Genomic DNA, 61075 nt, shown 5'->3' with positions numbered 1-61075 from the left:
TTAAATTGTACTCTTTTATTATGAGAAAAAATAATTTATTTTACCTAGTTGCCTAACTCATACCAATCATGCTTTTTTTTTCAAAAGAAAACTCTTTCCATTACATATAAAATTTTATAGATGAGAGTGTTATATACAAATCCATGTAGGGACTAGGGATCGGCAACGGCTCGGCTCAAGCCTAAACCGTTTGGCTTAGCCGGCTTGAAAACGGCTTAGCGGCTCGGCTCGGCTCGGTTTAGGCTTGAGCCTGCCTTAACGGTTTGATCTCGGCTCGGCTTGGCTTGAGCCTCGCCAAACCGGCTTGAGCCGGCTAAGCCGTTTAAGTGATTTAATTAGTAATTACTAGTAACTACAATTTATTACTAAAGTCTATGTTCTAACTTCTAATTAGTCAAGAGTCTAAGTTCTAACTAGTAGTCAGTGGTCACGAGTCATGAGTCTATTGTCTACAATGTTGGGTGTATTGTGTACACACAGACTCCAAAGTGATGACTTAGGTATTACTAATTAGGTAATAAGACTTTAGCCTCTCGAGTCTCATTGCTCAACACAGACAAACGACTCAAACTTAGGTAATAGGACTCTCGACACAGACAGTGACCAATCCATCAACACAGACGCGCGCGCGCGCGCGAGAGAGAGAGAGAGAGAGAGAGAGAGAGAGGTCTGCTGCATAGTAGATACTAGAAAGTGGAAGACGACGACCTGTTGTTGCCGCTTGCGTGCATCGTGCAGCCCCGACTCCCAACTTCCAAGCCTACAAAGTGCTTTATTCCATCTATTTTACAAAGCCTACAAGTAAGATTCACATAATTTCACAATATAATTATGCACATATATGAATAATGATATTACAGACTATAGTCAATTTAAAATTACTTTACCTCAAGGCTCATATGAAGTAATACCCACAATCATTGTAATTTGTCACTACAGTCTACAATGTAGACATATATGAAGTAAGATTCACAATATAATTATGCACATATATGAATAATGATATAGTCAAATTGAGCCACAATGTGGCACAATGTAATAACTCATGATTAGAGTAGGACATTTCAAAAGAATTCATTATCTTTTATAACCAAAATTTTATAGGTACAATAACATACATTGATATGGAAGAGGTAACATCAATATCAGCCCCTAGAGGCAAAACAAAGGCAAGAAAAAGAACTTCATGGACCGAGCAACACATGATCTCCATTAAGGACGGAGATGCATATAAGCGTCGATGTGCCTATTGTCACTTGATGTGGGCAAGCTCTACATCTACAGGTTCTATCGCCAAGCATTTATTAGATAAGCATAATATTAATAGCACATCACAACCACAAACTTCTAGCAATGTTCTTGTCCAAAGTAACATAGATGTTACTTCATCTACATTAACTATATCTCGTACTCTAGAGAAGAAGTTTGATAGTACTGTTGTTAGATACATAGTCACATCAATGCTACCTCATGCACATATTGAGTCTTCTAGTTTTAAGAGATTAATGCATGAAGTCTTGCCCACTTATCAACTTAAATCATCTCGTACACTTAAGAGATTAGTGTTACGAATGTATGTTGTTCTTCGCCATTTAGTTATTACTTATTTGTCCTCACAAAATTTTAGATATGCTATAACATTTGATGGGTGGACAAACAACAGTTTGAAAGGATTTTATCCCGTGACTTTACATTTTGTTTGTTTCGAGTCTACTAAGCCGGCTAGTGTGCTTTTAGACTTCCTAGATGTCTTTCCGGGAGATGGGGTAGGAAAACGTGTCGGAAAAGCTTTATTCTCCCGTCTAAAATCATTTAATATCTCTTCACGTCTTCTATCTACAACTTCTGACGGTGCTAGTGAATCTCTAGTTGCATCAAAAGAATTAGCTAGGTTATTACTTTGTCATCATGGACAATACATTTTACAATCATCACATATGTTAAGATACATGGTGCATACATATCAACTAGGTGTAAAGTCTGCATTAGAAGTTATTACTCCTTCTACTATGAAGTTAAGGAAGACATTACATTCTATACGCACAAGTAAAGTGAGTAGAGCTATATTTAAAAATATTCAAAAACCATGCATGAGAATGGAGAACATGAACCACCATGTGTAGATTGCATTACTAGATGCAATTCAACCCTAATAATGTATCAACAAAATTAAGAGATGTCTTGATTTGTACCACAAGTGACAATGTCATTGCTAATGAGTTTGTGGACCATACATTCTCCATAGAAGATTGGAGTCATATACAAAGTATGGAACAATGGTTGCTTGTGCCTACTAAAATTTGTAATTACTTGAGTGGGTCAAAGTATCCGACCCTCTCAATAGCCGCGCTTGCATTCAACAACTTATTAGCACATTGTAATAAATATATTTCTATGGATATGAACTCGGTTGATTCATCCTCCGAGAAGATTACTCTTCAAGTGCAACAAGAGGCTAGTAACAAATGCTTACAATATCTAATCAAGTACCAAGAATCCCTGAAATCTATTCCATCTCGAATCGCAATGTTTGTTGACCCGAGGTACTAATGTTTTTTAACTGAAAATTCCCCCTTTTTAATCTTTCTTTCTTACTAATAGTGTCTTTTGTTTGAGTGTAGAATTCCAAAACCACCTAATCCAATTGAGAGAGACCTCGATATAGAATTGGTGCAAAGTTTCTTGACAACCCAATATCATGATCCTAATGTCGAAGATTCTCTATCTGAAGATGCATGTGAAGGATCTCCGTTTGATTTTTTGGATATTTGGGATATGAACAATGACAAATCTCATGAATCATCAGCTCGGACAGAAATCGAAGGTTTCTTGAAGGTTCCACGAGTGAAGAGTTCCGTAGACCCTCTACATTGGTGGTCTACCAACAAGTTTCAAGCTATATTGCATCATGTTGTATTAAACAAATTTGTTATTGTTGGTAATTAATGAACACATTTTGATAGTATCTTTTTTTATGATTTGAAACGGATCCATTTTTCCAAGGATGTATAAAATGGCATGCGATTATTTGGCTATTCCAGCTTCATCAGCGTCTTCAGAGGAAGCTAACTCCAAAGCTCATGATAACTTCGACGATAGACAACGGTTGCATTCATGCACTTTCAAGGCCGAGATGTGCATACGATCTTGGATAGATCTACTTGATAGTGTTAATATTCCAATTCCTGAAGATATTAATGATGCATATGATACTTTAGATATCAATTTAGAAGAGATTATTGCCGAGGATGATGTTATTGAATACTTATACTTGGACAAGTGATTATTTTTGGAATATTATGACTTGGGACAATTATGACGATCAATTATTGGAATAGTTAACATTTTTGGAATAGTCAATTTTTTCTCGTTGTTTTTCTTTAATTATCTATTAGTTAAATTTGCCTTGCATTTCACATTTTATGTTTTCTTGTTGTTTTCCTCTGAGCCTTGTAACCATTCTGCATTTGGAACATATTGGAGGGGAATTGTTCAATTATAAATTGTGTTATGAAGTTCAATGATAAATTGTAATAGAATTGTGTAATGAAGTTCACAAACCGGTTTACAAGCCGTTTACCAAGCCGGTTCATAAACCGGTTTATCCCAAACCGGTTTAGGGATCGGTTCGGTTCAGGTTTGAAAACCCCTAAACAGTTTAGGCTTAGCCGGTTTGGCTTGGATAAGGCCAAACCGGCTAAGCCTAAACCGAACCATTGCCGATCCCTAGTAGGGACGTGATAGTTCCATCTTATTTGGATGCTCACTGACTCAAGAAAGGGAGAGGACAACCATGATTGTTGGATGAAGGCTAATCGTTGTCTTTCTACTCCATCGGATTTGCCTATGAGGCCATCATATTGGTTCTTTAGAGTGGCTACAACTTCACTCCATATCTCCTTCATTAACATTACTTGATGCACGGTTTGGTTGGAGAAGACCCGTCTACACCGTCGTTTCCATAGAATCCAAAGAGTTATTGGGCTCACCAATTCCAACACAACTTGAGCTTTGACATTAATAGGAGTTGAGTGGATATTGTTGATGGTGGGAAAACAAATCTCTTGTGTTTTTATCAGCAAATTCATCCCCCTCCTGATGTTCATACCTGTCAACTAGGGCATGCCATGATAACCAACATACATTTCCCCATTTGATTGTGCATTGCACCTAGCATAATTGCAATAGGCAGCCAACCCCTATCATGACGACATACATTTTGGCTTACATGGATTCAAATCCACATCTTCTTGCCAGTTTATGTGTTACAAACCTTTAACCATTATAGTAACATATACGATGTATAGTTATAATAATGATATTATTAGTTAATATAAGACATTTAGAGTATTAGTAGAACATTCTAGAATATACCATGAAATCATCTTAAATATCTAATTTAATATTCTAGAACATTCTAGAATACTCCATAAAGACCTATAAATAGGTGTCTATTCATCAAAACTCGGCATGGAAGAAAATGTGCCATCTTCATAAAACAATCTATTGTCGTGAGAATAACATCAAAACCCTTGGAAGGTGGTAGATCTGTAATGAAGTCCAATGAAATAGATTTCCATGAGCTCTCAAGAATAGGCATTGGTTGTAATAATCCACATGGATGATGCTTGAACATCCTGAACTCTTGACAAACTCGTCTACTATAGATCGGCTCACCCAAATCCAAGAAATTGTTTCGCACCATTTATGTGATGCTAAAAAACACTCAAAAGAAGGTTGTCGACCATCATCGACATGACCCATCGACTAAATTTCAAGTGGGAGACCGAGTATGACTCTTACAAGGTAATGTTAAAACCACGAAACATTGTTGTAAATTGGATTATCAACGTTTTGGCCCATACATATGTGATCTCTGGTAAAATCAATTATGTGACATTTGCCTTACTCTTCCTCCTCGTATGCATCTTCACCCGGTCTTCCATATTTCAGTTTTGGAGCCCTACACAACAAGCGCTATTCCAGGCCGCCTTACATCTCCCCCACCTCCAATCAAAGTTTCTGATGGCTCTGAATATGAAGTTGTTACCATTCTCAACTCCAAGATCGTCCACAACAAACTATATTATTTAGTTGACTGGTTAGGTTATACACCTAATGATGGACATGGGAGCCTTTCGAGAATCTTGCTAATGCCTCTGACATGGTTGTTGCATTTCACAACAAATATCCCATCAGCCAAGTCCGAAATCTTGTCTTACGACTCATGGAACTCGTCGTTGGAAAGGGGAAATAATGGACCATGAAGACATACATTTTGGCTTACATGAATTTTAACTCACATCTTCTTGGTCTGTGTTAAACCTTTAATCAGTATAGTAACATATATGATGAATAATTATAATAATTATATTATTAGTTAATATAAGATATTTAGAGTATTCTAAAACATTCCAGAATATTCCATGATTATCTTAAATATCTAAAATATTATACAACATTCCAAAATACTCCATAAAGACCTATAAATAAGTGTCTATTCATTCATTAGAACTCATTCAGCTCAACACCAGTCTTCACCCCTTAGCCTACTCTTTATCACTCTTGTTCTCTTATAATCTCAATCTCTCTCTCTCTCGTAAGTACCTTACCCTAGTGGTAAGTTGTTAACACTACAAGTACTGCATCGTGGGTTTGAAACCCAATCTCCTCAACCTCTCTATTTTATACTTCATATACTCTTAATTCACTAGATGCCACTATGGGATGTTGGAGTTGATCCCATGACCACCTGGTCTCCATTGGGCAACCTTACCAACTGAGCTACATCCATCTGGGCTCTCTCTCTCTCTTTCTTTCTCTCACTGAATCTTCCTTCTCTTCTACAATTGGAGTAGCAGTGGCACCACCACCCCCACCCAATGTTACTGCTCCACTAGATACAAAGCCACCACCACCAATGATTACTTGGAAGACAGTTGATGTGGGAGTAACATATGAGAAGGAAGAGGAGACAACCCCCCTCCATATTCAATGGGTCTCTGGGCAGTCCCACAGAGTATGTTGGATTGATTCTATTGCATTAGGGCACGCTACACAATTAGGAGAGCTAAGGTTCCCACACTTTTTAATTCTCTTGTTTGTTGTCTCAACAACTGCCCTTCGTTAATAACTAAATGAGTATTTGTATGTGATGTTTGAGTAATCATATTCTCTCTCTTTTCTGTGTTGACTAGGAGCATGTGACAATGTTTTAGATTTTTTACCAAATATCATTGTTATGTAAGGAGAAATGTAAGTAATAATGTGATCAGTGTTGTAGTTTGCAACGTTTAGTTTCATAATTCCAACAATTAACAATGTCTTTACATTAATTAAAGTTGCAATTGATGCTAATGTGTTATTGTAATTTGGATGAGTTTTACTAATATGAAAGAGTGATTTGGAAGCTTCGATATGCCATCAAAATTGCATTTCAAATGTCAACATTTTAATTATCTGGAGTTCTAATTATTGAAAATTGGTTGATTTTCTTTATATAAATATTGTGTGACAAACTTAGGTAAGTTTGCAAGAAACCGTGATAAGAAAATTGAATGATCTTGTGTTATTTCTTGATTTTGAAAAAGCTTATGATAGAGTAGATTGGGATTTTATGGAGGGAACACTACTTAGGATGGGTTTTCCCACCACATGGATATGAGGAGTGTCAGCATTATATCGTCATGCACATAGTTCTCTTTTATTTGCGGGGGATATTGGTAGGCGGTTTTCTATTTCAAGATCCATGCGACAGGGATGTCCACTTGCTCCTTTTCTGTTTCTATTAGTATCTGAAGTGTTTTCCATACATCTAAATTCTCAAGATGTAAATATTAAAGGTTTAGCACTATCTATGGAAAACGCTGGCGTGGATAGTGAGTTTGCTGATGATACAGCTCTATACGTTGCTGCCTCACAAGTTAATTTGTTACAGGTACAAAAAGTTGTGGATGATTTCTCACATGCATCCGGAGCATTGATAAATTGGGATAAATCATCAGGTTTTTGGATTGCTTTGGGAGATCCACCAGTTAATATACCTACCTTAGGTTTTACATGGATACCACATGGTCAATCCATTAGATATTTAGGTTGTAGAGTAGGTTTGGGTTTAAATGCAGACGATATGATTGCACCATTATTGTTAAGATTAAGGAATAAGTTAATATATTGGAACAAGGAGAAGCTATCCTTAGCAGGGCTGTCGTTGTAGCTAACTCAGTGCTCTTGTCTTCGATTTGGTATATAGCATCTACCTGGCTGTTTTCTAGGTCAATAATGCTTAAAGTTCAACGCCTTATACGTAATTTCATTTGGGGGAACACTATTGCAGACAATTCTGTAGCAAAGGTAGCTTGGTCGGTTCTTATACAATCTAAACAGAAAGGAGGTCTAGGTTTGATTGACCCTTTTATGCAAAGTAAAGCCTTAATTGCTAAACATGTCGTTAGGAGTTTATTGCCAGGTGATGAGTTATGGAAAAAGCTATGGATTAAGCACTTACATAAGGTCAAGCCCTCAGTAGGAGGGCAATGGCATGATAGTCTTAGGTGGTTTTTTAATTCAAATTTTCCATTACCTAATTCCAATGTTGGATCATTACGTTTCTTTAGTGGAATTTTTCAAGCATGGGAAACTTTGTGGCAAGCACTTGTTTTCTTGCCACCGAAAAATTATCATCAATTCATGCGTCAACCTTTGATATGGAATCCTTTATTTACGAATGAAGCTGCATGTGTTTTGGGTCTACGACCGAGGTTATCTTGGGCGGCAATGGACAGTGGGCCAACCCGTACAGTTGCGGATTGGATAAAGTTTCTACAAACTTCAGCACACGACCAAAAGAGTATGTTGTCTAATTTAAGAGGGGCAAGGATAATGTTCTCTCAATTGTCCATGGTGTAACAGGTCACACTACCAACTTTGTAGTTTGATTATGTTCAAAGTTGGTATGGTATGTTTTCAACATTTAATATACTAATAGGAGCTCGTTTATATCATCATAATGACAATTTTTATTGTTACGAAGTTTTGGACAATGGTAGATTGATATTAGTGGCGGAGGAGTCTTCAATTATGTCCAATGCAAAGCAGTTGCTAGTGAGAGTAATTGCTAGATTAGATAAAAAAATATTTTCCAATCCTAGTCCGTTAATTGCTAACTATGCATCTCATATTTGGGTTTTACACTCTAGGCCACTTGTCGATATGCAGTGGGACCCATCAAATTATGGTTGGAAAGTGTCCATGTCTGACGCAACGAATAAGATCCTTCCATTCTTCTCATATTTGGTGGCATTGGGTAGAAACTTTATGTTGAATCAGACCAAGTCTGTCCCAACGGGAAAAAAGTATTGGGAGGAAGGTAATGTCTCCTCGTCTCATATGAGGATGTTTTGGAAAAGGTTTTGGGTAACTAAATGTATGAATAAGATATTGCATTTTCGCTGGTTGATGATTCACTATGCATTGCCAGTAGGTGAACTATTGAGGGGTCCTGTGAGTGATCGGTCATGTGTTATGTGTGGGTTTGCATCTGAGTCACTGCATCATGTATTTTGGGAATGTGTGTTCGCTAAAAGGTTTTTGTTTCGAATTCTTAGACTTTTAGGTCGTAAGTATACCTCGACTATCTTCACGTTGTCGCGTTGTTACGCGCGTGCGTGGAGAAAGGCGGGACCACGGGGGTCTTGGACTAGGGAGTGATGGAGCGTAGGAAGTTGTGCCTCACCGTTTCCGGGGCATCCCAGAAGCACACCGGAAGCAACCGAAGGGAGAGAGAGAGAGAGAGAGCGCTTAACACCGACTCACGCACACTCGCTCACACACACACACACACAGCCTTAAGTACAGGAAGTGCAGGAAAGGGGAAGCACCCGACACCAACGAAGACGCGAATATACACAGACAGACGCAAACGTATATATGTATATAAAAGAAGAATACATTCCCGGCTTTGAGCCGTTCCAAGGCAAGTTACAGTAGTCGTCAGCTGCCAAGCCGCCGTCGGGGAGCTCACGGGCTCGTCGCGCCGAGCGGGGTCTTGCGCAGGAGATGAGCTGAAGCAAACCCTAAGCGAACACGAAGGAGAAGAAGAGGAAGAAGAAGCTAACTCTAAACCTAACGGTATACCCTCTAATGCAAAATGGGCAACCCTTTCCCAAAGGGCGTTCCCTTCCTTTTATAGAACAAGGAAAGGGATACAATGTGGGACAAATCCCGACTTACATGGGATCGTCTGCCCCGACTTGACTACTCTTCGGCGCCATAAAGGCGCCCTCGATATTCACACTAAATGTACATGGGTGCGTACACACGCTGCACCCCGCCGATATAGCCAATGTTTCCCGGTTTCCGCCTCTGGCCGAAATTCTTCACGACATCCGCCCCCACCTAATTGCACGTCCACCGATACATGCCAAATCTGGTTGAAGGGTGAGAGATTTCGGCCGATGAGAAACCGGTCTCCCGTGATCCGCATCTTGGCTTGTTGCCGGTTTGATCCGTCGGCTTCGAGTCTTCCTTCGCACTTGCCTCCTCGTAGGCCCGTTCGACCCATCGATGGGTCCTCTGCCGCGATCTCCGTAGTACGCGTACTTCCGCTGGCCCTTGTTCGGCCGTATGAATGCCCCGCTTCCCACCATATGCCCGACGTCCTCCCGCCGCCACCTTCCTTCTCCATGGTCTTACGTCGCCGCGTCGGCTCGAACCGCCATGGTCTCCGGAATAGTGTGGAGGATCCCTTTTCGGTCTTCTCCGCGCTCGCCTTCCCGCTCCGGCACCTCCGTGTGCCACATACCCTCGTCCGTTGTTTGGCACCGCCTGTGCCGTACTCCGGTTCATTGCACGCCTCGTCGGCCCCTTTCCCGGTTTCGTGCTACTGCAATAGGTCCTGAGTCTTTCGTTTGCCGTCGTCCCCTCGCCCCCACCAGCTTGTCATCCCGGCTTGCCGTGTCAGTCTTCGCTACTTCGATGGAGCTACCGAGACCTACGAAGCGAGTGTGGAGGATCCTCCTCCGGCCTTTCTTGCCATCCCCTGACTCCGACCCTATGTAGTCCACTAGGCACTTGTCACCTCGTTCTCGGCACCTCCCTTGTGTCGTCTTCCGCTTCCTTCGTTCGGCCCCGCTTCCGCGCCGAACACCGTCCCGTAGTCACGCTTCGATCCGGCCCACGATGGCCACTTGCGAGACTCTTGTTCTGTCCCAGGTGTGCCTTTCCGGCCTGACACACCTCCCCGTGTTTGCCCCTACCGGCTCCTTCTGAAACCTCGTGTCGTCGGGTCATGTTCCCTACCGCCACCGTCCTTCTCCCTCGGTCTTACGTTGCCACGTTGGCCGAACAGCCGGAGTCTCCGGATCGGTGTGAGGGTCCCATAGGACTGGACTCCGTTTCTATGCTTGTCGAAACTCGGGTGTCTTTTGTTTGAGTCCCTCCCGGGCTCTCCTCGTGTCTTCCGCGTAGTCAGGTCTCGTTTCCCGCCGCCACCAACCTTCTCTCTCTGTCTCATGTTGCCACGTTGGCCGAATTGCTGGAGTCTCTGGTTAGTGTGGGGATCTCATAGGACTAGACTTCCTTATGCCCATAGCCTTCGTCACCTCGCCGCCACCGTCAGTATCTTGGTCTTACGTCGACCACGTTGCCGACTGCCGAAGTCTCTAGAACCGGTGTGAAGGATCCTCCGTAGACCGCCGATTTGTCTTCCCGACCCTGTCCCGGGTCGTCCTTTTCCGCATGCCAAGAGGGCGTTTTGTTCCGCACCCTCTCCCGTGGTACCGACATACCGTGTCCTCGGCCTCTCCGTAGGCCTGCTCTCTTCCTCCCTCCCGGAATGGTCATCCGGGAGTCCGCTCCGCCCGGTTCTCGCTCGGGTTCGTTCGTCTTTCTCCGGATTGCCGAGTCCCGTTCTCCTGTCGCCACCGATCTCTCTTGTCGGACTCACGCCGGCACTCAGGCCTGCAACCGGATCGATGTAAGGAATCCCATAGGACCGGCTTTCATTCTCTTTCCAAATCTCGACCTTCGCCTGGTCGGTCTTTCTCCCCATGTAAAAGAGGGCGGCTCGTCCCGCACCCCCTTCCGTATCGGCACTTTCATGCCGAATCCAGCCCCGATCGAATGATCCACGACCGGATTACGCTCCACCTGTATCGGAATGCCGATCTATTCGTGCCGCGTCCGTCCTCGACCTCCTCGCAAGCTGTTTCCCATCCGACTTCGCTGGCATCGTGCCAGGACTCCTCGGTACCGCCATCCATCTCCTCGGTCTTACATGGGCATACGGGCCCGAATGCCGAGTTCTCCGGAATCGGGTCCATGAGCTTTCGTCCGTTCCTTACCCGTATCGTCTCGCCGGTGATTCTTGGTCCATCGCCGCCTTCCTCCGCTTGGGACTCACGTGGGCACTCGGGCCCGACTGCCATCGTCTCGGGAGCAAGTGTGGGAAGACACAAAGAATCACTCGTCCGTTTTACGCCCTTGTCCGTAGCCACCGACTCTTCATGGTCGGCGGTCGTCTTCTTACCGATCGCGCAAGCCCCGTCTGGGCTTGCTTCCCCAACGACCGGGATCTCGGGCTGACACGCCCGAAACCGCTGGTCCCAACGTTTCGATTCCGCGATCGGTGTCTCGGCCTCGTCCTTGGCCGTTCTATCTCTGCAAGTCGAGAGGGCGTTTCATTCCGCACCCTCTCCCGTGGTACTGTCGTACCGATCTTCCGTCGTCGCATGGGGCAGGTCCGTCTCCTCAATCCCGGCTTGCGGCCTTGATCTTTCCTCTTCCTCGAGCATCGCCTCGAGAGCTGCGTACGCCTCTGCAATCCTGGCCCCAACGCCGACCCTTGCCAACTCTCTTTGTCGTTCGGCCTCTTCCCGCTGTGATGGCACGCCGTCGTGTACCTTCCTCTTAGCCTTCTCGGCTCGCTCGTTGTCTAGCCGTTGGCACACCCTTCCGACCTTCGACCAGTCCTTCGTAAGCCCATTCGTTCCGTCATCGTCTTCGAGCTCAATCCCGATGGCTTCCCGTTCCGCTCGGTCGATCGACCTGACAAACAAAAGGACTTTGTCCACCCCCACCAAACTTTGTTTCCGCTCCGAGAGCCGAGCAAGCCGTCGCTCAAACTCTCGGAACGCCTTGGTCGCGCCCCGGTGGGTCTTTGCCGATGCTACCCACTGGTCAAAATCGTGCCGTCCCCGACTCTTCCGCCGTCCTCCGTATGCCTTCAGGAGCGCCTCTTCGAAGGCCTCCCACGAACTATGAGCCTCACGGAGCTCCTTTATTTCCGCATGCATCCGGACAGCCACGACCCGACAGAAGAACTCCAGCCTCAACGCCTCGTCTACGCCATGCTCCTCCATTTCCGCGTTGTAGGCTTCCAAGTAAGATGGAACTTTGTCCCCGTTGAAACGGCCGACTCTTTCGACCACTCCTCGCTCAACCGCCTGTTGCGTTGCTTCTCGCCTCATCACCACTCGTGCCGACTCCAACACCACTTCGGCCACCATCTCTGCAAGGTCATCGTCTTCCGACTCCATCCTCCCTCGCCGCCTTTCACGTCGGGTTCACCAAATATGTCGCGTTGTTACGCGCGTGCGTGGAGAAAGGCGGAACCACGGGGGTCTTGGACTAGGGAGTGATGGAGCGTAGGAAGTTGTGCCTCACCGTTTCCGGGGCATCCCAGAAGCACACCGGAAGCAACCGAAGGGGGAGAGAGAGAGAGAGAGAGAGCGCTTAACACCGACTCACACACACTCGCTCACACACACACACACACACACACAGCCTTAAGTACAGGAAGTGCAGGAAAGGGGAAGCACCCGACACCAACGAAGACGTGAATATACACAGACAGACGCAAACGTATATATGTATATAAAAGAAGAATACATTCCCGGCTTCGAGCCGTTCCAAGGCAGGTTACAGTAGTCGTCAACTGCCAAGCCGTCGTCGAGGAGCTCACGGGCTCGTCGCGCCGAGCGGGGTCTTGCGCAGGAGATGAGCTGAAGCAAACCCTAAGCGAACACGAAGGAGAAGAAGAGGAAGAAGAAGCTAACTCTAAACCTAACGGTATACCCTCTAATGCAAAATGGGCAACCCTTTCCCAAAGGGCGTTCCCTTCCTTTTATAGAACAAGGAAAGGGATGGGTTACAATGTGGGACAAATCCCGACTTACATGGGATCGTCTGCCCCGACTTGACTACTCTTCGGCGCCATAAAGGCACCCTCGATATTCACACTAAATGTACATGGGTGCGTACACACGCTGCACCCCGCCGATATAGTCAAAGTTTCCCGGTTTCCGCCTCTGGCCGAAATTCTTCACGACAACGTGGGGTGCAGACTTTTGGGGAATGTTGGATCAACAAACGGCCTTTTATCATTATCAACATTCTTCTTTGTCTTTACATGTGAGAAGTTTTCAAGTATTCCAAGTATATGCTACCTCAAGTTCCTTGCATGGAATCAAGTTCTTTTCGCGGAGTTATGTGTGGCAAATTGTTTCCTCTTTGGGTTTATGGGTTCTTTGGAAAGCTAGGTGTTCCAAGCTATACAAGGATGAAAATACTCATGTTGTAGAACAAGTTAAGTCTTTTTGGGACTTATTGGTTCATACAGTTAAAGATGATTATGACAGTTGTAAGGGATCAAGAAACACAACTAGTCGAAAAAGAAGGAGAATTAGAAGAGTTTGGTCATCTATTCCTATCATGTTGGATGTAGAGACTAATGTTAAGTGGAATTACATACCACCTCGTTGGTTGTTCCCGCCACCAGCACCGTCCTTAGAGCATACAACATGACTCAACATGGAAGAGGTGATTGGGGTACATAGTAAGAGTTTTTTCATAAAAGAAGTTTTTCGCGGTAATCTCCGATATGTTTGGTGCGGATAGTGAAGCAGGTGCTTTATCTTACATAGGGATGATGATCTTTACCTTACATAGGGATGATGATCTTGATCCCTTAGATAGGACGAATGATAAGGTTGTTTCATAAGGACAAGAGTGTATGCATTCATTTTTGTTTATGTAGGTTTAAGCTATTGGGGATACTTGATAACAGTGAGCTGATTGATGGGGAATTTCGTGGACATTGGCAAGATGCTAATACGCGAGATGGCTGATGTGGATTGAATGAAGAAATTTTGTCTGTGATAAGGATGAGTGAAGATGTTGGGGGTGTCGTAGCCGACTATCATGAGTGGGTGAGGAAACTTTTACACTAATTTTTGTTTTTTAATGCAGGATTTTCATGAACATTGCAAGATGCTAATCGGCAAGATGGTTGATGTGGACTGAATGAAGAATTTCTCTTTTGTGATAAGGATGAGGGAAGATGGTGGGGGGGTCGAAGCCGTCTATCATGAGTGATGAAACTTTTAGACTAATTGTTTTGTTATTGATATAGGTTTTTTTGTGGACATTGGCATGAGGCTAATTGGCCAGACAGTTGATGTGGACTGCGAAGAAAATTTTTCTGTGATAAGGATGAGTGAAGATGGTGGGGAGGTCGAAGCTGACTATCACGAGTGGGTGAGGAAACGTTTAGACTAATTTTTTGTTGATTAATACAGGATATGCGTGGACATTGGCACCATGTTAATCGGTGAGATGGCCAATGTCGACTGAACGAAGAAATTTTTCTGTGTTAATTAGTGAAGATGGTGGGGAGGGTCGAAGCCAATTATCAGGAGTGGATGAGGAAACGTTTAGACTAATTTTTTGTTGATTAATACAGGATATGTGTGGACATTGGAAGCATGTTAATCGGGTTTTTGGCAAGACGTTAATCGGCAAGATGACTGATGTGGATTAAATGAAGAATTTTCTGTGATAAGGATGAGTGAAGATGGTGGGGGAGTCGAAGCCGTCTATCATGGGTGGGTAGAAGATTATGGTCTAACCGGCGCATGGCTGTTGTGAGAACGTGAAGGTTGTCATAAACCAGAGTGTTGATGGTAGAGAGTATCATGTTTACTTCAAGTGGCATGTACTTCATTGATTGTTTTGGTGTTTTCAACTGCAACAGCTGAAGAAGGCCTTGATGTATAAAAATTTCTCAAAAGCAATCTATTGTGGATAACCAAGGTATATATGTTGAGCAGGATTACCAACAAGATATAATCCCAATTCAAAACCAGGTTCAATCTTGCATTGGAAAAAGGCAGAGAAAGGTATATAAAGATTGAGAAGATGGGCGCAGGCTTAAGACAAACCAGGTTTTGGCAATGTTTAAGCCGATGTTTACAGGTACAAGAGGTTGGACAGGTTATGAATCTTGCATTGGAAAAAGGCAGAGAAAGGTATATAAAGACTGAGAAGATGGGGGCAGGCTTAAGACAAACCAGGTTTTTTGGCAATGTTTAAGCCGATGTTTACAGGTACAAGAGGTTGGATAGGTTATGAAACTTGCATTGGAAAAAGGCAAAGAAAGGTATATAAAGACTGAGAAGATGGGCAGGCTGAAGAGAAACCAGGTTTTTTGGCAATGTTTAAGCCGATGTTTACAGGTACAAGAGGTTGGATAGTTTATGAGCTTTTGAAAGTCGTATGTGATGCTTGATAATGCACACCCTCTAAAGTAACTTTGGATGTACACAGATTTTGCATAGTTACACCTGGTCTAAATTATTGTTTAGCCTTGTTTATCTTAAAATTGCCAAAGCTAGAAGAAGACTACGGCCAAGAAGCAGCATATTACCTCGGCAGCTTGATTGGAGAGAGGGGATTTTTACTGCCAAAGTGGTAGAAAAGGACACATCACATGGAAAGTTAAAGGCCAAGGAACGGGCACAAAATTGAGTGTTATTCTGTATGAGATTGAGCCATTTGAATCTGTCTTATTCTGTATGAGATTGAGCCATTTTCTGTAGGAGATTGAAGAAAAGCAGATGGGATGCCAAAGAGAAACTAGTTGAGTCTATGATGAATACCCAATTTTTTTCAAGTAAAAGAAGGAGGTGGATGTATTATGTGGCTTTCATTATGGGTTTTGATTTGTTCTATGGTTGTTTGATTTGTTCTATGGCTGCGTCATCGAGATGTCTCCAAAACATCGTACATTTTCAACATATGATCCCATGGAATATAAATCGATGGTAGTGGCAAAGAAGTTAAATGGCAGAGAATGGTTCTGGTTGGACAATGTCCCACATGTTCAAGCAAAGGTGAATGGAAAAGAGGTATGCTCATGTTGGACTTGAAAGCAATTGGATTCGAGCTAATGTTTTATGATAGTGGAAGTCAATTTCAAAGGTGTCAAATGCTACAGGTGATAAAGAGGCTTATTCGTGCTAAAGTGGAGGCCTTCTCAAGGTTTATATGTGGTCTTATAGCTCGACGTAGCAATGGAATTTTCTCAAGGTTTATATGTGCTCTGCTAGCAAAGGTGTTATTGGCAACAATGTAGTTTTTTGATAATATGTATTTGTGCAGAGGAAACAGTATTATGTACTATTTGTATATTGCCTTTGGCTTTTTATTAATACCAATGGAGCATATTTTTATGGAAAAAATAAAAAATAAAAAAATTGAATGATCTTGTTTGAGCTAACAAAAATAATTAGCCACCTAATGGGGCAAGTGCTAAAAGATCAACGTAAGGTACAACAATTACATGACGATATGATGTGGTTTATGTGATTTATTGATGAGGCGATAAAGGTTATAGTAAAATAATACTACTCAATGAGTAATATCCTCTACCTAATTAGAAAAACACAAACCAAGTGATATACTATTTTCTAGAATTGTAGAGATCACATTTGATAAACTTATAGAGAAATTATATCCTTCAAAGTTGGAATAGCCCCAATCAAGTATTCATTGGCGTCCTAAGCTACATTTCTTCATTGTTAAAAAAATTTGGTCGAGCTTATGCTTTGTGTATGATTGTCATGCATTCATCTTGTAAGAGACTTTTTGAACATGTGCACAAATTCGACCCCACAAAAGCGTGCCTTGCATATTTTTGGCCTCATCCTTCATATATTATATCTAGATATATAAATGTGATGGTATGGTATTGCTTGTGGTTTGCAAGCTAGGTGTTCATGGTATGTTAGACCATGCATATATATTACTAACATCAAGGCGTTACTAATTCACTTTCCACGACCCAAGGGTTACAATACAATTAGGTACGGAACACGCCCTTTTAATGAAAAGTATACTCCTTACTAACTAGAATCCCTGAAAACGAGATCCTTTTGCATGTCTAGCCAATTATAAGGAACTTCATTGCTCACGGACAAAAAAATTCAATGTCTTGAAACAATATTTTGAAACATAAAATATAATATTAGAAGCACATCTCAAGGGATTTACAACTTGATGTTTTGCATGCTCTACCTACACCTTTTGGGGGCATATTATTTTCAATGTGTCTCCATCAAGAATAATGAACAACTCATGTATCAAGACATATTATTTTCATGTCGTGTGTTGATGATTGTGATAGTACTATCTAGAGTTTTAACATTTTCCAAGAGGCCTCCATGAATTAGTGATTGAGTACAACCCTCTTGTAATCAATGAGTCATATAATTGATTCCTAGAGGATTCTTTTAAGTTTTAACCAAGTTGTAACGTTACATAAAATGTCAAAAGTATATACAATTTATGGTATCGTATGAATATTCCTGCACTAACTCAATGGTGGCCCAATATGAAGTAAATGGTCACACACACACACACACACACACACATATATATATATATATCTTCAATGTTAATTACCAAGGGAGATGATGCAATGTGGTTGAGCCCACAAATGTGAGAGTTTCCAAAGCAATCGAGAACAAATCATTTTCAGTAGGACAATTGATTCTACCGAGGAAAATGAGTATTTTGTTGATAAGAACACACTGTGAGTCATGACAATAGGTCATCACCATACACATAGATAAATTATGGAAATCTAGAAAAATGTAGCCTTTGGTTTTGATGCCAACACTAAATGCACGTGAAGTTTTGCATTTCTCTAAGAGCCGGAACAAAGCTAGGTAGAGATGCAAACGATGAAAGCTAAATATCTATTAAGTGGAAGTTAAAAGGAGAGAGAGAGAGAGAGAGAGAGAGAGAGAGAGAGAGAGAGAGAGATCACAAATGTAGCTCAATTGGTGGCTTTTGATATGCATTCAACCCCTATATTTTCGTAGTATCACCAAATACATCAGTGCATTTGCTCATATTTGAAGGTCCTAACGCGTAGTTACTAGAAATATACCTTACCACCAAAATATAGCCCCAATTGCAATTGTTTCCCAACATATGTGTCCATCTAAGGAGTCTTTGAAATCTCATCAAATGATTTATTCAACATGCAATGCTTCGTTCTTGAATACATTTGACAGAAATGAAACTTCAACGTAAACAACCAATTAGAGAGAGAAATTTCTAAAAGAGAAGACAAAAATAGAGAGCGAGGTTTATTTGCATCAATCCAAGAGAAAGGTAACGAATGTTATTCTTTAACATGCCTTTGGATGTAATCGTGACACTTTTGCAATAAATGTTTTTATTCTAGCTTGCCTTCATCCTCTAATTGATCTCTGTGTATCTACATTTCATTGTTCTTTTGTAGGTGCTTGAACTTCTAGCTTTCGAGTATTGATGGGATGGCGAGTATACACCAATTTGTAGTCTTGACTTTAATGTAATACCCTTAACTAGCATGTGGTCAATCCTCTATCATCGAGACTCAACTCATTAATGGATGAATTATATAAAACGTTTTTCAAAATAATAACGAATCCTCTTTAAAAAGTGTTATTTTTGTAGCCCATGATTATTATTAGTTGATATATCATTCATAATACTTTGAATGGCGCAAAATGTTGTGGAATTAAACCAAGATATTGTAATTAAAAAAGAGGGATGATGAAGTAAGTTGGGCATTTTACTACCCAACTCATGTCTCATGATATGTATGGGTTATGATACGAGGATGTCACATTTAACTTTTGAGTTAGGGCTAGGCGCACTGTTATATGATATGCTTAGTGAAGAAGTGAAGAAGGTGACATGTTTGCCACACATTGACCCATTGTTACTTGCTTTTGCTACAATTTTTGTTATGATACATACTTGGTAGAACACGAGGAAATTGTTCAAACATCGCCAAATGATTTGTTCATGTTTTGAAAGAACTCGGATGATAAAATAGTTAAAGTTGTGAATGTGTGGTATGTGTTTGCTTTCATGTTATGGTTACTTGTTAATATGGGTACATTGGTGCTTATTTGATGTATTGAGCACCACCTAGGTGACTTGGATTATATGATCGATACTAAAATAAGGTAATGGTTGTCATCACTTAGGTTATCTTGTTAGTATTGATGTCCCAACATCTAAATGTTCAATGTGGATGTCAAGTACAATCCTAACACTTTGGTTGCCCGATTGAGTGTTGTTGAGTCTATAAACATTTTATGTGGATCTCTAATATATGTATTGGACGTCTCAAGCTTGTCATCACTTGCTCCACTCAAGGCAACATAACAGTCAATCACAAGTCCCGTGACTTTGTTTGCCATTTCTATCATGGATGAATATTAAACCATTTTATCAAATTGGTCATTGCGTAACATATTTATTTCAAAATAAATAGTGAGACTATACATTACATAGGTTTCCTAGACTCGTCGTATATGCACTCCAAAGCACCACAAGGGAATAAGACCAAATTTGGAGGATCTATGGTAGCAATACGATTCAATGTGTTAAAATATATGTGAGTTGGAACTCAACCTTAGGTGGAGATAAATTGTTATCTCATAGAAATGTTGGTATCTATCACGATAAGTCCAGGATTGTCAAAAGCCTCATGGTGGCATGTTGCCGATTGTACTCTACCTTTTCAATGCCCACATTTTTTTTTCTTGGAAACAAAATTGGCGAATGGATACTTGTCCAAGTACATGCAACACAATAATTCTTGGGCAATTACGGGTGCACTTATTTTTACAACTCTTGAATTGGGATGGAAACGAAAATATGAAGTCTAAATTCAATCACACGGCAAAGCTTGTTCTTGATGTAGGAAGAACATGTGATATGCAAATGTGTGTACATGGGGGCAAGATGGGGAGAGGGAGAACATACAAGCATATCAATGGATGAGACAAAGCAATGAGAAGTACAATACACCAAAATAGATAACATGACAATGAATTAACATATGAGGCTATTGTTGATAATACATAATTATGTTTCCTTCAAAATCAAAGATATGCTTCCCTCCCCTGTCTCAAAATAAAGTAAGCGAACATGAACTAAGTTTTTCCTACCACATGATCTATACACACTCACAACCACGTGATCTACACACACACACATAACGACCATGTCATCATCAATTGGGTGATTGTGAAAAAATGGGGTTGGTAAGTATGAAAAATGCTATGTTTATTGCCAACATAGGTACAACCATGAGAATCATGATCTCTTGCATATGATCATGTTCGGGAACAATGTCCGGGTGAATGAATAAAATGGATGCAAGCCCAACCTTGTCTATGAAGGAAGAAGGGGGTTTCTTAGGCTTAGGTCTCTCTCTCTCTCTCTCTCTTTCTTAGGCTTAGTTTCTTAGACGTTAATATATCTTTCTTTTCTCTCTCTCTCTCTCTCTCTCTCTCTCTCTCTTTCTTTATCTCTCTCATATAGATATATATCACATATGTACATATGTATGTGTGTTTGTGAAGGAAGAAGAAGAGGGTTTCTTAGGCTTAGGCTTAGGCGCTTAGGCTTAGGTTCTGTCTCTGTCTCTGTCTCAAACACACACATACACACATGTATGTATGTATGAATGTGTGTTAAAAACTTTAAAGCAAAGATAAAAAGAAGAGTGAAAAGGAAAACAGTTTGTGTGTGTATATATATACATATATGATATACATAAATATATACAGATATAATATCATGTATGTATAATATATATTATACATTTATACATACTTACATATACTGTTATACATATACATTATATCATAGTACGTAAAATTCGTGTTCGTCTAGCATAACATTCGTTTTCCTACGTTGGAAAACGAATGAGAATGTTAGTAAAACATTCTTGTGTGAATTTTTTTTTTGTTTTTCCCTATTTTTTTAATGCTTTTTTTTTCCATTTTTAGGCTTATTTACCTCAAAATAAATAGTTAATCCAAAATTATGGTATTTATCATTCTTTGAGGGTGTTTTTCTTTCACGATTGATTGAAAACATTCGAGAATGAGAATGTACGTATGGTTCATAGTATGCATTATATATGGTATACATATACTGTTATACATATACTGTTATACATACATATATACTGTTATACATATACTGTTATACATATACATTATATATGTATAATGTATATATACTATTGTATATACATACATAGCAAAGTGACAGGGGAGCAGGAAAAAAAAGCAGAACAGGTTGGGTTTTTCTGTATGGAGCAGCAAAACATGTGGGATAGACAGGCAATGCCCAAAAGCTAGAGAGAGAGACACACACATAGACAGGCAAGGTATAGAGAGAGACAGAGAGACAGAGAAGAGAGATGGAGATAGATAGATAGATAGATAGATAGAGAGAAAGACTAGGAGAGACAAAGACAGAGAAACAGAGCACCATCTCTTCTCTCTCTCTCTCTCTCTCTCTCTCTCTCTCTCATTCTTTCTTATCCATCATCTCCTCCTCCTCCTTCTTTGTGTGTCTGGAGCCTCTCTGCAATAAATCTTATTGGGTAATCATTTTTGGTCTGAGAATGGAGATGAAGGACATGAGAGTATGGCTGGACCCACTGATCCATGTCTTTCCCTTCACATTCTCCTCCACTGATCTCCTCCAAACATCTTCCTCATCTTTCTTCTCTTCTTCTTCTTCTTCGTCGTCGCAGCATCATCATCCTCAGCTCAGAGACTTCTACCTGGTCCTCTACTTTGCTGCTGCATTCCCTGTTCTTCGCTTCTTTCTGGATATCTTCCTCTTTGAGGTAATGCCGCCAATTACAGATTTACAAAAATTAAAATTTATTGTAGATTATGGTCGTATCAGACTTTTTAGATTAAGATTGTATTAGATATTTATATTAAGGTTACACTAGATATCTAGATTAAGGTTATATCATAGTCTAAGGTTATATTACATATTTAGATTACTTTTACATCATAGATTTGGATAATGTATTAGAGATTTGGATAATGTATAAGAGATTTAGGTAATGTATAAGATATTTGGATAATTCATCAGAGATTTGGTTAAGATCCGCCCTTTCACTTTCCATTTTTTTTTTGTTTCTTGTTCAGTAGGAATGAAGGTAGTTAAAATTAAGGTTAGATCTTTGATTTGTGGCTATATAGATGATGCAGAGAAGGTGATCGTATATTCTTCCCTTATCAGAGGGTTTATTGGTCAGAGGTATCATCAGAAGGAGCCTTATAATAAATGTTCTGAATACCGTATAGAAACATGGGCAAAAGTAGTTTATTTTCCACATTATAGAAAATTCTAGGTTTCTTGTGTTTGTGTGTGTGTATGAAGATACACGTATATCTAATGTATGTACATGGATCCTAGTGAAACTTGAGCCTTCATTGCATTGCAAAATGCCTTTAAACTTAGGGGCTGAAAAAAGCTCACAATATTGAACCATGTAGGAAAAATATGAGGGAAAGTGGGTCCCTTTCAACATGGAAAATGCCTTAAAACGTCTTTTTTGTATCTGTATCTATATATATATGTGGAAGTGATATGCTCAGCACTGCACATAGCCAGCTAGGTATAATGAGCCTCTCTTGTAGAAGTCTATAATATTGAACACTGCTGAAAAACATGAGTAAAAATGAGTTCTGTGAAAATACCTAAAACTTCTTGTTGGACCATAACTCCTGTTAGTTATGTATGCTCCACATCATTGAACAATCGCAGGAAACACGAGGGAAAGTGGGCTCTTCCTGCATGAGAAAATGTTATAGCTTCTTGTACACATGTGGAAATTACCTGCTTTATTTGATTATTCTAAATGATGATGTTTCAGTGTATATTTAGGTGATTATTAAGACATGATTTTACCCACATTTGTTAACTGACTAGAAGCTATTCTCATATATTCTGCTTAAAGGAAACTTTCCACATATCCTTGTTTCCCAGGTTGGATTGAACATTACAGATGTTGATTTGATATCTTTGTATTTTATGCAGAAACTAGCTGCCTGGTTTCTGAAGTTAAATGGGAAGAATTCATCAAAGGATATGGGAAAATTATCTAAAACAAAGGAATCCTTGTGGAAACTGTTATGTTATACAGCCTCAGAAATATTCATATACAATTTCAGTAATGAGGAGCCTTGGTTCTATAACACTGCAGAATATTTCAAAGGGTGGCCACATCAAGAATTCAGGTAAGAGATTACATCCAAATAATTGTTCTCCTTGTATGTATGAAATATATCATATTCAAAAGCAGCAGTTTGAGAAATATTTAAATAAACCATATTAAGAGGTTAATATCAAAATGCATGCTAGAAATCAATTGCCTTTTGTATCATGTACCTCAAAGATCTAGGATTGCAAGTGTACCTCTCTTCGTTTTGGTTTATCATCAATTCAATCTGAAGGGAGGCTGGAGTTCTCCATAACTACATCTAAATCAACGAAATTGTGATGCTATCCCAGGCAAAGCGATTTTCCATAAGATACTTAAGTCTTTCTGATTTTCCGTAAGGTCAAATACCATGGGTTAATGAGATTTTAGAAGGCATTTTGATGTCCTTGAAAGGGTTCTTTTTTCCGCTATTTAGAAAAGCTAGATACAGATATATTTAAGAATAATACAGTAATATGATCGATATCACTCTCACATATGTCTCAAATATAGTAAATACCTTTAATATGTAAGACATGGCTGTTTGAGTTTACTCAATAACTTCAAATGTAACAGCATTTCTTTTTTGTCTCTATTACAGATCTCCATTGAAGATATACTATACTGTCCAATGTGGTTTCTACATGTATAGTATTTTTGCACTAATTGTATGGGAAACGAGGCGGAAGGACTTTGGTGTGATGTTGTCTCATCATATCATTACATCAGTGCTTATTGGATACTCATACTTATCCAGGTAACATACATGTCCTTGGAAGAATAAGTTGCCACTGTATTTGTTTGTTCATGTAATGAGTGGTTTCTAGTATGATCTTTGCAAAATGTATATAACTACAAAACATAAATAATGATTTGCAACTATTGGCTACATAATGCCTAGGCTGCTGTCATTATATGCATGTGTGCCTGCCTCATGGTAATACTCTTATCTTACTACATGAAGACACACAAATTAAATTCATGTGTGGAAGGTTTGGTTCTGCTTTACAGCCCAATATGTATTCCTGCATAAGAGAGGTAGTTGAGCTTTTATGAAAGGAAATAATAAGTAAGAAACAAGTGATTTGCTGTACGAAACTGGACGTTTGTGACAATTCTATAGTCAATGAACCATAATTTCACTATATTCACGCGTATAAATTTGCTGTGAAGTTTTACAGAATTCTTCAATCACTCTAATAGTGTCTCCAAAATTACTCCAATAAGGAGTCTCCTGGGCATATTCTTTTAGAGCCAAAAAGACTGCTGTCTTATTACCAATATAACTCGGTATGGGCATGCCAAGCAAAACTACTTACGTTCACCCAAGGATTATGGACTGACATGAACCATTTTCATTGTTGGAGAAGATTTGCCAAATTTTAAAGTGACAGTCTTCTTATGGAAGAGGTCTAGTTTTGATCATTGCCAACACAAAAAACGTTTTTATGCAGAATATGTTTAGTGACACTCCACCTTACCCAATGGCTCATTGAACAGTGTTGAATCCATACTTGAGTATATTCTCATTTGATAGAGTTCTGTAGGCATCAAGAACTTTCTTTGTATCAAGCTTCTTTTGGAAGAAGAACTTGGAAGGGATAATTAAGCTATCCAAGACAAAGCCTCAGAATGAAATTGTGGAATATCCGAGGATCCAGAATTAGAACTAGAATGGGCTGCCTAATCTATTCAATCTTTTACGCACATAAGGAGAGCAGAAGAGATACTACAAATTCAAGAAAACTATTCAAGTACTATGATTTGGAGTTGTAAAAAAATTCTTAAGTGATCATGCAATTATGACTAGCATATTGCTATGAAATGCATAAAGTATTCTTCATGCGATGAGAAACTTGCTATCAATTTCCGGAAATTGTTCTGTCCGTGGTTTTTCAGTATGCTTATTTTAACTTTTGGATTTGGGTTACTAAGTTTTGAAATTGAAAGTTTTAAATTCGATTTTTTATAAATCTTGACTCGTAAATCTGGAAATCTGTCTCTTTTTGTTTCACCCAAATGTTTTACTTTGACTTGGTGATGGCTGAAAGGTTTCAAGGTGAAATTTTACATGTGGCCTCCAAAGCGTCCTAATTTTTATGGTCAATATTTGAAATGTATGCCAAGACGAATTTGGATGTAAGATTAACTTGCAATTCCAATATCTCTACTATCAAATGCAGGGCGTGTTGAAACTGCCAATGCTGATTACTGGTATCCAAATTTGATAATCAATGTAATAATTGTAGCAAAAAACTTGTTTCATGCAAAACATCTTACAGCAATTTTACAAATTTCAGATTCTTTTTTGCATCTTGGTTTTTTCCCTCATGTTGAAAGGCTGATATCACCCTCAACGGATTACTTCTTCATGTAGTATTTATTTGCCATACTCAATGCCTTGATAAAACAGTTAGGAAAAAAGACATGATATCTAGTGTTAGGAAATGGCAATATGCATAACTGTAATACACACAATTGCTGATAAATATAGATAACTATAATTTATAATCTATGCTATGCATGTGTATTTACACAACACAACAGATGGAAGACCATGAGGTTGATAATCAAAGTTTAAAACATTGAAGGAAAATGATTTGATAGGACGTGACCTTTTGTTATCTCCACCCTAGAATACCCTAGAATTTTATGCAGTACAGATTACAGGATATGTGCTTTATTGAGTAAGAACATGCTTTTTAAACCTGTTTAGAGACTCTTAGTCTCTCTTTATCATGGTTCCTGCAACATTAAGTAGGTATTTCATTTATTTTTTCATTTGAATGGTCAAAGGCAAAGCTTATCTGGGTACAGTTAATCACATTTGAGTGCTTTAGTATGTTGATATGTCACCATCAGAGTTTATCAGATTAAGCACTACGGATCACCTCAAAAGTTGGTACTTTTGACTACTTGCGAATGTTGATATCATTATCGTTATCACCATCACAAGTTTTTTATCATAGTTCATGAGAATAAACTGTTTTTACTGGAATTGTAAGAACAAATATTTTTATTTCTACACTCAGGTTCTTGAGGATTGGTTCTATGATCTTGGCTCTTCATGATGCAAGTGATTTAATCTTGGAACTTGCAAAATTATGCAAGTACTCTGGAAGAGAGTTGAGTGCAAGCATTTGCTTTGGACTATTTGCAACTTCTTGGTTCTTTCTGAGGATGATCTATTTCCCTTTCTGGGTTATCAAAAGCAGCAGGTGAGACTTTGAAGAAGACCGGAATTATATTTATATGTTGGAACTAATTGTTTATTTCTTTTCTTTTGCATTTTCGTTCTTTGCTCTTATAAGATTACTTACCATGATCCCATCTTCTTTTTGACAGTTATGATATTACTCATGAATTGGATAATTCAAATCCTTATCATTCTTGGATGTACTACAGCTTCAATACAATGCTCATAACACTCTTGGTTTTCCACATATATTGGTGGATTTTGATATGTAGAATGGTACAAAAACAGCTTCACAACAAAGGAAAGGTTGGGGATGACATTAGATCAGGTAAGCATGGTCCATGAGGTGTATAAGAAATGTCTTTTACTTCTAAATGTAATATGAAAATTACCCAAGTTTATTGGAAATGTCGAATTATCCCTCTCTAAACGGAAGGGTAGGGTACCCATTGACTAAAACATATAAGTGAATTATGAGGCCCAAGATTATGAGATTAGAGAGGATAAAAAAATCCATTTGGCTAGAATCAGTAATTCAATTTTCGAAAGATTTTTTATACTAAGTTAATAATTTCACAATTAGTAAGGGAAAGAATAAATATGGATTACTTAGTATAAAAAATCTTGCGCAATTTGAATTGCTGATTCTAGCCACATAGATTTTTTATCCTCTCTAATCTCATAATTCACTTATATGTTCAGTCGATGCAAGCACATCAACTTATATTTCTGACCAAGAGAATAGTTTGATATTTGGTTTCATATTTACACCCAAATAATGAAGGCAATATATGTCCCAATGTGTGAAATAATGCAAAATTTTGGTGTATATTGAGGTCTTAAATGCTAGTTTTCTTCCATCATATCAAGTTGGTATTATGGCTATTTAGATGAGTGTGATTTACATAATGGTGTGAAATCTTGATGTATGTGTTTGTGTGAAATGCTAATTTTCTTCCATGCTATCAACCCAGCATTTATTGCTCTTTGGATGATCCTTCTGCAGATTCTGAAGATGACTGACATGGCAGTATATTACTTGTATTTGCTTCCAATCACAACATTGTATGCGGCTACCGAGAATTTTGCTGTTCAGAAAAGCTGCTGAAATGATTATTTCATCTTCCTTCACAAAAGAAGCTATACAGTTAGAGCTGAAATATTTCGTTTCCTGTTAACTGCTAGTTGATAACAAGTGGATTTTGGTTCAGGGTTTCATGTTTTCTCTAGAAATGTATAGAGATGGAAATAATCTCTGAGCAACAGAAAAAATACCCAAATAGTGACCAAAGGAAACGATAGTAGCTATATATATGTGTGTGTGTGTGTAATTTGGAATTATTTAAGCATTGAGATTGTGTAATCTGGCCTCCCTTGTATTTTTATGTGAGACTGGCATTTCTCCTTTTGCTAGTGCATGTATATCTGCTATTGTCAGTTTTGCAATAAGGCATACATCTTTCGATTATAGACTATATTAATCTTTGACAAAACAGTGTAAAAATGACTTCTTTGTGGCCTAAACTACATAGCTGCACGTCTAAACTAAAAGAAATGAATGAGTGGTTAAAAGTATCATATAGCCTCAAACACTATGATGTCCATTCTCTCGATTCTGTTAACCCCATCCTTGGAATCATGGATTTCAGTAAATCAAAATATGCGGATAATGTTGAAATTTGTCTCAAGGTAAGACAGATATGTGTATAATAAAAGTCACTATTTACACGGCTTCTAATAAAAATTAAGGGAAATCACGGAAAACATTGAAGAAGTAAAGGTAGCCTAGCATTTTCCTACTCAAGGTAAGACAGAGATATGTATATAATAAAACTTGCTATTTACACAGCTTCCAATAAAAATTAAGGGAAATCAAGGAAAAACATCTGAAGAAGTCAAGGTGACTAGCATTTTCCCACTGCCCATGAAGTGGGGATGGAATTACATGTCCATAGCTGTAAAACAACTGTGGTTATCAACTTTCTGGAATGTTATGCACTTCAATTTGATATACAAGTAGATGACAAATTAACCTTTCTAGACAAGAAGTTTCATAAGTCAGAGGAAATATTGCAAATAATAGTTTTACATGACACAATGACAAAGCCATGGAGTAGTCATTTACTACCAATCATTCATAGGGGCATTCCATGATCTGTACTAAGATTATTTCTATACACGCTTATGAACACAAAATGGAAGCCATTAACGACACCATGACAATTTGACTTAATCATAGTTAGGATCAAACTCCATGTTAAGAGTCACATTTCTAATAGCTTCTTATATGAATACAGCTTATTCAAATCAAGGATGAGACTTCCTACTTATTGCCTCTAGATCTAGGTAAATCATGCTGGTGCAACAGGTTTGTGCATGTGGTGTGGAATCACTAGGATTTTGGTGTTTGGGACTACGACGACTAGGAAACATATTATACACTATTTTAGGGGTGGTGCGCACGCTGAGAGGTTTAGATAAATAAAATATGAGTAGAATCCTATTATCACAATATAATGTTAGATGACTACACAAAAGTAGGGAGTTTTTGTTATTATTTTTCCCCATTTTACTCTATAATGAGATTCCATATACAAGGTTCCTTATATGCTAAGGTGGTGCAAGAGCATGCCACCATTTAATTCATGCTTTAATCTAGTATCACTGCATGTTAGTCTATGATTCCCACCCTAGTGGTATTTACAATTCTACATAACATATAAATGCAAGGTTCAAATTTAATCATCGCGTATTTGTAAATGTTTCAATCATAACTTAAACCTTAGGCTAATAGTCTCCTTTCTTACTACACTCACAACACCTCACTGAACTGCCTCCGAACTCTCGTCCAACAACAATTACGATAAAATCCTAGATTTTGTCCAACAGTTCTTGGCCAAGAAGCAAACATCCTATACGTTTCACCAATAATGCCCCTAATATATCACTAATTCCAATCATGTTGACTTTCGTATCAAGCATGAAACTTTATGGATGCAATTTTTTAACTAACTTCAAGGTTTTGGAATGAACGATTTTCCAAGTAACAAATGAGTGAAGTATTATTGTTTCTTCAAAGTGTGACTAAAGTCCTTGAATCATTCTAACATCATCATACTCTGTTCAATTTTGTCCACCATGGAGTACCCACTCCAATCATTGAGATGAAAAACAAAATTACGTCATCCTCATGAAAAACAATATTTTATACTTCTATTCACCTTAAGATTAAAAAAAATCAAGGTTGAATAAGTTGACTATATATAGGTATAGCTATTATGAGAAATTTAAATACATATAAAGATTATGGTGTATCAAGTGTATGTAAATGATAAACTGAACTAGATATTTTTTGTATCATTCATTTCTGACTTCATATTCTAGATTTTTGTGTCCATCCGTATCGTGTTTCAAGGAGAAAAGCATATTACATTACACTAGCTTAGCTGCAAGCCAAGTTTCTTTTTACTGAAATGAGAAAGAAAACCAACCCTGGTATGTCTCAAAATGCATGTTGTTAAATGAAATCTCAATTGACAAAGAGAGTCCAATCACGGATCTTAAAAGTCGAAAGTAGAAGTCGAAAGATATCACTTGCTGGCATGACTCCCGCAACTTCAGGTGAAACTGTGACTCCAGCACCAACCACTGTGGCACTCTCACTCCGCTCACTGGGAAAAATAATAATCTGTATGAGATGGTAAGTACAACTTTATAAAATTGGTTATATCATTAGGAAATGCATACATAAGGCTGACTACACAACCACTAGCTTGAGAAATAGAATGGGGTTCACATCATGATGAAAGTGCCACCTAAAGTTAGAAATAAATGAGGCTACCAAAATAGCATTATGAGCCAGTAGGCTTTCAATTACTACAAGTTATTAAAAAGGTTAGAAGAAGTAGCAAATGCAAGAGGACAAGCACATGTTAAGGCTAAACACAGCCAGTAGATTAAGGAATAAGAGTGGAATTTACCTTGAAGAGAGGGCTTGCTTCAAGTGACAAATGAATATTGGGGGAATAATTTACGTGGGAGGTGCTGTAGGCACAAGCAAAATATGTATGCAAGTAAAAACTTTAAATTAATGAAGCCATGCATTTACATTAGTCCTCTGCTGCATGCAATAGGTAGAATAAGATTATTGATATGAAAGAATGCATCAATTAACAATTTGAAAGAAGTTATTTGCATGATTCTGCAATGAAGCGCAAAAATTACCTACTTCTAGCAGCCTCAGAATTAGAGGAATCTAATCTAAAACTGACGATGATCATGCACACCACACTGTATACATAGAAATGCATGTTCTCATCAATGGGAATATCTTCTCGGCTATCTAAGGTAATATAGTTACAAGCAAGGGTCATTCATTATTAAAATGTTAATCGCAAGACATAAACATACAGCCAGAAGATCAGGAATACCTGATCACAAGTGGCTCATGGACAGTCACAAGAATGTCAGTGTTTTTATTTTGCAGCCGTATATTTGCAAGATAGACCTGCATTTTCAATAAAAACATGATTATAAAGCATGCCATAGCACAAGGTTTTTAACTCGCTTTACAAATATAAATCTAGCTTCTAAATTATATACCTTCAATATCTAGTTAACAAGCATCTAGCCTTGAAGAAACAATATTTTCTACGAAAGAATCAAATACAATGGCATCATAACAAAAGCACCACACTTTCATCAAGAAGCAACCAGGGAAGACTAAGTATGTGATTCTCCAGAGTCTATAAAGAAAGCCAATAATCAAGTATACCAGCCAAAAGCAAAGCAAGTTAACCCCTAAAAAACAGCATAACTGCCTCTCAAAAGACAATGTAATTACATTGCAAGAGAATCACACACAAATACTGTCAAAATATGAAAAAAAAGTTAGATTGTGATTCATGAAGAATTTCCAGCTAGAGAACTTGAATAGGAACGATGAATTTCAATAATGTCTTCCCATATTCAAAATAAAATTTATAGCAAGTGCCAATCTTAACCAGAAAGGAAATGTGGAATGGAAATGCCAATTTCTATTTTACAAAGTTTGTATATCCTTCCTTGGTGAGAAAGATACAGCGAAAGACTTTACAAATGAAGTCACCACATGCATGAGGATTTAACATATCTGGCAAAGTAACCTTTACCCGTAAGAGGTTTTGAGCTTCTACTCCTTGTCTACCTTTTGCAACTGCCTGCAAGTCAGAAAAAATAAAGATACGATATAATATAAGCTTTGCTACTTCCTCCTTATGTAAATGTCTGATGATAGATAGTGGAAAGTATACCATTTTGCCGACAGCAGCAGTGACTACATGTGGCAAACCAAGCAATGGTGTATCAGTGGCTGTCAAAACTCTAACATCTTCAATGACCTGGTGAGATTTTCCAAACCCAAAGATCCATAGATATCTGTAGCTGATGTCTATTTTTTTAACTAAAAATATGCATTTTTTTCCTAAAGCAAAACAACAATGGCACGCTAAGTATCCATATAAGGGGGCCTGATGATAAATCCATCCTGCAAAATGTGTAAAAAGAGCATCTTATAGTGATCCATCTTCCCACCAAGAGGTTTTGCGGAGTTGACCCACATTCTTTCATTGTACAATTTAATAATATCAGTTGAGATCACTCTATTCTTTTCCAATTTGGTCATGTCTATTCATAGTCACATTGGAACATATATGGAACAAGAAGAAGAGAAAGAAAAGTAACAGGAATTCAAATGGGAGAACAGATAGAGTAGTATTTCAGCCCTTTCACAACATGAAAATAGATAATGAGAAATTGCTTGTATTTACCAGTGGTTGGCGAGCATCTTGCTCATCGGCGAGGTATTGTAGAAACCATACAGCACTTTGATCATCTGCCACATTCTGTTCGAACTCTAACAGCTCTACTATGATGCTTTCATCACGATTGGGATCAGCATATACCTCCTGAGAAATAGAAAACAGAAAACTATTTCAAAAGGTCAAACAGAACAATGCAAACGCGAAAGGAATTAATAATCAAATGCCCAATAATAGTAACCTGATAATCTGGCACATCCCTGATGGCACTCACGTCCTGAAAAACATAAGCCGACAATAAAGAAAACATCATACATTAAAATCTTCTCTTTCCTCGTGTAGACCAGAAAACCCTAACTTTGCACATAGAAGATAAATCATAAGAGACATATTTACTGCTTCCTTTCCTGCTAAACCTAAAAATCTAAGGTTTTTGGCATATAGAAGGAAAATCAGAATTTTGCTTCCAATCATATGAGGGGTATAATTTCTCATAAATAAAATCAAATTGCGAGCTTCATAGAAACAGAAAGATGTTTTTGACGTTGCTGTTATGTTTTTGTGTATTTCTATTTTTGTTCTTCTTCTCCCTGTTTTTCTTCTTATGGGTTCCATACCTGAAGCCTGTGTGGGAAAGAGCAAGTAATGGCCCCACCAAAGAGGAGCCTCTCTGAGTAGGGCTCAACTTGAGGGGCAAGGTCAGGCATGGCTTCGCCGAGGTTTTTCTGCTGCCGAAGAGAAGGAAGGAGAAAGCTGAGAGACAGACAGAGAGTCCAGACAGAGAGGCAATGTATTCTCTGCATAAAAATCACCAAGACTACCCCTGAGTCTGGTTTTCTGAAATTCCATTCCATACCCCTATCTGGTATTTGAACAAAACCACCTTATATGTACTTAAGACTGATCGAGAAAGATATCTAGATGGATATTAATTAATTAAGACTACCCCTAAGTTTGATTTTCTGAAATTTCACTTGATACCCCTATCTAGTATTTGAACAAAACCACCTTATATGTACTCACATGGATCAGGAAAGATTAGATAGATGGATAGATACATATCTCTTTTAACATCCACTATGGAGTCTGATTGTGATCTATGGGACGAGGGGCCTACTCCATGGTGAGGATCAAACCAAGGCCAAAGAGTGAGCGAGAGAGAGAGAGAGAAAGAGTTCCTTCGGGGACATCTGATAAAATTGGAACGATACAGAGAAGATTAGCATGGCCCCTGCGTAAGGATGACACGCACAACATCAAGAAAAGAAAGAAAGATATATTAACGTCTTCTAAGGCCAAAATTGGCCCATGAGAGAGAGAGAGAGAGAGAGAGTTGTATTTATGAAGAAGAAACCACACACACTAGTCCCATTGTATCAGACTGAATGAGTGATTTACATCTTCAATTGTTGTCTCATTTTTTGAGAGCAGTGAACCGAACTGACTATAACAACGACAAATGGAAAGGTTTTCCATCATTAATCTCCGTGGGAATCTATCAGAATACAAGTCGGGGCCAAGTCGCGTGCGAGGATCGAACTTGGCATTTTCCTACCTTTTTTTATGATTTTAATGCTAGCATGTAAACACCGAGCCAACACAAACATGGCGAATAAATATAAGTCTTTTTTAGAGATTATAAAGAGATATTATATCATGTTTTCCTTTTTGTTTACGAGGGGCAAATCACCCTACAACAAAACATTTCAACACATGACTGTGAAATGTGAAGCGATGTAATTTTCACATAAAATGGACAAAATGCCCTTGATTCTTCGAGGATATTAAATACCTTTCAAGAAGGTATCAACGAACACCCTATCATCTCTTCATTTTTATTGCTTGATACGGAAAAGATGGCCCCATAAATGATCATTTAAATCACCTTAGAAAACAAAACCATTTGTTAAGTCACTAAGGACAATTCATGCACAATTTTCAACGTGCTTATAGTCCCCCGTTTGATTTTATAGGGCTTGCCATCAAAAGTATGGTGTTGAATCTGTCATGAATACATACATCTTGGCTTATCATGACATTCATCTTGGCGAACCAGGAATCGAACCCATAACCTCTTGGTTTACATATTGTACTTTAACCATTGTAATAACATATGTGAGATGTAATCATAATAATGATATGTTTAGTTATTACGAGATATTTAGAACATTCGGCCTTTATTCTAGAATGTTCTTGAATATTTCATGATTATATTTATTATTATTATTATTCATAAATATCTAAAATATTCTAGAACATTCTAGAATACTCCATAAGGGCCTATAAATAAGAGTCCATACACTCATCACAACTCATTCGGTTCAACACCAGTCTTTAGCCCTTAGCCTACTCCTTGTAATCTTCTTTCTCATAATATAATCTCATTCCCATTTCTTATCTCTCACTTATACTTTTCTCTCTCTCGCACTCTCTCCCTCTTTCACTCTCTTTTGCTATCACTATCGCTATCTCTACCGCTCTCGCCATCTCTATCGTTATCGTTATCTCTATCGCCATCGCTCTCTCTCTGCTTCCTACTCAAGAGTCACGACAGAATCTAGATGTGGTAAAATATGTTTTACAAAGTAATATTAGACACAAGCACAAAACTATTCATTTAAAGGTGTTGAATGGAACAGTTCAACCTGCGGCTCAAGGAGATTCATTCTACATACAAGAACAGTCCGTAGATGTTTGGTTTTTAGTGGTTGGCCTTACTGTTTGGCAAGTGTGGGTATCTAGGTGCAAGGAGTCGTTTACTGGGAAACGAACCCCATCAGCTGAGAGTTTAATGATGATTTGGTTTAATCTAATTTCTACGCTACAAGGAAAGTTTGACAACCTTCAGGGGCCCTCTAATGCGAGTGAAGAAGCTAGATACCGCTTCCTTCTTAAATGGAGAGGTTCTCCGATGTTACTGATGGTGAATGGCAGTGCAAAGTGGATTTATCAGCCACCCCCGTGGTTGTTTCCTCCTAGGGTACCAAACATAGAGGTAGGTGTTGAATTGTGAAGAGATTGGAGGGTGTCTTTGCTGAATGTGGGTTGTGTGAGGCTCATGTTTAGGGGATTCTGTCGAGTAATTGTGTGACAAGGCTTTGTTGCTTCATTTATACATGATGTTTTCTTGTAGCCATTGCGAAGTGGCTTGTAACATATGAGTTATATATTATCCTATGTATTTTTTCTTAACTAATGGAAGTAGAATTTTTTTGGGAAAAAAAAAACTATTCAAACAAAAGGTTCTTCATATACACATGTCATGTCATGTTTGACTTGCACTAAACATTGTAACAATGCATTAGTGTATAATGTATGAGGATGTGCATTTGTTGCATATATGTATGGATGGATGGATGGAATGAATACACAAAGCTTATGCGATTTATCAATGGATATTAATTGTTAAAGATACGGGGAAAACGAGAGCATGCACACACATATGTGGTGTCCCCTTAGTCATGGATATAGATGGTATAAGAAGTCTAGCATAATAGATATTAAGATCAATTGTGATGATGATAAAGAGGAATAACAAGCATGAGACTATGATTGAGAATGAAAATGATGGTATGATTGAGATTGGGATCAATATCTCATAAGGTGGTGGTAGGGTGGAATAAAACTCCTATATCAATGCATCGTAAATCAAATGCGTCTTCTTTATGTAACAAACCCCTATTTCTCTTTAACTCGTGTCAACTATTAGTTTTCATTCCCTTCTATTATTACAAATACAACTACAAGGATTTAGAGATTGTGAAAGGCACACGGAAAGTGTGTGTTGATAATGCTTACGAGTCACTATCATACAATAATTCTCTTGTGTTATATGTATGAATGATGTTATAAATAATCTCATGGTACTGTAGTTGGTCCTAATGAGCACAATATTAATGTGCTATTGTTTTGCCGAAATAAACAAACATTGTCATTGAACGTATCAACAAGCACGTAACAAGTTGATGGTTGCAACGCTTTTATCCAAAGTGATGGATGTTCTTTCAATAAAGAACATTGGGTATATCTTTGACCATAAAATTGTAATCATGAAAAGGTTCAAGAATACTTGTTTAATTCCCATGCATTGTAGAATTTCACAACTACTTTTTCTTATTTTCACAACGTTAATGTCAATACATATTTAAGGCTTAGAACTTCATCTAAATATGATAAAAAGATAAGACCCAATGATGAATTATATGTAAAGAATATTAATGATTGTTATCGAGCCAACCGATGCAATGAAATTCAAAATTCAAATAATGCATTACTCATTTGTTTTGAGACAGCACAATAAGTATATATTTCTTTAAGTTGCATTGTAATTGATTAATTCCTAAAGATGAAAAGGTAAATATGTATGTACCTATTTGTGGGAATTGAACTTGGAAACCACATACATACTTATACGTGGAGTTTAAACTTGGCAGCCACATATCAAAATGCGAGCCTCATTAATTAGTAGTCTAGACATAACAAATGATTACATATTTTGATCCAAATCATGCAATCAAAACATTGAACAAATAAAAAAGGAGTCAAGTAAATTTTTAATGGACAAATGAATTCAGGTGTACCAATTGGTTAATATGGATATGATTTAGCTAATACGAATGTGAATTATCTACTACACTATGAGACAAAATGTTACTCATATTTTGCAAGTCAAAACCCTTTAGTCCAAGGAGACAAAAGCATGTACAATACAATACTACTTGCATTGTTTTTAAGAAAAAAAGGATGTCAATATGGATAAGAGCCAAACTCCTCTCAAAGCACATGTGCTAATATTTTGAGAACTTCCTCTACAACATGCTCATGTAACATTCAAGGTTAATGTATATTAGCATAGCTATTTCATGAACTCGTCATCGTTTTAGTCTCTTATTCGTAACAAAGTTTGCCATATCAACAATACCACATATTGGTCTTCAAGTATGTCTTTGTTAAGATGTTAAAGTTGGAACAAAAATTTGCTAGATAGAGAGGGAGAGATTATGGCCATAGTTGAGATGGTCGCGTCCATTGTTTGGAGACCATGTGCTCGTGACTTCAACATGTCCGTGTTGCATGTACTCTAGGAAAAATAATACATGGTGGCAAAGACATGACATGATTTCAATGGCTTACTAGTAGGCAAATGGAGACAAAGAGAAGAGAGCAACGTGCATATGTTAAAAGTACAAGCCAAAGAAGGCATCTCTGATATGTGCAAGGGAAGACATACATGCAGTTGTATTGTAGGAGCAACACAAGGTGCTTTAATGCCGTTACTTTATCCTAGAGAGTCACCACTGGCTATTTGTGACACACTGCATGCACGTAATCTGCAACACTCACCACTTTACCCCAACCATAGCACCCTTGTCCCATGAACAAGTGGAGGTGAGAGAGTTGTTTGGCAGACTCGATCTAAATGTGTCCTGGGGGGCTGGCTACTGTCTCGCACACACAGTGCCTCTTCCAGAGTTGCACACAAGCGACACCCCCCAAGAAAACATAGAATCACATGAAAAAGAAAACCCTATAGAGCCTTTCAACAGTCACAACGTTGACAAAGAAGAAGAAGAAATGTTGATTAAATAAAATACTACATGTCTATGGGATACTTTTATAAATCGGAGGAAAAAAGGGGAGGGCCAAAAATAGAAATACAGAAAATGCTAAATCAGGAAAGCCTTGAGATGAGGTGGGGGTTACTTTTATAAATTGTAGGAACAGGAGAGGCCCAAAAGTAGAAATAAAGAGCTGCCAGAAATGGAAACAAAGCTGCTAAAACAGGAATGGCTGCACTTTTTCGGTCGCAAAATGGCCCGAGAGAGGTGGTGCATTCTGTCGCCTCCATGCCCCGCTTTCCTGCTAAATCCTTCGGGTTCGCTAGGGTTTCTCTTCTTGCTATGGTCTAAATCCATTAGCTTCTGTTTCTGTTTCTTCTTCTGTATCTCATTCCGATCAGATTCAGGGTTTATCACGCCGTGGCAGAAATTCTTTCACTCTGTGTGTATGGAGAGCTAGGGTTTAACCCATTTTTCTTCTTCTTTTTCTTCTTCTTCTTCTTCTCTCCATCTCTGCTGTGTTCTAGTAGACGTGAGAATCTAGATCATTATGCCGAGGAAGAGAAAAACTCAGAAAGAAGCAGCAGGGCCCTCTGCCGCAGAAGGAACCCCAGCTACCACCAGAGCTCAGCCACAGCCTCAGCCTGGCCCTGAAGCTCAACCTGCAAGATCTTCTGTGGTGGGCCCAGCACCCAGAGTTACAGCAGCGACAGAGGAAGGCACTTCTTCCTCTGCAAGTTGTTTGCTTCCCATTGAACAACAACAAGAAGAGTATATAAGAACCTCTCCTACTCTGCCGCCACGATCGAGTATGTTGAGTAGTAGTACTACCACTCAAACGAAGTCTACCGGCCCTGCCGGTCCTTCCACCCTACCAATTCCATCCCCTCCATCACCTCCGCCTGTATCAAGTAAGGGTGTATCCTTTACAAAACGGCCAGGTTTTGGGACATTGGGCAATAGATGCATCGTGAAGGCAAATCACTTCCTCACAGATCTGCCCAATAAGGACCTCCATCATTATGATGTATGTATGCATTATTGTTGCATGAGTAAGAACCTCCATCAGCATTAATGTATGCATTATTGTTGCATGAGTAAGAACCTCCAGCAACTTTAACGCATTACATCCATGTATGCATGTATGCATATATAAATATGATGTGTCTATGTAAGGTTGTATGTGTTTTATGTTTTTATGTATGTATAATTGTGGGTATCCACGTTGAACAGATAAGCACATGCATTAGTATGGCATATGCGTACATGTATGGATTTTACGTATGTAGTGAGGGAATGGGTAGATAGAGACACAAGGATGCGTGTATGTGGGGATGTCAATGTCTTGGATATTTACATCTAGTGATTGATGGATGGATTAATCTTTATAATGTTGCATAGTTCCTGCATGAATCTAATTGACGTATAAGGTTTTCTTTTTTGATCTCATTAATGAATGAGACGAGATCTTTAATGCGGTTTTGTAGGTCACTATCACACCGGAAACAAAATCAAGAGGTGTCAATAGGGCTATCTTGAGGGATCTCATCAAGCTGTATCGGACATCGGCCCTTGCGAACAGTTTGCCAGCATATGATGGCCGAAAGAGTTTGTACACTGCAGGACCTCTTCCTTTTCAAAGCAAGGAGTTTTCAATTGTTTTACCAGATGACAGTGGAGGAACTACTGCATCAGGGTATGCATTACCTTTTTAAATGTCATACTTTGGTCAATAGTGTCATCGTGTCAATGTAATCCCAGGATTAGTTTTTCTTTATTATTTCGTTTGAGTATAAATCTGTTGAGTTATTAATCACTTTCTTTTTGCTTGCAATTTAGGATATTTATAGAACACTATTTAATTGGAATGTAGTAGAAAATTGATACGTTTCTATTGCTCCCTTTATCATGCTTTCAGAGGGCCATCACATGTATGTTCAGAAAATCTTTTTTGCTTGCAATTTAGGATATTTATAGAACACTATTTAATTGGAATGTAGTAGAAAATTGATACGTTTCTATTGCTCCCTTTATCATGCTTCCAGAGGGCCATCACATGTATGTTCAGAAAATCTTTTTGGCAATTGGCCAAGTTTCCTTTTCATGCATGAAATAAAAACAAGAAATTATGAGAATCAACACAAATTTGTGCTTGCTAATTAAAAAAATTACATATTTATGTGAAGTGTTCATTTCCTTCTTAAACATTTTCTCACCAGCAGGCTCAAACATTTGATTGGTTTTTAAATCATAGGAAATTATGAGATAAAACCACAAATTGGTAGGAATCTGCTAGGAAGTTCATATATTTCTATTACTCTTTATGGAAGCTAATTTTTTTTTACTTTTCTTTGTGTGAATGAGGGCGTCTATTGCCTGAAGTATATTGCACACGTGCTTCTCTTTTGAATTTTTTCTTGCGTAGAATATGTAAGTGCAACATAATCTTCTATTTATGTAACTTTTATCATTTCAAAAGGAGATCATTCACAGTGCTCATTAAGTTTGCTGCCCGAGTTGATCTGCACCTCCTTGGTGAATTTTTACGGGGTAGAAGTGCTGATATACCACATGAAGCAATACAAATTTTGGATGTTGCACTGCGAGAGCTCCCAACTCAAAGGTTATTATTCCCTCACAGAAATTGGTTATTGCTTAGATATATACCAATATCCTAGCTCTCAACTAAATGCTATTATGCTATTATGTTTTAATTGAAAATTGGTTATTGAGTGATAGGCGTCAATGTGTGTAACGTGGCTAGAAAATTGTTATCCATGGCGTCTACATTGATCTGATGCTGTTTAATTTAGGTTTTGTCCGGTAGGGAGATCGTTCTTTTCTCCTGAATTTTCGAGAACAAGGGACCTCGGTGAGGGTCTTGAGTGTTGGCGAGGGTTTTATCAGAGTATCAGACCCACCCAGATGGGACTTTCCCTGAATATTGGTATTGTGTTTGTCTATTTACCAAATAGTCCTGACACATTCTTGCACTCATTCAAGATAATTTGTCTCTGAGGTTTTCTATTCATATGGATTGGTTTTCTTCTTACAGATATGTCTTCTACTGCCTTCTTTGAGCCTTTGCCAGTAAATGAATTTGTTGGTAAATTGCTGGGCAAGAATATTCCCAAATATCTAGTTGATGCTGAACGTATAAAGGTACTATTTGTTAATAAACATTTTTATAGTATCTATAAAATGGTCCACTTGTTGCTACTGTTGTGTTACATCATTGAGTGCCAATGCCCTACGTTCCCTTAAAACCATCCGCCATTGTTCCTATGTATATAGGTAAAAAAAGCATTGCGTGGTGTCAGAGTGGAAGTTACACACCGTGGGAATATGCGGAGGAAGTATAGGATCTCAGGATTGACATCTGAGCCCACACAAGAGCTAACGTAAGTCTAAAATTCCAGTTAGTTAATTGTTTGATTTTACAATTTAGAGTCTTCTTTTGACGTTTATGTATCTGTTGCTTTATTCCTATCCATGAGCTCTATGATTTCTGAAAATAGCTCAGACATTGCCAATTTTCGTAACTGAACTTTTTTCTTTTCTTTTCTTACTGGCTTGTGGAAGATTTGTGGATGATAAAGGGGAAACCATATCTGTTGTGCAATATTTTCGTGAAAAATATAATGTCACAATTCAGAACCCAGGTCTTCCATGCCTTCAAGTTGGAAACCCCCAACGATCGAACTTCCTTCCAATGGAGGTGAGTTCCTGTAAGCTAGAAATCCATGTGATTTTAGAAAAAAAGGAAAATAGAGAGATGGATAATTATCAACGTAAGTATATTAACAGTAAAAAAGAACACAAAAAGAGAAGTTCATGAAAAGATATTTTGCACTGTCTATGCTTGCTTATGATGAAAAATGAATTTTGTACAAGAGGTATTGAGGATGTTTTTGATAAACAACTTTTGAAGAGCTCTAATAGTTTCATGTGTAATACATGCATGTCTATCTTTCATACCAAAGATTCTAATGCTCATAAGCTTTATCAATGTATTACATGTATGTGACCTCAGAAACGATGAGGTTATAGGTTTAAACCCAACTGTCTACTTAAGCACATTTATTCAGGGGCGTGTTCTCCTACAGATGTTTCTCCCTCCCATCTAAATCTCATTGTTTGGCAGGTATGTAAAATAGTTCAAGGGCAGAGATATTCGAAGCGTTTGAATGAGCGACAAATAACTTCATTGTTGCAAGTTACATGCCAACGTCCCATTGAAAGGGAGAAGGATATTCTGCAGGTATGCGTAGTGTAGCTACTCTGAGATCATTTTTGTTAGATGTATGCATTTCTATATTCAATCACTTTTGTTTTGTTTTGCAGACTGTACATCACAATCAATATTCTCAAGATCCTTATGCCAAGGAATTTGGTATTAAAATAAGCAATCGCATGACTGAAGTTACAGCACGTGTCTTACCGGCCCCAAAGGTCTTTGAGAAAACATTGATAATAACTGAAGAAGTTTGCCATGTATGCTTTTGGGGTCTGATTCCACTTTTCTGTGGTTTTGCAGCTCAAGTACCATGAGTCAGGATCAGAAAAATATTGCCAGCCTACAGTCGGTCAATGGAACATGAGAAATAAGGTGCTGTAAAGGGGTTTATTGATACAGTTAATACAACTAAAAACTCAATCTGTATCTATGGATGTATTGAAATCTGACAGTGATATCAATACCAAAAACTGCAAAATTCATGCTGAATTTGTACATTGTAAATATCAGAAAGTGGTGAATGGAGCCGTAGTCTCCCATTGGACTTGTGTTAACTTTTCCCGAGGTGTACAAGAAAATGCTGCCCAAGAGTTTTGTCAAGAATTAGCTTTAATGTGCCAGGTTTCGGGCTTGGTAATCCTTTTTTTTGCAGTTCTTGTTGATGTTATTTTCTTGATTCAGATTTCGCATTACACATCTATTCAGATTTGTCTCATGGGCCAATTTTGGCCTTATTTGTCTCATGGGCCAATTTTGGCCTTAGAAGACGTTAATATATCTTTCTCATATATACATTAGAGAGAATAGAAAAACAAGGAAATTAAATTTCTTTTTGGTATGGTTTTTTCCCACTTAGACCTTCAATCGGCAACCTGCAACTCGAATATGCAGTGCACGTCCGGACCAAGTTGAGCATGCGTTGAAAAATATGCTTCGGGAGTTTAAGCAAAAGTTTCCAACTCTGGGACTCCAGCTTCTTATAGTTATTTTACCTGATAATAATGGTACCCTTTATGGTAAGATTATTTGTTTAATTCTAAATACATAACCTTAAGTGATTGATTCTAAATACATGGCCACAAGTGATTAATGTGGAGACCTCATTTTATATAATCTCACAACCAATTAAATAATTGTTTTGGAGTACTCATTCATTGAAAAATCATAACCAATTAACAACCAAGTAATAATTATTTTGGAGTACTCATTCATTGAAGATCATAACCAATTAACAATGTTTTTCTATTAGGGGATCTAAAGCGTATTTGTGAAACTGATTTGGGAATCGTCTCTCAATGTTGTTTGACCAAGCATGTTTATAAGAAGAACAAGCAGTATTTAGCAAATTTGGCATTGAAAATCAATGTCAAGGTATCAACTATGTGCACTATTTGGAAATTCCTTTTCAATATGAAGTTCAATCCTTAAACTATCACTTGGAAAATATACAGGTAGGAGGACGAAATGCAGTGTTGGCTGTTGCTCTCTCTCGTCAAATCCCTTTGGTCACAGACAAACCTACGATCATATTTGGAGCAGATGTGACTCATCCACAGCCTGGAGAGGATTTAAGTCCATCAATTGCAGCTGTAATATACTCTGGCCATAATGTGTTGCCTGTAGTCCTATATTGTATGTTAATTATTACATGCAACTTCAACTCCGATACTGTGTGAATGCTTTTGTGGGCCACAATTTCATACATACCACAGTTGCTCTTTCAGCCATTCTTTTCTGTTTTTTTTCATTTCCCAGGTTGTTGCTTCACAAGACTGGCCAGAGATAACGAACTATGCAGGTTTGGTGTGTGCACAAGGACATAGGGTTGAGACAATTCAAGACTTATTTAAAACGTGGAATGATCCTGCTCGTGGCCCACAATATGGAGGGATGATCAGGTAAGTTAACATTGACTCTGTAATAGCAGTGTTCGGGGAAAAACCTTAAATATCAGCCTGTGGGATGCAGGAAACAATAGCCATGACCTTCTGCACTACCTTGATTGTGTGGGTGTATAATTTAGTGAACAAGGACGCTTATTTTATGGGCATTGCTTTGTAGTTATCTGTCATCACATAATGTAACTTATCATAAGGATCTGATTTCTTTTAGATGAGCCACTGATGCAAAGCCACATTGAATTATTTTCTGTAGGTTCATTTCTTGTTTTTAATTGTATGCAACTATTAATTGTAATGTAACTTTGCATAGGGAACTCCTGATTTCTTTTCGACGAGCCACTGGTGCAAAGCCGCACCGAATTGTTTTCTATAGGTAGGTTTCTTGTTTTTAGTTATGCCAATTTCGTATTATAAATGTTTTAAATTTTTTTTAAATTCTTGTCATTTCTGTCAGAGATGGTGTTAGTGAAGGCCAGTTTTACCAGGTTTTGCTATATGAACTGGACGCCATTCGGAAGGTACTTGATTCAAACACTGTTGCGATGCTGTTATGTATTTGTAAGACTAGTACCTTAAATGCACAGGCCTGTGCGTCTCTGGAGCAAGATTATCAACCTCCTGTCACTTTCATAGTTGTTCAGAAACGTCATCACACACGACTTTTTGCTGCCAATCATAGTGATAAACAGAGTGTAGACAGCAGTGGTAATGTACTTCCAGGTATCTATCTAATCAATATATTTTCTTTTGGAAGTTAGGTGATGTGTTTATGGGAAACAATATGAGTTGAAAGTCTCATGTCTGGATTGCAGGTACTGTTGTTGACACAAACATTTGCCACCCAACAGATTTCGATTTCTATCTCTGTAGCCATGCTGGAATTCAGGCAATAATTGTTTCCTTTTTGTATGCATGAGATATATTCACATGGCATTATGATTGTAACATTTTTAGGTCTCATTGATCACTTGCTTCTTTAGAGACTTCAATATAACCTCTCATTCTCACATGCCATCATGATTGTATCTCTTTTGGGGGTCTGTAGATAAGTCACTGCTCTCTTTGGAGATGTTATTAATACAAGCTTTTCTTTTTCTCACTGAGTTCATGATTGTAACATTTTTGGGTCATTTTGCTTTGTTAGAGATGTTAATCACAATCTTTCATTCTTTTTCTACACATATGTGCATTAATTGTCTTGAAAAATTAGACTTGAAATATTTGGAGCACATCCTGTCTTAATATTGAATTCTGTTTGTCAAATTTCTCAGGGGACTAGCCGTCCTGCCCACTATCAAGTATTATGGGATGAGAATAATTTCACACCTGATGGTCTACAAACTTTCACGAACAATTTATGCTACACGTAAGATTGATTAGTGTCTATATGCTTTTAATGTAGCCATAAGGTCTTGTGCTAACTATTGGATTTGTGTTTTAGGTATGCTCGGTGCACACGGTCTGTTTCCATTGGTGAGCAGATATAATAAAGTCTTTTTAGTCGGTTTTCTTAAGATAGAAAAAATCAGCATGAACTCATATGCCTAATCTAATAGAGATTTTCCCTATTATTTTTGGATGTTTTTAGTGCCTCCGGCGTATTATGCACATCTTGCAGCTTTTCGGGCTCGTTTCTACATGGAAGCTATTTCAGATAGTGGTAGTGGTACAAGTCCGGGGGGAACTGAGAGTGCACAATCCAAATTGACCATAACCTCAACTGCATCAGCCATAGCTTATGTTCGGCCGCTACCTCTTGTGAAAGAAAATGTGAAGAGAGTGATGTTCTTTTGCTGAGGGGAATATGGAAAATTAATATATAAGATCTTTCCATATTTTGAATGCTTATAAATAAAGATGTATAGACATATATACTTCCTAGTTAGCTGAGCTAGTTTTGAGAATGTGGATTGAGATAAATATACCTTTGCTCATATTGATAACTGGATAGCCCTCCAACTGAAACTACATGAAGCAGTTCTTCGACAATCCCTATTTTCAGTTTGGAATTTGTGGATGGAAATAAATCTACCTTGTACATATTGGTAACTGGTAGCCTTCAAACTGAAACTATATGAAGCAGTTCTACGGCAATCCCTATTTTCAGTTTGGAACTAGCTGAATAAACTTGATATGTTGTAGTTCCTTAATCAAAGAGTGAAATTCATATGATTATTGATTTAAAGTTGGAATGCAAACCATGTATTTTAAATGACTTTTTTGTCACTCTTTTCATTGGAGTATCTGCTAAAACAGTTGACTGTCTAGCTATATATTACATAGTACACAGCTTGATGAATCAATGGACTTGGGGGGAGGGCAGCTCATATTAGATGACCTAATAATTTCTGACCAGATTGAAACCTCAACCTAGCTAGAAATGCCGCTCGTCAGATGCATGGGAGTTAGAATTGCCTGATGCATCAGAGAACCATCTTCATGAACTTTTTTGTTTTGACAACCCTAGTGAACCTAGCTAAGAGAAGACTGTAGTAGAAGTGCCAGGATGCTTCAGTATTTTGTCTGTGCTCTTCTTCTGATTAGGTCTTCCTCTCTCCATATGAGTTGACCTTCTGGGCAATACTATCACTCTTCTTGTGGTTAATACAATAACTCATCTTGATCAAACTTATAATCTTAATGATATTCTTGTTCTTTTCTGTGGAAGTTTAGATTTAACATGCAGTATGCATGTCGGAATGAAATCCTTGAGTTTTGAAACTTACAAATGATTGAAACAAACAAGTTGAAATTTTTCAGAGTTGAGAATGAATGAGCTTTTTGTGAATTGGAGTTGAAGCCGATGTTCCTTGCTGTGGAGTTGCTCTAATACTGTCTCTTTATGCATGTTCTTTCATGCCATTTATCTCTCACATTAAATATATGGGGACCTATATGAATCTATTTCTCTATGCCTGATTGCTCTTAATGCATGTAACTAGTTTAAGGAAAGAGGGAAGCTTCAATCTAGTCTCGGCTTTCCTTGGAGTACATTAACAAAAAAGAGAGAATATAGGGTCCTCTTTATCACATCTCAATTCAAAAGCTACAATGTGAGATGAATAATTGGTCATAATTAATGTGGCCACTTTATGCAATAAAAATTGAAATATTTGAATTTTTCGGCATCAAAATTTATATAGCAATGTTAACATAGGGTAGACAAATGCCCTTTGACTTGACATTGGTAGGGAAAAGCTCATAAATTTAGGTTATGAAGGAGACACCATAAATTTTTTTCTTTGCCATACATAAATCCAATTGTTCAAGGTGAAGAAATCATATTCCAACTTTTGGTAAGTTCTTGGGCATTGATGTTGGTGAGAGCTCTTGATTGGACAATAGGGGATTCACATAAACTCAAGCAACCCCATCGAAGCTCACAAACGCATGGATGACCAACTTGCTAAGAGATCAAAACACGCTTCACTTCTAGAACATGGGATAGTTGGATTGTGTTCGAAGTATGCCACATTGGACAAAACATATCATACATGCTTTTATATCTTGTGCCATGTGCGAGACTCGATTGAATTGGCATTGGGGGCAGAGAGAACCAGGCCGAGATAGGGTAAGAGTGCACCATGCATGGACAATGGACCCCGGCATATGATGGATGAGACAAGATATGGATGACTGGAATGAGATACTGGGCAGACAAGAAAGTTAGGGGCGCGATTATGGGCTGGGCCACATGCCCAATGTTTCTTCTATAACAATGGGAGTCATTGTACGTAATATGTATATGTATACGTACATATACATGTTTATATGTATTTATACCTGTATATACAAATCTATAGATTTATTATATATACATATTTGTAAGGTCCACGGTTCAAATCCTTGTTTAGCGCGTTTGAGAGACATGGCTATGGCTTCGAAGCAGACTTTTCCTTCCCTTCCTCCTGACGAACGAGGAACGGGAAGAAAAAGACGACGAAAAAGACTGCTTGTGTCACCTGGCATCCCTCCCTGTCCGTCTTCATGTGAACGCAAGTGCTACATGACCTGCCCCTATGGAGAGGAAAATACACGGACAAAGATCTTGCGCACGTCGTGATCTCGCTCACATTAATTTCCATGAAGAAGACACGAAGTCTTCTCCCGGAGAAGATTCCGAGCTGTGAATCTTGGATGGAAGATTGTGACAAGAAATACTACAATGTTTCTGCCTTTCTCCGTGTTTGTTGTGAAAAGAAAGCATTGTATGATGGTATGAGAATACATGATCACATCATCGTGGACCATGGTTATAAGTTAAGAGATGTATACGTGAATAGCCTTCTTGTGCATATGTATGGGAAATGTGGAGATCTATATGATGCACATGCATGGTTTGTGCGAATGCATGAGAAAACGGTATTCTCTTGGAATTGCTTGATTGGTGCATATGTCCAATATGGAAAAACCATAGAATCGGACAAACTCTTCGAACAAATGCAACAAGAATGTATGATACCAAATAATACCACATTTGCAAATATGTTGTCTTCTTGTGCTAAGCACACTGGCAAGCGTGCATTATGTAAAGGTTTGCGATTACATGTTCAATCTATGTATAACAATGCTGATTCTAGAGTTGTAGTACACACTTCTCTTATTAGCATGTATAACAAATGTGGCCTGTTTCTTGATGCATGTGGTGTCTTTGATACGATGTTTATACGAGACACGGTTGCATGGAATGCGATGTTGGCAGCAATCGTTATGCAATCTGAACATGAGAATGCCATCCAATTCTTTGCACAAATGCAAATGGAAAGTGCTCTGTGGGATCAGTATACATATGTAACTGTATTCTCAGCTTGTGCTACTCGGAAAACTATAAGGATAGGGAAACAAATCCATGCGTGTATTTTCTCTATTGGATTAGAGATGAGTAATGTTTTGAGACTTTCCCTTGTAAATATGTATGCTAAAACTGCAAATGTGTCTAATGCCCATGCAGTTTTTGATGCATCTACGAAACAAGAAATTGTGGTGTGGAATGTGATGATTATGGCATGTGCACAAAATGATGATGAGAAAGGTGCATTACAACTATTTGATGGATTGTTTCAGGAGGGCTTACTGCCAGATAAGGTCACATTTCTTAATACTATCTCTGAATCTGGTAATAAACATGTACGACAAGGTTTGTGGATGCACACCCGTGTAATGGCCAGTATATGGAATTCAGATATTCAGCTACAAACTGCACTCCTTCATATGTATGGAAAACTTGGCAGCACTAATGATGCACAGAAAATGTTTGACAATATGTTCGAGTGGGATGTTGTGTCTTGGAATGCTATGATATCTGTTTATGTACAACATGGGCAATCAGACATTGCATTGCAACATTTCAATAGAATGCAAGAAGAGGGCATGCTACCAAATAATGTCACTATTACAACTATCCTCTCTAGCTTCATAGATGGCACCTTTTTATCAGTCGGAAAACACATTCATTCGCAAATATTCGGGAATGGAATGAAATCTGATGTATTTGTTGGAAATGCTCTGATTAGCATGTATTCTAAGTGCGGACATATGAAAGATGCCCATGAACAATTTGATTCTATGGTGTCACGAGATAACATCACTTGGAATACTCTCATTGGAGGCTATGCTCAAAGTGATGATGCCTATGTTGTAATATATTTGTTTGGTAAAATGTGTTTGCAAGGTATAGCATCAGATCAAGCGACATATGTTAGCATGCTTTCTGCATTTGTAAATGAATCTTTTTGGGTTGTTGATTGCAAGGAATCTGATTTTTCACTGAAGGCACTAGTCCCTTATGTGGTTAATAATTCTGATATATTAGAAAGTAACGAACAATCTGGTGAGAATGTATCTAAGGAAAAAGCATCTCAGCGTAACAGGAATGATGAGAATGCAGGAGAGAATACACAATCTTTTATAGCAACAAAAAAGTATAGAGACTTGGACTCTGATCTCCATGGTAGTCATTCATACTGGGATTTGCGGCTACTTGGAGGGAGGCTTATGCATACCCACATTGTGTGTAATGGGCTAGATTCAGATCCTGTGATCAATAATGCGCTCCTTAAATTTTATGGGAATTGTAGTCTTAGGGATATGGAAGTCATCTTTGAAAGATTATCGATACACAATGTTTTGTCTTTTAATTCCATGATCATGGCATACAGTCAACATCATTTTGAGGCAAAAGCCATTGAAATGTTCGATAAAATGATTGCAGAAAAAGTAAGCCCAGATAACATTGCCTTCGTAAGTATTCTTGAGGCATGTTCAAATGTTGTATCACTAATTGATGGCATGCAGATGCATGTCAAACTAATGCAGCTTGGATTTGATTCAGATGTTAATGTGGCAACTGCCATGATGAATCTGTATGCAAAATGTGGTAGTTTAGTGGAAAGCAAATGGATATTTGATCACATGCCTAAGCGCGACTTAATTGCATGGACCTCAATGATTGCTACATTTGTTCAGTTTGCAAGAGGTGAAGAGGCTCTGCACCTTTTTGGGCAGATGCAAAGGGAGGTCCTTGCCCCCGATGTGGTTTGTTTCACCAATGTACTTCATGCATGTGAAATCCTGTTAGCTCTTTTGGACGGGAGACTGATTCATACATGTATTACTTACTGTCATGTAGAGTCTGAAGTTGATCTGGCAACCACTCTCTTGTTTATGTATGGTAGGTGTGGAAGTTTAAGTGATGCCCAAGCTATATTTCATCGTATCTTGAACCGAAGTTTGGGTTTGTGGAATGCGATGATTGCATCATTTGCGCAACATGGCCATGGCCAAGAGGCCTTTGAGCTTTTCAATTGCATGCACCAGCAGGGATGCATTCCAAACAAAGCAACATTTGTTATCATTATGTCAGCATGTAGTAGGGCTGGCCTACTGGAAGAAAGTTATCATTGTTTGTTTTTCTTGTTCAGAGAAAATGAGGTTGCACTGAGTGGGGAGCATGCTGATTGCATGATAGATTTGCTAGGTAGAGTTGGACAGATTGATGAGGCTGAGATTTTTATCAATGTAATGCCCTTTCTACCCAATGGTATATCATGGGCAGCTTTTATGGCTGCGTGTAACAATCGGGTCGATGTGAAAAGAGGAAATGTTGCATTAAATCATCTTGTAGAAATGGATCCAATTGATCCCGTCACTTATGTGGCTCTCTCAAACTTGTATGCCTCTGTTGAAGAAGTTGAATGTGGTGACATTTCCATTCAAGATAAGTGGATAGATTCTTTTGGATCTAGTGATGTGCAACTTGTTTGGGAAAAGTTAGTGTAAACTTGATAACTTTATGTGTAACTTGTTTGGAAAATGGTAAACTTAATTCAGTTTATCATAAAATTTAATGATTATTCAATTGACTAACAGACATGAGGTGCTAAAGCAGTGTGAAAGTGGACAAATATTTCTGGATCTAATAATGTGCAACTTGTTTGGGAAAAACTCATGTAAACTTCATCAATGATGAACATTGTCAATGATATTTAAATTGAGTAATAGACACAGCATGCTAAAGCTGTGTGTAAGTGTCGTCTTTATATATAATGCAAGAGACATTAGATATGTTGACGAATTTTTGCCTATGTACTTGCAGGCTTAGTAGATTATCAAATTTGTAAAATTCAAACATGCAAACATTATTAAGTAGAGATAAAAAACAATATTAAGGTTGTGGTACAAAGTCTTGAGCAATGGGTTTGATGTGGAATTCAATATAAGAACACACTGTGCCCATGTTGAGCTGAAGCAAGCTGTCATCAATAATTCATTGGACTAGACTGTCATGCCAATACAGTTTGCAAACATACTTTGTATGTGTAATGAAAATCATTACCTAGTCTACATGTTAAACCTTGGGTTTTTTTATATGTGATCTCAATGGTTTATCCTCATTTACATGGAGTATTTTTAGCTATAAAAATGTTTCATAAATTTTAGTTTTAGATAATAACGTGAACTGTCAAGTTGCTCCTAAAAATGGTGTTACAAAATTGACATTGATATTATTTCAATGAAAAGGGTCAAAATGATTAAAATGCAATGCTAAAAATGACAAATATTAATGCATTGAAAAAAGAGACAATGTAAAACAAAAGATAATGCAAATATAATCAAGATCCTGAAATAATATTACCATAGCCTTACATAAGATATCTTCAATTAATTTTTGGAAGAAAGAAAGAAAGATATCTTCAATAATTCTGTTAGTTAATTTTCATGTCATTATAATACGTATCTCCAAATTGCCAAAGCTAACTTCTAGTTTCGGAATGCTCAACCACAATTTGTGAAATTTCCCAAAGAAGATGATATGCTTAGAGACAAATCAGAAAATTTTCCTGTTAAGCAATTGGTGATGAACAAAATGTGGCTAATGAGTAGAGTGGCACATTGGAGCGAACATATTTGATTTCATTATAATGGGATGACGAGACACATGCGCGTGCACACACACACACACACACACAATCTCATGGATGTGTATGCGAAGAAGATATGTAAAGTAAATGGCTTATATTGACGAGTTTTTGGGATATGTGACACATTTATGTCCCCATGGTGTTGACTATAAAACAATACCTTTGTGAAAGATCCTTAAGAAAGAGATTTTAAACCCTAGGAATGCAAACCCTTTGATTTTCATATCCAATGAATTTCTCGCTATAATTGAAAATTCTCTAGCTAGAAGTATAAAAAGCATCTAAAGTGTTTTCGCATTAGTGATGTAAAACAAAGTAATAACTACTATCTTAATTTTAATGATCTATCAAATAAAAAGCTATTAAGACGATAGATTGATTCATATCTCATTGGAAAAAGACTCCATCTTCACAAGATCTCAAATTAAGATATCCTAATTTGTCTTTAACAAATGCTTTTTGAAAGGTGGCATCTAGAAGAGCGAAAAGTCAAATTTGGCATCCTTTCAAAGTTAGACATGCTTTGCTGGCACAAATCACTATTTTAATACATTGTGATGTTGAGTACATCATATATTTGCATCGACATATCCAAAATAATTGTGGACCCTAATGGTTTCAATTTCTCACATGCACCTCTTTTTCTGCTTAAGTGTGGTATTATATTGATGGATTATGAAAATGTTTGATAACAAGGTCTAAACCAACAGTACAGGTAATGGGGTGATCCAACAAACTTGGTCCTTGTGAACTTTCTAAAATAAACTTAATTATAAAGAAATGCCACTTCTTGTTTACTTGATTGTTATCCATGATAAATAGTTGATCTTGTGGGGTATACCTAATTGTGTATCCACACATAATCCATGTGCTTTGGTTTTTACTTACCTACATATGCTTCGAGGGATTAAATTAACAACATGTGATGTGATGTAACTTCAATCAGATATGTATCTCAAGGTCAAGACTCGACCTGGATCTAAGAGTTCAACATAGCAATGGAGAGATCTTGTAGATATAATGGCCTTAGATACGAGAATTGTGTCCACTATCACCGTTTTTAATTAAAATATGACAATCCTCCTTGAATTTTACAGCCCCTATACCAAGTAACCATGGTCCTCAACAACATGTCTCACATGAACAACACGATGATTATCTTGCATCAACAATGCATGATGCATGTTTGTGAAAACCATCTTTGCATGTCAATAGAAAGAGATTTTTTTGTAGATTAATTGCTTTGAAAGGGTCAAGAATTGCACAACCAATTCATCAAGATTTGAACAATTGTGAAGCTATGTGTCATTGAATAACTAATATATCACTAAGGAATCAAATTGAGCAAATCTTGATTAATAAACATAATTAATGGTGTGTCCTAAATGAACATCAATTATTAATAATGTATATGCATGATTGCAAGCTCAAAACAAAGAATGGAGAGAGTTAATCTTGAATACGAAGCTTTTGGATCCCATATGCATTTTTACAAGCTCGATTCAAAATGTTAGAGAATAAGAAATGATGGGTCACCAATTAACCACACATTTCTTTATCTTGGATTGCCAAATATAAATTTCTTCTTAATCATCACATAATAAACTCTCTTTCAAGTTGTCAGAATATAATGTTACATTATCAACTTGAGATAAACCCACAACAAAGATTGCCTTATAGTTTGTACACTTTGGCTTTCCTTTTTTAAAGAGAAATTTAGTTTTCACACTTGGTGTTGCCTAGACCACGAGTCTTCCAAACATCATCATGTTTACTTATTTGAACTTTTCCTAATGAAGTTTTTATTTGTATATGAGTAATTCCTTTCATTTTGTTATTTAACACTTCATCATTTCTTGTAACCAACATAAAAACTCAAAAGAAACTTATTTGAAACCCTAACAAAATAGCATAATACATAGAATTTCTATTTGTGGGCACAAAACTAGTGGATCTTACAAAAAGTTTGGTGTCTCTATACTTAAGTCATTGAAGTTTAGGATTAGGATTTATTGTGTTTAGTGTCGGTGGAGTTGGAGTTGGTGAATATATATGTAATGAAGTGAATTCTGTCAAAGAGCAAGGTTGCCAATACATTTTTATCATCCTTTATGTGGATTAACTTATCATGACAAGTAGCAATGGACATGTGGTTGCCCTCTGTGAATTGCACGATTATGTAGCCTAGATATGTAACAAAACTATGGGATGATAGTTGTCTCTTAACAAAACCATTCCTATTGAGGTAACTTGAAGTCAACACCGAGGATGATAGTCGACTTACCAAAGTGGAAGGGCAGAAACAATATGTATTAACAATGGTATTTTACAGAGCAAAAAGAGTGAGTGCATCCATGGTAGTCAAATATGGCCTATGGGATAAGAGTGGAACATTCTCATGGTGTGTGGAGTAGATTAATGACTTAAGATTTTTACTAATGAACATCACAATTAAGAATGTACATCGTAGTATGGTGGTGTTGAAAATGTGGGGAAAACAAGTTTGAATGTAATGGAATGTTGATAGCATTGCATTATGATTGCGATATTCAAACTCATGTCATTGTTGGTTGGGACCACTTCTTTACAACTTGGTAGTATCTTATCATTACATGTATTTTTTACATTTTTGTTTCAAAACTTTCATTACTTACAAATATAATAAAATGGCATACTACATTTTTTATTGATGTCGTTCGCTCTTTGTCACTTGTACTCAGTTCTAGCTCTGACTCCAATTTAGGAAATGTAAAAAATCCCCATGCTTTTCAGAAGCTTCACAACTTTGGGGGGAAAAATATATTTTTCGTAGTTCTTCTTGTTCAATCAATTATTGTTCCATGTAATTTTTGGCACGATTCAAAAAGAGAAGCACCTTTAACCCAAGTTGTTAGTAAGTGGTACATGGTTTGTAAAGTAAAATATGGCTAATTGCAATATGTTGCCTTTATGCATATATTAAACGTTATTTGAAGATCTGATGTTGAAGATTTCCAATAAATAAAATAGGTTAGTGTTCAATAGAGACCATGAATTGGAAGGTCCCTCTAATTAACGTCATCAAAGGATGTGTTGCTAGAATTTAGCAAAACTTTTGGATTTCAACTATGAGTCTCATGCATTATGTTTGGTCAATCATTTGCCAAGTAAAAGACAATCATTATAGAGATCTCGAGTTGCGATTTTACTCTTTACAACAATAATGACAAAAAGGTCCTCCTAGGTGGCCGTGTTAAAAATTTGTTTTTATTTTCATGATAGACTAAGGCAAGATGATGAGGCAAAATGCTTTATGTCATTGATGTTTCCACTAGAAAGATAAAATGTTGTATATTAACACGCTTTGGGAATATGTGAAGTAACTAATTTCACATTATATAATAACAAAGGAGATCTTACTTGGAATATTCTTAGGCAAGATTTGTAGATAGAAATGTTGAGTTTACGGGATAGAGACAAATATATTACCTTGAAATGCAAATTATCTTAACTATATTTTTGTACCTTTTTTAAAGCTTACTATACATCATGTATGGATAAACCAGTAAAATGTGGCCGTTCGACTCTACGGTCTTCTTAAACGAACCTTTGATTTTCATACCCAAAGGCATGCTATCGCTTTCGTGATGAAGATAAGTGACTGAATCTTAAGGATAATGGAAATTATACAAATCATCCTCGGACAATAAAAGCAATAGTTACTACATTAGTGTTGATTATTAGGCAAGTACGAATTAAAATCCATAGAGCAAAATAGTATATCACATTGGAAAAAAATCCTTTATCAATGTTGATCAAACCATAAATTCATATGTTTTTAGGATTTCACAATGCTTTTGTTAAAGGTGAGATGGTCAAAAGAAAAATATAGCCAACTCAAATTTGAACTTGTCTTAAATTTCATTACTCAACAATTTGATGGAGGAGTCACCCCATACTACGGATTTTGGATTATATTGATATGTTTTTATGCAACTAAGCTCAAGGCTTTCTCATTGTTCAAATTTAGTTCCATTACAAAGTGACAATAGTAAAATAGACATTTATAAAAACGACACGAAGCAAACATGATAAAGTATCAAAATTCACATGATGGAACGATGTACAAACATGAAAATAAATGTTGTCTCTTAAGTGGAATTGTGGGCACAAATTAAAATGTGTTATCATTTATCCATTTCATATAGAGTATCAAACTGTTGCGATTGCGTGACAACACATCAATATTTCCACTTAGAAATGTGTCCCTCTTTGATGGAACTAAATATAACTTTAAAATGCTCACTTGTTGTATACCTCAGAGCATTTGTTTGTTATAACTTTGCTCTGTAGCAGTAGTAGTTGAAAAGGACCATATTGAGAAATCTTAAAGATTTTACAATATCATGGACGGGTGCTTTCTTTTGACAAGCCAGTGGTAAGCATAGTTTCTTTAGAAAGACGAGCTTTTTGACTAGTATGAAGGAGCTTTAGAAGTGTGCTTTTGCTCCCCATGGCTAATTGTGAGTCATCATGAGTCATGACCCATCTAGGATGCATCCTTGACCATCCATGTATTAGATGGCACATCTAGAGATTGAAAGTCAATCTTCACAATTATCCAAATTAAATACTTTGTAACTCAATATTTGAAATATGATACCAAACTTACCAATGTTCGTGAGTCGATATTCATTTTGAAGAAATCTAAATGACATAATCATACTCTTCATATTGAACAATTAATATATGAAATTTAATAGTGAAACATTTTTTTCTTCCAAAATAATATGCAACCCATTAGTTAGGAAGAAATATAGGGAGTAGCATAGGTACAAGGTCCACACTCATATAGAGCTCCGTGGATTCGAATAACTCTAAAAATGTGAAGCCGAGAGGGATTCTTTTACAATCCAGGGATGATGGGGGATGTAGCATGTGGGGAGTCCTCTGTGGGAAGAGCCATTTCGGCGGGAGATAGCACCGTTGTATATTGTCGCCTTGCAATTGCAACATCGTTGTTCCACTCCATTTCAAAATGAAGGTTGTTTGTGCCTTGGATGTTGAGTCTGTTTCGCCTTGAATATCTTCATATGACCCACAAAGGAAGGCGATGAGGTGAACCCAAAGTTCCATGATTACATCGGTTGGTGGGATGGGCTTCACTTAGAAGATCTTGTGGCAACACTGGTTCCATATTTGCCATGTTGTTAGACCTACAAGTATGGTCCACAATGACTTCAACTCTAGTGACTTTGTTTGTGACTAGGATGGAGAATCAGTCATCCTAATAGTTCCTCGCTCCAATTGCACAAAGGGGCCCGATTTGTTGAATTGGGTAAACCATGATTCTCGCTTCAAAGTCAATCATCAAATCATTCTAACTCATCCATATTATAGATTGTAGTAATAAACTTACCACATTAGCACTGACAACTATCCAAATTGTTGTAAATAGGTCGCATACTATTGCAATTATGACACTAATAATTACAAGTACAACTCATATCGCATTATCATGATATATTTTCTCTTATGTAACTATGTTATTATGGTTGGCGTTTGTGCAATTAATTAAGCTATAATTAAAATTTACTTTAGATTGTGAATTGCCCTTCTTTGAATGATTAATTAATTGAGCAAAGTAGCTTTTAAACATAAAAAATGGTAATAAATATATACTAATATTTGGGAAAGGCTATGAGATATCCCAAATGCTCTTAAGTTTTCGCCATTGTCCCCAAATGTAAATATTTTGAGATCTTGTTTTCATGGAAAATCCTAGCCTACCACTTGCTTGCCAAAGGAACACACACACTAAGCTTGAAGTAGCAATTAACAATACTTTAGTTTGGGAGTCTCAAACTCAAACATTAAAAAATATCAAAATTCAAACCACACCACATTGCAATATAATGGTTTAAACCAAATTTGAAAATATCGACTTAAAAAGATGTTGGGAGTTTTAATCAGTATGCTAAAAATGACCAATAAATCATTAAACCAAATTATGCCTACATTTGGAGTCATTGAAGTTATGACTTGAAGATTGTTAAACTATAAAGGCGCTACAATTTACTTTTATTTTCAAACTTAAATTGAATAGAATCCTTTATGTCATTAAGTTGCAAAACTGATAGAAACTGAACTATGGCCAATTACTACTTGGAGGATCCATCAGTTCTGCTTCCATTGAAACTACATATCTTAGAGCCTCAAGAAAAATTGGAGCACATTACTCTTTCCTAGGTGCTTCCAATCTTTCAAATATTTCATGATCGATCATTTTTTGTGGCCTACGATTTTGTCAACCCAAAACTAGCTATTGTTTTGTGACACGAAAAACTTATAACTTTGATGAACTGAATACTAGCAATAAAAAAGGAGCTTATGGACATGTAACCTGTTTATATGCAAGAAAGTGACATGCCAAAGGTTTGTTCTAGAATACTGGCAAGGAAAGAAATCTAACAAATATGTAATTTGTTGTAAATGTCGATAAAGGAAAGCTTAGGGGATGAGGGTGATTTGAAGTCAAGACTTGAGGAAACCACCTACCTAGCTGATACACCATAAACTCCCCAAAATTATGAACAATCCACAATCACGCATTGGAATGTACATGTGGTGTTGATGTGCTTTGGCATTTAGCATGCAAAACAAGGTTACTCATTTTGCAAGTTTTTGGGTCACTAAAAATTTCATTTGTCGGCATTGAAACATTTGGGAGTACATTTTGCATCCCCAATAGTTTGATGCCCAAATAATTAGCTATTCCCGAGAGTTTAATATAGTGTCAAGGTTTTGCTCCATGCAGCTATGAGAAGTATATATTTTTAATTAGTAAAAGGTTGATGAATGTGTGCGTAGGAAAGGCAATCACATTCTTTGATTTTAAAATAAGGGTAAAGCATTCCATCCTACAAAACTACTTTTTCTTTAATTGAGAATACATGCTAATCATAATGGCAAAATGGGGTCTCAAAAACTCTTACTAGCTTTCCTTCCACGAAAAGCATGGGGAAACCAATATAATGGTGTTAGTTGTGATGCGAAAGATTGCCTAGACTTCCCAAGGCATAACCCAAGGCATAAATAGAAATGACGATATATTACAATTACCAATGACGCCAACAAAGTGAAATACTTTGGCAGAACACCCTTTCACAAATGTACAATGCTAAGCTAAAAAACCGAGAACTTCTGACTGAAATTCAAGTCTAAGCTCAATTTGGTTTGCAAATGGGCAACATGGATCATTAGGGTCACGCATGTGGTAGTATGAAGCATGAATAGTACGAAGAATTGAATAGTGGTTGGTCACATAAGGTGCAACGTGATTGCCTCGTGCATGTGTGAAAAAAAGGTGATGTAAATGGTTCATCATTCCTACCACAGAATGGCATCGAAACTGCGTAAATGTGTATGTGTCAATGACAAGAGGGAAGAGGAAGTATGACAAAACAAAATCCATGGATTTTGTGGAAGGGAATGATATCCAAAGTTTTGGGGAAATGAGGAGGAGACAGAGATGGGTTTGGATGGGGGGGAGGAGACTTTATAATTAAAAGATTAAAAAAATAAAATGAAAATAACTAAGAGTATAAAGGAAAATGAAGAATAAACAAGAATAAAAAAGGAAAAATGATATGTAAAAAAAAAAGGACAAAAAATGAAAAAGAAATTGGGAAGAAAGAATGGGAAAATGAATGAAAAGGAAAATAGAAATAAAAAGAAAGAATATAAAATCTAACAAATACATACAAAATTAAGACAAAAAAACAAAAATACACATAGAGCAGAATAAGGAGAAAAAGGAAGATAGTAAATGAATAAATAGAAAAAAAAAAAGCGAAAAGAAAAGAAAAGAAAAGCAAAGAAAAGGTGGGGTCCAAAAGAAAGACAAAATATTATGTGTACTAAAAAAAAGAGGGGAAGAAGATCTCTGTGTCTCATAGTAAGAGTAAGATCCTCCTCTGCTTCTTTAAATTTCCTCTATCTATAAATAAAGCTATATATATATATATATATATATATATATATATGTATATATCTAAGCCTTTTCGTGCAGATTTCTGGATCTTTGGGCCTCAGATTTTGTCCCCCCCTCCCCCACCACCACCTTTTTGTCCCCCCGTCCATTGTGACATGGCATCTGACGTGGACCCCTTCTGTTTGTTTGTTTAGTTCTTGGTCCCTTCCTTCATGGGCCTAGAATGACTATGTACTACACACACAACACAACAACAATACATACATAATGAAGGACCTAAAATGACTATGTACTACACAACACAACACAACACAACAACACTACATACATAATGAAGGACCTAGAATGACTATGTACTACACACACAACACAACAACAATACATACATAATGAAGCAGTTTGTTGCCCATCCGTCATTCCCTGATATTCCAAATCTAGTCCCCCCCATTCTTCCATCCCAACCAATGGTTCCAGTATCGCAGTGTTTTTAGCCTATAGTTGCTGCTATTGGCCTAGGGGGGGGGGAGTTGGGCCCATTTATCTCCATCGGATTTTGAATTCGAGGCTTCGCCTTGCATTCCCGGAAATGCCATGAAGTCGATTTTACCAGGGGGCATGGGTCATAGACAAG

At 37.6% G+C, this 61075-nt stretch overlaps 4 protein-coding genes, 1 non-coding gene and 1 pseudogene across 7 annotated transcripts; 5 read left to right on the top strand and 1 right to left on the bottom strand.

Annotated features, from left to right (window-relative positions):
- Positions 1 to 2304: 2304 nt before the first annotated feature.
- Positions 2305 to 2962, top strand: LOC147865519 (uncharacterized). Its single transcript, XM_087318700.1, has 2 exons — positions 2305 to 2543; positions 2622 to 2962. Exons 1-2 carry the CDS (start codon positions 2395 to 2397, stop codon positions 2944 to 2946), a joined length of 474 nt encoding a protein of 157 aa, XP_087174826.1. The 5' UTR covers positions 2305 to 2394; the 3' UTR covers positions 2947 to 2962.
- An 18605-nt stretch (positions 2963 to 21567) lies between these two features.
- On the top strand, positions 21568 to 28026 carry LOH2 (LAG1 homolog 2). Its single transcript, XM_087318347.1, has 6 exons — positions 21568 to 21991; positions 23200 to 23399; positions 23964 to 24119; positions 26395 to 26580; positions 26708 to 26886; positions 27565 to 28026. The coding sequence occupies exons 1-6, from the start codon at positions 21764 to 21766 to the stop codon at positions 27579 to 27581; spliced, it is 966 nt and encodes a 321-aa protein (XP_087174473.1). The 5' UTR covers positions 21568 to 21763; the 3' UTR covers positions 27582 to 28026.
- A 1853-nt stretch (positions 28027 to 29879) lies between these two features.
- On the bottom strand, positions 29880 to 33117 carry LOC147865517 (ran guanine nucleotide release factor, putative (Mog1/PsbP/DUF1795-like photosystem II reaction center PsbP family protein)). The gene is made up of 7 exons (XM_087318346.1): positions 32974 to 33117; positions 32598 to 32633; positions 32366 to 32503; positions 31850 to 31936; positions 31709 to 31756; positions 30989 to 31065; positions 29880 to 30229 (listed from the first exon to the last, which is right to left on the bottom strand). Exons 1-7 carry the CDS (start codon positions 33061 to 33063, stop codon positions 30088 to 30090), a joined length of 618 nt encoding a protein of 205 aa, XP_087174472.1. The 5' UTR covers positions 33064 to 33117; the 3' UTR covers positions 29880 to 30087.
- A 413-nt stretch (positions 33118 to 33530) lies between these two features.
- LOC147865516 (U6 spliceosomal RNA) lies at positions 33531 to 33634 on the top strand. Its single transcript, XR_015529738.1, has one exon. It is a non-coding gene; the product is annotated as a U6 spliceosomal RNA (small nuclear RNA).
- Positions 33635 to 38386: 4752 nt separating this feature from the next.
- On the top strand, positions 38387 to 46231 carry LOC147865515 (protein argonaute PNH1-like; annotated as a pseudogene). Its single transcript, XR_015529659.1, has 21 exons — positions 38387 to 38941; positions 39402 to 39610; positions 40394 to 40537; positions 40728 to 40861; positions 40970 to 41076; positions 41209 to 41315; positions 41497 to 41632; positions 42059 to 42175; positions 42259 to 42366; positions 42452 to 42523; positions 42662 to 42784; positions 43008 to 43167; positions 43401 to 43740; positions 43907 to 44049; positions 44363 to 44425; positions 44507 to 44570; positions 44637 to 44772; positions 44865 to 44938; positions 45324 to 45418; positions 45494 to 45525; positions 45641 to 46231. The product of XR_015529659.1 is annotated as a protein argonaute PNH1-like (transcript).
- Positions 46232 to 47878: 1647 nt separating this feature from the next.
- On the top strand, positions 47879 to 51404 carry LOC147865514 (pentatricopeptide repeat-containing protein At1g74600, chloroplastic-like). Of its 2 annotated transcripts, XM_087318344.1 has the most exons (2): positions 47879 to 49890; positions 49933 to 51404. In XM_087318344.1, the coding sequence occupies exons 1-2, from the start codon at positions 48136 to 48138 to the stop codon at positions 51328 to 51330; spliced, it is 3153 nt and encodes a 1050-aa protein (XP_087174470.1). In that variant the 5' UTR covers positions 47879 to 48135; the 3' UTR covers positions 51331 to 51404. The 2 variants fall into 2 exon arrangements, with proteins under 2 accessions (XP_087174470.1, XP_087174469.1); XM_087318343.1 differs by having other exon boundaries at positions 47879 to 51404.
- The last annotated feature ends 9671 nt before the right edge of the window (positions 51405 to 61075 follow it).

The sequence above is a fragment of the Azolla caroliniana genome, unplaced genomic scaffold (genome assembly GCF_043228905.1).
Source record: "Azolla caroliniana isolate FFs.n. ecotype wild unplaced genomic scaffold, voAzoCaro1.0.p SCAF_4, whole genome shotgun sequence".
NCBI classification, from domain to species: domain Eukaryota; kingdom Viridiplantae; phylum Streptophyta; class Polypodiopsida; order Salviniales; family Salviniaceae; genus Azolla; species Azolla caroliniana.
The sequence above is the reverse complement of the archived record's forward strand: the minus strand, read 5'-3'. Positions and strand labels throughout refer to the sequence as shown.

Bases quoted from the DNA above. Each gene is read 5' to 3' on its own strand.
- LOC147865519 (XM_087318700.1), top strand. From the start codon at position 2,395: ATGGATATGAACTCGGTTGATTCATCCTCCGAGAAGATTACTCTTCAA. The intron at 2,544-2,621 runs GTACTAATGTTT...GTTTGAGTGTAG, and splicing joins GCAATGTTTGTTGACCCGAG to AATTCCAAAACCACCTAATC.
- LOH2 (XM_087318347.1), top strand. From the start codon at position 21,764: ATGGAGATGAAGGACATGAGAGTATGGCTGGACCCACTGATCCATGTC. The intron at 21,992-23,199 runs GTAATGCCGCCA...TATTTTATGCAG, and splicing joins TGGATATCTTCCTCTTTGAG to AAACTAGCTGCCTGGTTTCT. The intron at 24,120-26,394 runs GTAACATACATG...TTCTACACTCAG, and splicing joins GGATACTCATACTTATCCAG to GTTCTTGAGGATTGGTTCTA.
- LOC147865517 (XM_087318346.1), bottom strand. From the start codon at position 33,063: ATGCCTGACCTTGCCCCTCAAGTTGAGCCCTACTCAGAGAGGCTCCTC. The intron at 32,634-32,973 runs GTATGGAACCCA...TATGTTTTTCAG, and splicing joins CTTTCCCACACAGGCTTCAG to GACGTGAGTGCCATCAGGGA. The intron at 32,504-32,597 runs GTTACTATTATT...TCTATTTCTCAG, and splicing joins GGGATGTGCCAGATTATCAG to GAGGTATATGCTGATCCCAA.
- LOC147865514 (XM_087318343.1), top strand. From the start codon at position 48,136: ATGAAGAAGACACGAAGTCTTCTCCCGGAGAAGATTCCGAGCTGTGAA.